Source organism: Chrysemys picta, chromosome 4 (genome assembly GCF_011386835.1).
Source record: "Chrysemys picta bellii isolate R12L10 chromosome 4, ASM1138683v2, whole genome shotgun sequence".
NCBI lineage: Eukaryota > Metazoa > Chordata > Testudines > Emydidae > Chrysemys > Chrysemys picta.
The window spans coordinates 41598789-41669651 of NC_088794.1; the positions used below are offsets into that span (position 1 = coordinate 41598789).

At 45.4% G+C, this 70863-nt stretch overlaps 3 protein-coding genes and 2 long non-coding RNA genes across 5 annotated transcripts; 1 reads left to right on the forward strand and 4 right to left on the reverse strand.

Moving 5' to 3' along the window:
• Positions 1-21442: 21442 nt before the first annotated feature.
• LOC135983000 (uncharacterized) lies at positions 21443-29522 on the reverse strand. The gene is made up of 3 exons (XR_010600495.1): positions 29427-29522; positions 22496-22554; positions 21443-21872 (listed from the first exon to the last, which is right to left on the reverse strand). It is a non-coding gene; the product is annotated as an uncharacterized LOC135983000 (long non-coding RNA).
• Positions 29523-37548: 8026 nt separating this feature from the next.
• LOC135983254 (uncharacterized) lies at positions 37549-42196 on the reverse strand. The gene is made up of 4 exons (XM_065594060.1): positions 42153-42196; positions 38952-39078; positions 38399-38560; positions 37549-37735 (listed from the first exon to the last, which is right to left on the reverse strand). Exons 1-4 carry the CDS (start codon positions 42194-42196, stop codon positions 37640-37642), a joined length of 429 nt encoding a protein of 142 aa, XP_065450132.1. The 3' UTR covers positions 37549-37639.
• Positions 42197-48631: 6435 nt separating this feature from the next.
• MYOD1 (myogenic differentiation 1) lies at positions 48632-52544 on the reverse strand. The gene is made up of 3 exons (XM_005308684.4): positions 51576-52544; positions 50116-50194; positions 48632-49482 (listed from the first exon to the last, which is right to left on the reverse strand). Exons 1-3 carry the CDS (start codon positions 52122-52124, stop codon positions 49232-49234), a joined length of 879 nt encoding a protein of 292 aa, XP_005308741.1. The 5' UTR covers positions 52125-52544; the 3' UTR covers positions 48632-49231.
• A 9388-nt stretch (positions 52545-61932) lies between these two features.
• On the reverse strand, positions 61933-70467 carry LOC101932561 (ferritin light chain-like). Its single transcript, XM_065592101.1, has 3 exons — positions 69203-70467; positions 64255-64401; positions 61933-63265 (listed from the first exon to the last, which is right to left on the reverse strand). The coding sequence occupies exons 1-3, from the start codon at positions 69368-69370 to the stop codon at positions 62768-62770; spliced, it is 813 nt and encodes a 270-aa protein (XP_065448173.1). The 5' UTR covers positions 69371-70467; the 3' UTR covers positions 61933-62767.
• On the forward strand, positions 68764-70836 carry LOC135983001 (uncharacterized). The gene is made up of 2 exons (XR_010600496.1): positions 68764-68830; positions 70233-70836. It is a non-coding gene; the product is annotated as an uncharacterized LOC135983001 (long non-coding RNA).
• The last annotated feature ends 27 nt before the right edge of the window (positions 70837-70863 follow it).

Consider the following 70863-nt stretch of genomic DNA (forward strand, 5'->3'; position numbering starts at 1 on the left):
CATGGATTCCAGGTAGTTGAATCCAAGATGGCATATAGGGGCAAATGCAAGGTAGATAAAAATCCCCCTACATTCCGGTCGAAAACTGGCCACCTGGTCACCAACTGGGTGGATGTGGAGGTTTAATGGAAATGGATTGAGGGATGCTTTTTTAATGAGACTATTGCTGTTTTTGGTTGCCAGCATGCCATCTCTTTCCAGCACCTCTACCTCTGACCCAGGGTGCTTTCTAAGTCAAGCACTGCTGACAGATGGCTTCTTGCCTTTTGCATGTGCTGCCGTAGTTCCCTCTTTTGCAGCCTGTTTCATGCCTGTCTGATGGCTGAGATCACTGTCCCCAGTCCTCTCCCTCTTTCTCCCTCTTTGCAGATACGTTAGTCCACATGCTGTGGAGAACTAGGGCTGGGCATGCTTTCTAAATCACTGATGGTGGAACCGTTTGTACTTGCTGCTGCGTTGGGGTGTTGGGACTCTATTTATTGCTCGGCGACACAAATAAAAATAGAAAAGCATGACCCAAGCACGAACAGATGGTAAAGCAGTTTCCTCCAGCCAATTCAGGCTGAGATGGCTCGGGGGGGAAACACAGAGGTAGGCAGCCATGCAGGAAACCATCAAACCAAGAAGGTAGTGTTGTTATATCACAGCCTGGGGGACTTTGGAGAGAGCCTTACACAGCTGCAGAGGAAGGGCATGTGTGCGCCAGTCCCCAGCCCTACCCTGCGAGTACTGGAGCCCACAATAACCTCTCTCTCTCTTGTTCACACATACACCCACACACCCCTCTCATACGCCCCACCACAGGAAGCCCAGCTGAAATAAATCAGCCACTAGCCCTTTCCTCCCCTCAGCTGAGGCTGTTCATATACAGGCTCCTACTCTGTCTACAGCTGCTGAAGGATCCCTGTCCGGCTCCTCCCAGAAAAGACACAGCCACAGAAGCCAGTGAACTACTGCAGCTCCCCCAGGGGACAGCAGGTACGACAATGAGGTGAGTCCATTTCTGGGCAGCATGGAAAAGCTCCTTTATGGGAATATCGGACTCTAGCAAAATAAAAATTACAAGAAGCCTTTAAAGATAGACCATCCCAACCTTTAAAAAGCCACAGAAAGAAAAGGCTTGTTTCTAAAGTTGTGTCTAAATGCCATGCCCCACATGCAAAACCCAAAAACATTTCTAAATGCAAATGACATTGAGTATCCAGTTTTGTATCCATTCTTTGTTGATTGTCATGCTTTAGTATTAATAAGTGCTTGTCCCATAGTCGCTCTCCCCAGTGTCATCAGGCACGATTTCCTCCCATTGTTTTGGCAAGCTTTCAAATCAATTTTTCATGGTGCATCAGAAATAGTAAGTAATATTAACAAAAGCACTGGAAGGGTTATGTAGTTAGTTGCAGTACCTGCAAAGCAACAATTACAGGGTTCTGTTTGTTTCGTTTATCAGCTCTAAACAGAGCTTGTCCCTGCCAGGGACCCTCCTATAGCCAACCACAGCAAGTCTGCCACAGTTTCCCCTTCATCTGCTCAGGAAGGATTGTGTTACCTTTCTTCTCCACCACAGATCGGATGAACAGCCATCTTATTTGCCTGGGAAAGGAAGAGTGTTCCTCTGAGTCCAAATCAAGCCCTGCTGCTGGGCATACTTTATTAAAGTAATTTCAACCTTCAGCAAATCCCTCAGACTCAGACTCAAAACCCTCAAAGTACAACAGGTTAAAATGCAGCTGCCTCCAGCTCTATGGACCATTCCCCAGACCACAAGAGTTCCAAGAGTCAATCACCACTCTGTTCTCAGTTCCTCTGCTCCTGTTCCAGGGCCTCCACCTCTGGCAATACTTCATGATGTTTACATCTCTTTTCTTGTAGCCCTTGACTCAGACCTCCTGTGAGAGGGCTCCCTGCAGCTTTCCATGCCCCAAGCTCCTTTGTGTGAACAGCCTACCCCTGTTCATGGGAGCCTCCCTCCAGAATCAACCCTCTTGTTTCTAGGCTCAGCTGGCATTGGCTGAGGTACTTCTGCACAGCCTTCTGTTCAGCTGGGTTCCCCAGCTCTGGCCAATTCTCTCCAATAGTTCCTATCCACAGCAGTCACCTAACAGCTCACCAATTCTTCCTCTTCACCAGCAGCTCTGCTACTGCTCTCTTTGGTGTCACACAGCTCTCTCCAGACAATGCTCACCAACTTCTTCCTTTTCCCCTTTTTCCAACTGCTGCCTAGATCTTTGTGGGGTAGGTCTACACTGCAGTTGGGAGAGAATCTCCCAGCTCAGGTAGACAAACTTGCACTAGTGGGGCTCAAACCAATGTGCTTAAAAAAAACAACAACCACCACTCTTCAATGTGGATGTTCCGGCTCCAGCTGGAGCTCAGGCTTGTAAGCCTAGGAGGTCAGGTGGGTGTGAGAGCCTAAACTTCTCCCTGAGCCAGAACATCCAAACAGCTGTTTTTAAACATGCTAGCTTGAACCCTGCTAGAGCAAGCCTGGCTAACCAGGCTGGAAGACACGCTCCAAAATCTAGTTTAGATATATCCATAGAGGTCAGGCACCCTCAATTAGGGCCCATTGGGAGGCAACTAACTCGTCACATGTGAACTGGGCCCATTCCCTTTTAAATGGGCCATGCAGCCTGTGACATCACATTGAAGAGGCCCTAAAAATTGATTTTTCCTGTTCGTATATAAGACTTTATACTTTATATTTTACACCTCCAGAAGCTGTAACCCTAGATCCTTTACAACCCTAAATGAAACAAGACGATACTGACAAATTACTGAAAACAGACGTTATGGTGACTGAAGGCCAAATGCAGAAGGGAAATTTAAAAGGCACAGTTGAGTGGACGAGGGTCTGATTTAAGAGATTTGAAAAAAGAGGAGAGCTTTGTAACTCCGAGGTACTTGTGCTGGTGTAGCTGCCCCACCATCCATATACCCACCACACACGAACAGGCCATATACTTTGTTTTTGCTAAACTTAGTTATGTGTAGAAGTATAAAAATGTGCACAAATGTCTTTACCCTACCTCCTTCCCTTTCAAAACCTGCTTCTATCCACCTGTGTCCCAAACCAGAAGGTCCTTCTTACCTCAGAAGAGAGAAAAATCAACTTCTGCAGCATTGCCCCGAATAGTTGGCGAAGAGAGTGTTGCGCAACCATTGTATAAAGGAGGATATGACGTTCAAAAAGGCCTGTTGATTAATGATGGAAGCACCTCAATGTTCCTTGAATCAGGCTTCGCCGCCACCCCCTATAATCAAGTAGCTCACAAAGAGACATTATACAGACAAAGCCATGGGAACTGAAGAAACAAATACGCCATTGGCACACCACCAGAACCATGGCAGGAGAGCAGGACAATGGGGATAGCTACTGATGAAGGTGATCAGAACCATAGTGCAAAAGGGGAGCATGACGCCAGACCACTCACCCAACTTTTGTTTAAGACTCTAGAACAGGGGTTGGCAACCTTTCAGAAGTGGTGTGCCGAGTCTTCATTTATTCATTCTAATTTAAGGTTTCGCGTGCCAGTAATACATTAACGCTTTTAGAAGGGCTCTTTCTATAAAAATCTATAATATATAACTAAACTATTGTTGTATGTAAAGTAAATAAGGATTTTAACATTTTTAAGCTTCATTTAAAATTAAATTAAAATGCAGAGCTCCCCGGACTGGTGGGCAGGACCCGGGCAGTGTGCCACTGAAAATTAGCTCGCATGCCGCCTTCAGCATACATGCCATAGATTGCCTACCCCTCCTTTAGAACCTTAACAGGACACTTCAAATGATTCAAAACACAGCGGGGTTGGGGAGCAGTAGAGAGAGAAGTTGTGTGGCTAAATGTTTAAGAGGCTGAAGTAGAACTGGTGGAGGGGAATGGTACTAAGAACTAGCCATGGTAGCTCAGCTGGTATGTGTGTTTAAGGTCAATGAATTAAGACCATCCCAAGGCAAACTTTTTCCTTTTAATACAATGAGCTGAAGGTGCCCCTTGATGCACAAAATAAAGGTATTAAGGCATGCCTTACGTGCACTTCCTATTTTACATTTCTTAGCAGCTGAGTGATGGTTCTTCAGAGGCTTTGGAGAATTTAGACACCAATAGCCCTGAAGGAACAAATGCATTGGGCCCAGTCCTCTTTTGCCCAGACCTGAAACCAGATGCTCAACAATGCACAGAGAAAGAGAGAGGTGCTAATTCTATAGATATTTACTATCTAACTTTGAGGACAGAATTTAGTACTGAGCCTATGCCAGTCCAAAACTGCAAAACAATTATGTGCACGATTGAGTGATCTGCCATGCATAGAATTATTAAGCACCATTTGAGCCAGAAGCTGACAGAGTACTCCTAAGGTTGTGTCACAGATTACCTACACCAGAGGAGCCATATCTGTGTCAACTGAACTGGAAAAAACAAGCAAAAGAAATGTATGTAAATCTGTACCTGGAGAGTGTTTTAAATATTGCCACATTGGGATATGCTCTGCAGTGCTTCTGATTAACCCAGGGAAAAGGCATGAAATGGATATTTATTCATTTATTTGTAATGCTTCCAATAAGGATTAAAACAAACAAACAAAAAAGCCCCACCACATTGTTTTTTTCCAAAGTGGCCAACGACACTAACATGCACATGTCCAAAAGGATACCTAGGGGCCCTGGAAAGTGTGGAAGCGGGAGGGAAAACTTGTCAAAAATATGACTCAAAATATAGACTTATTAATACTTAGCAGGGCCGCCCAGAGGGGGGGGCAAGTGGGGCAATTTGCCCCAAGCCCTGGGCCCCACAGGGGCCCCCATGAGAGTTTTTCAGGGCCCCTGGAGCGGGGTCCTTCACTCGCTCCAGGGCCCCCGGGCCCCCGGGCCCCCGGAGCTTCTTCCGCTCCGGGCCTTTGGCTGCAATTCGGCGGCGTGGTGGTGGTGTGGGGGGGGGAGGCCCTTCCGCTCCGGGACCCGCCGCCGAAGTGCCCTGAAGACCTGCGGTGGGGGGGTCCTTCCGCCCCGGGACCCACTGCCAAAGTGCTGGGTCTTCGGTGGCAATTCAGCGGCGGCGGCCCCCCACCACCAAAGACCCCAGGCCCCCTGAATCCTCTGGGCAGCTCTGATACTCAGGGAAGTTAAGGAGACAGTGTTCACCCAAGCCTGAATTCAGAGCCCCTGTTTCTCTTTGAAGAGGTGGCTGGGATCTTATCCTTGGAAAGAGACAAAAGCTGACAACACTTTTATTTTTTTGTAAGTTTATTGTTTTTAAATATCAATTTTGTAAAGAAATTGTTGGACTCCATTAACATTCAGGTAAACAAGTGAAAAGACAATGGATGGGCATGATGTCTTAGCACAGGCACAGCCAAAGAGAGCAGGGAATGGAGGCTGCTTGTGTTTTGGGGAAAGTCACACATCCCTCTCCCTCCCGTTCCTGTTTCAGCAGAAGCAATGGTGGGAGCCTGGAGCCAACCTGGGATGCCTGTACTGCCGGTCATGAAAAGTACAAGGGAGGGGTAGGGAAGGGCAGTTGTGGGATCACAGCACTGTACTTGCCCCTTTCACTCACTGCAGGAGCTTCGTCTGATGGGGCGGATGGCAGCAGTCAGTTATCCCATGGCTGGACCATCTGACAGGTCAGAAAGCCATTCCCTTAGGTTGGGGAACAATGAGCTCTTTGGGATATTCTCAGTTGCTTTTTAGTACCAGTTTAGTTTCCCCACTCGTTAGCCACCACAGGCCTTTCTGAATTTTAACCCTCTCATCATTTTGGAATTCATACTAGCTCCCCCACTACTGGGCACCTGCAGCAGCAACTGTTATTGGCAAGAGTCATTTGCCTTTACTTAGCTTGATTCTGGATGTCCCACTCCAGCCTGCAACAGCTGAGTTTTTTGTACAGAATTTTCCTTTATTTTTTTAAAGAAAAAAGGCATTGATGATTACCCTGAAACAGATGCTTCTCAGGAGTTTATTTCAAAGTGTGATGCGAGATTCCATTGTGTAGGCTGTGACTGTCAATAGATACATTTAAGATGTAAGAAAGTACTAAAAACTACAGGCAAAAAAAATCTAATGATCTGTATAGTTCCTTCCTACTAGAGACAGCTCCTGCACTTTATGCATGTTAACAAGAAGGATTCACAGAACACTCTGGAAAGAACACCAAGAACACAGACAAGGAGCAGTGGGATTTCAGCACACTCTGATGCCCCCAGTCTCTGGCCAGCTCCATGTACCTGAGTCTTGTCCAATTGGTCTCACCATCCCGGGGCAAACAAGTAACTCTGTGGAGGGCATATCCTGTGATTGTGCTTTCTGGGAGTCCTTTCTTTTATTAAAACAGTTGAAGATGTGTGAATCCACCAGGGCTGCAAGCGTCTGATTCATCTTCCTCTTGGTCCATTCGGGAAGGATGTGGAGCAGCAGCTCAATCGTGAAAGTCAGCCCGATGATAGCCGCACATTTCACTACCAGCTGCTCTGAAGAGCTCGTGTTGTCTAACTCAGCCAGTGCGATGCCTACCGAAAACAAGTCATTCAGTAAATCATCACTTCTCCATGCTGGGTGCTCCTGCGAGACCAAGACAGTAAGATTACAGTGGTTAGCTTTAGCGTTGGGAGTGAGAGGAGGATGGATGTCCTGTCTGGATCCTGTCCTTTTTACCCTACAAATGAACTGACCTGAGGAAGCTAACACGTCAATTATCTCTTCTGAAAGCTGCCTTCACCAGCAACTACTGATAATGGGCAGTCACAGGGAATTCACACACTGGATTTTTGTTCTGACCATGAGTTGATCCAGGAGCCACCATAACTGCTCAGTACCTTGATTTGACTGTAGAATTTATTAGGAGGGCTGTGTTTATAGTAATTCTTAATAGTTTGTCATTTAAATGAGACTTAAAGCGGCTTCCCAGAACAGCATCAGAACTCTGCTGCACCGAGCTAGAGTGCCAACTACTGGACTCGAGGCCTGGCATGACTCCAAGAGCAGACCAGCATATTCAGGGATTAGATTGGGGCAAAAAGAGGGGAGAACCTTTTACAGTACAAACGCCAGAAGAATGCCTGTTAAGCAGACTGTAGTGAGACTGAGTGGCCTTCCTCAAAGCTGGAAAGCAAGGGACCACTACACTCCCCCTGGTGGGCAGGGCTAAATCTGCCACTCCCCCCTCACCAGAAGTCCTGGGGCGGGACAGAAAGTATAAAAGGAGAACCCCAGAGCTCAGTTGGGACTGGAAAACTGGAGGGAGCAGCAGATGTATTTTAAAGAATCCTTATTGAGGTTGCAGGAAAAAAAATCCCGATGTGTAGAAAAAATAGTAAATACGGCAGGAGACCAGCTTGGCTTAACAGTGAAATCCTTGCTGATCTTAAACGCAAAAAAGAAACATACAAGTAGTGGAAGATTGGACAAATGACCAGGGAGAAGTATAAAAATATTGGCATTCAGGAGTGAAATCAGGAAGGCCAAATCACACTTGCAGTTGCAGCTAGCAAGAGATGTTAAGAGTAATAAGAAGGGTTTCTTCAGGTATGTTAGCAACAAGAAGAAAGTCAAGGAAAGTGTGGGCCCCTTACTGAAAGAGGATGTGGAAAAAGCTAATGTACTCAATGCTTTTTTTGCCTCTGTCTTCACGAACAAGGTCAGCTCCCAGACTGCTGCACTGGGCAGCACAGTATGGGGAGGAGGTGACCAGCCTCAGTGGAGAAAGAAGTGGTTTGGTTCAGGACTATTTTGAAAAACTGTACGAGCACAAGTCCACAGGGCCGGATGCACTGCATCCAAGGGTGCTAAAGGAGTTGGCGGATGTGATTGCAGAGCCATTGGCCATTATCTTTAAAAATCCATGGTGATCGGAGGAGGTCCCAGATGACTGGAAAAAGGCTAATGTAGTGCCCATCTTTAAAAAAGGGAAGGAGGAGGATCCGGGAAACTACAGGCCAGTCAGCCTCACCTCAGTCCCTGGAAAAATCATGGAGCAGGTCCTCAAGGAATCAATTCTGAAGCTCTTAGATTCTAGGACCTGAAGGGAGCTCGAGAGGTCATCGAGTCCAGTCCCCTGCCCTCATGGCAGGACCAAATACTGTCTAGACCATCCCTGATAGACATTTATCTAACCTACTCTTAAATATCTCCAGAGATGGAGATTCCACAACCTCCCTAGGCAATTTATTCCAGTGTTTAACCACCTTGACAGTTAGGAACTTTTTCCTAATGTCCAACCTAAATCTCCCTTGCTGCAGTTTAAGCCCATTGCTTCTCGTTCTATCCTTAGAGGCTAAGGTGAACAAGTTTTCTCCCTCCTCCTTATGACACCCTGTTAGATACCTGAAAACTGCTATCATGTCCCCTCTCAGTCTTCTCTTTTCCAAACTAAACAAACCCAATTCTTTCAGCCTTCCTTCATAGGTCATGTTCTCAAGACCTTTAAGTATTCTTGTTGCTCTTCTCTGGACCCTCTCCAATTTCTCCACATCTTTCTTTAAATGCGATGCCCAGAACTGGACACAATACTCCAGTTGAGGCCTAACCAGCGCAGAGTAGAGCGGAAGAATGACTTCTCGTGTCTTGCTCACAACACACCTGTTAATACATGCCAGAATCATGTTTGCTTTTTTTGCAACAGCATCACACTGTTGACTCATATTTAGCTTGTGGTCCACTATAACCCCTAGATCCCTTTCTGCCGTACTCCTTCCTAGACAGTCTCTTTCCATTCTGTATGTGTGAAACTGATTTTTCCTTCCTAAGTGGAGCACTTTGCATTTGTCTTTGTTAAACTTCATCCTGTTTACCTCAGACCATTTCTCCAATTTGTCCAGATCATTTTGAATTATGACCCTGTCCTACAAAGCAGTTGCAATCCCTCCCAGTTTGGTATCATCTGCAAACTTAATAAGCGTACTTTCTATGCCAATATCTAAGTCGTTAATGAAGATATTGAACAGAGCCAGTCCCAAAACAGACCCCTGCGGAACCCCACTTGTTATGCCTTTCCAGCAGGATTGGGAACCATTAATAACAACTCTCTGAGTACGGTTATCCAGCCAGTTATGCACCCACCTTATAGTAGCCCCATCTAAATTGTATTTGCCTAGTTTATCGATAAGAATATCATGCAAGACCATATCAAATGCCTTACTAAAGTCTAGGTATACCACATCCACCGCTTCACCCTTATCCACAAGACTCATTATCCTATCAAAGAAAGCTATCAGATTGGTTTGACACGATTTGTTCTTTACAAATCCATGCTGGCTATTCCCTATCACCTTACCACCTTCCAAGTGTTTGCAGATGATTTCCTTAAGATTATAAAATCACATCTCTAAAAAATCCTTGCATAGATTTTAAGATACAAAATCATCTTCAGCCTTAAATGCTTGGATCTTCAGACATAGTTTTTTAAATAAATTCTTCAAAAGACCACCCTTATCTAAAATACACATTTTAATTTTAATTACTATAGTAAAAAAACTTGCTTCCAAAATCTTCCTGTCCATCCCTTTCTCCCTTCATATGCCCCCCCCCCATTGAAGAGGGCCCTTAAAGGGACAACACCCCTTTCCTTCCAGATAGCTGGACAAAGAGTTTCCCTTTCTTTACTTCTGACTATATGATGAACTAGTTTTAAGAGAACCCTTCAGCAAAATCAGTAGTTAGTAAGATATAACATCCTTTGTTATGCCTAAAATCTTTGGAAACATATTTTAAAGTTGGTGAAATTTCATAAGCATGTCTATTGTTATGGAGATCACACCAAGTAAATTAGTGTTCCCTTTTTCTAAAAGCAATGAACATTGTTATGAACACACTAAACCTCTGTGACTGATTAATTTAAAATAATATTTTTGTTTCAGTGAGTTAAATATGTAGTAATCTGGAATGATTACTTTATGAAGGCTTAAGAGTACATTTAAAATATAAAATCAGCTTAGAAATACTGATTAAGAAAATGTAAAACAGAGAAGAATTGCATCATGTATTCCATACTTAATGTTGTATTCAGCAACTTGCCCTTACTACAAAGTTTTTGCAAATAAATCTCTGACAAACTTCAGGGCATATCAAAAAACCTGTGACTGACATTTTTTTATTTCCAAGTTTAGTGCTTTTAATTAGGTACCTTCTGCATGTCCAGTCTTCACCATCTGGCATGCAGTGGAAAACATGCCCCATTTTCTTTAGAAAGAAATTGCAGAAGAGTGTTTTTTTCAAATATCATTTGCTTCATTTGGGTTCAGGGATTTGGCTGGAAGGGGGTGAGCATGATGGGGGAGGGAAGAGAGAAGGGAGACAATGGGGAGAGGGTAGGGCCTGGGTGGAGTGGGGCGGGGCCTGGAGCAGAGCAGGAGTGGAGTATGGGTGAGGCCACAGGCAGAAGAGGTGGGCTGGGGAGCTAGCCTCCCCAAGGGGCAGCTTCACCCACTGCCCATGACAAGAAGTAAGAGCGGGTTGGCTCCTGCACACCCAGTGCGCACTGCAGTCTCCTTAGGCAGGGGCTGTATTCACAGAGCCGAATGTGCCAGCACCACGCATTCTGTGTGAGGGAGAGGGTAAGGGGGACTCTGCGGGGAACTGTGACTCTCCACCACCGTGAGGCAGGCCGGGGGGGGCGGTATCTTTTGCTGCCTCGTCCCTAACCTCCCCCCCATCCCCGGGCTGCCGTCGGGCATAGGGGCACCAGTTTAATAATACTGCATAGGCCCCCTTAAATCCTAAGGACGGCCCTGCAGACTAGGCCCTGAGTGGAGCTGCGCCCTGCGGTCGGAGGAGACAGATGAGAATCCCCAAGGATTCCCTGCCACCAGGGCCAGCTTTAGGCCAATTCCCCAGGATCGGGCCCCGCGGGTAAGAGGGCCCCGCACCCGCGCCTAAGAGGGCCCCGTGCTTTAGGCTCACACAGTGGTGGTCCGCTCCGGCGGCATTTCGGCGGCGGGGGGTCCTTCAGTGCCGCAGAAGATGCGGAGCGGACCCCTCCGCCACCGAAGACCCGGACCGCAGAATCGGGCCCCGCAGGTCCTAAAGCCGGCCCTTACTGCCACCGTTAGGGCCCTGGGCTGGGACCCAGTGGAGTAGGGTGGGCCCAGGTCTCCCTATCCACTGCTGCCAACCCCACCCCTGGTAGGGTGACCAGACAGCAAGTGTAAAAAACCGGGACAGGGGGTGGGGGGTAATAGGAGCCTATATAAGAAAAAGTCTCAAAAATCGGGACTGTCCCTATAAAATTGGGACATCTGGTCATCCTAACCCCTGGGGTGGCAGTCTACCCACCTTAGCAGTGGCGGCTCCAGACAGCAGTGCACCAAGCACGTGCCTGGGGTGGCAAACCACAGGGGGCGCCTTGCCGGTCCCTGCGAGGGCGGCAGTCAGGCTGCCTTCGGCGGCTTGCCTGCGGGAGGGCCGCCGGTCCCGTGGATTCGGCGACAATTTGGCGGCAGGTATGCCAAAGCCGCGGGACTGGCGGACCTCCCGCAGGCAAGCCGCCGAAGGCAGCCTGCCTGCCGTGCTTGGGGCGGCAAAAAAGCTAGAGCCGCCCCAGCACCTTAGGCCGGATGGTCTGCGCTTGCCTGCTTTTGCTCTGCCCCAGCCAGGAGGTTGTGGGCCATAGACTGCCTGTGCTCTACCCTCCCCCCTCCCTCTCCCGGGCCAGAACTTCCCCATAGACTATTGATTACTGCCTGCCTGTAGTGAGGCCGGGTGGCCTCCATCCCCACTTGAGAGTGAGGAACCACTACACATACTTCTTGCCTAATTGGGAGGTCTGGTCTATTCTGCAGAGCTCAGACTCGTGCTTCTCCGCTTTGCTCCAAAGTTCAGACCTGCGCTGTCTGCCGCATTCAAGCTCCCAGGCCCTCTTTAACTGCTGCCCTTAAGGAACAGAAACATTGTGTCCCCACTGGTGGGAGACATCAGGATCAGACCCTCACCTTTTAAACTAGGGGGCAGCATAATATTTTGCAACGTAACATTCTGGCGAATGGTGCAAATGTACAATTCATTGTCTGAGCTGGAAAGCGATTCCGTTTTGGAGGGAATGACCTTGATGGCATTGGCTGCACGGAGAGAAAGAGGAAAAAAAACAATTACAAGAACTCACATTTTAATTTGTTTGCTTTTTAAATCTATCCAAAGCAAAACAATACTTGACGAGATCTAATGGGAACAGCCATTATAACCATTTGGGTGTGAGAATAAACTCTATCACCCAGAATGCAAAACAGGTTCCATTGCATTTCTACTTAATCACAACATTCCGAGGCTGGCTCTTCTGGGGGCCAAATCTTTGGTGTCGCCTAGATTTCCCAGACTAAATCAGATCAATGGCCTATCTTAGGAGGAAACCGTAACTCTTCTTCCCTTATGGAAATTTGGCACTAATATATGGGGAAGTACTAGCCTAATCCCAGGAAGTAAATGGCTGGTTTATGGCCTGCAGGAGCTGGGCTGCTATTTTTCTCTTCCCCCTTATTTATTTAGGAAGTTTTAAAAGGCTTACAGAATCATTGCCATGGAATTATTATCATTTTGTTTTTGATATTTACAACAGCTTTTATTTAAAGAAACATTATACAATATAATCATCAAATCTCTCTGTTTAACAGGGTGTTACCTTTGCACTATGCAAGACGTTTTGTTTCTGGTGATTGTATTATTCTGATTACCCATTTATCAAGCCAGGCATGTCCATCAAATGTTAATAATCAAAAACATGGACAGATGTGCTGGGTTTGTTTTTGTTTTCAGGCAAATGTATTTTGTCTGAATATTGAACAATATATTTAAGAATCTATCCGCTACATTTCTCATATCTTAGCTAGTATAACTGCAAGTGATACCATTCCCATAAATATCAAAATCTTTTGGTTGGAAGATATTTGTCACCATAATATCTTGTATCAATTAGTCCACAGATTAACTGTGTGGTGAGTAGGAAAGTGTTTCCTTTAATGTTTTAAATATGTTGCTTTTTCATTTCACTGGGTGGCAGCATATTCTATTATGGAAAACTATAACTATTCACTCTTAGAGGGGTAGCACATAGAGGAAACCTATTAAGGTTGCTAACAAATTGCATTATAACCTTTTTTCAGTGACTTATAACTTTGTTAGGCATTAAGCTTTGGGACTGAATTTTCCATGCTTGGTCTCTGCCTCAGATTTGGTTTTTTGAAAAGTTAAGACTTAAAATGGTTCAGCAGTTTTGTCAATGTTAAAAAAATTCATATTTTCCACCTGCCCTCTTTTTGAGCAGCTTTGTGTCCCAAAGATTTGGAGCAGGAATAGAAATTTCTCAGGGACAAATAGCATCCAAGAGTTCTAACTCAGTCCCATGCTTTAATCACTCAACCTCACTCCCCTCCCAGAGACAGGAATGGAACCCTGCAACCCAGCATTCTACTGCTGAATGTACACCACTTACCCTCTCTGCTGCCTCCCCTGGCCCCAGTCTTGCCTCCTTTCCTAGCCTGTTCAGCTACTCTTTCCATTCCCCTCAGCACATCTCCTCTTTGCCCCTTGCACCCTCCTTCCTTCCCTGAATTCCAGCAGCCAGTGCCAGGCTGACAAACATTCCCAGAAAGATGAGAACTGCCTGGGAGGGTGAGTCACTATACACTATACAGTGGGCTGTGGCATTTAAGAACATAAGAACCTGTCTTGCAACAGTGGCCAATGCCAGGTGCTTCAGAGGGAATGAACAGACCAGGTTACCAAGTGATGATGAGTTAATGACAAGTAGCTTACTGAAAAGGCCTTCCCACTCATCATCTACTTCTTCCTCCTCCTCCCAAAGATGGAAGATGAGCATGTTCTTTAAATGGAGGTTCCGCAGCAACTCCTCGCAGTAAAATGGGATTCCATGGCTTCTCTGTATCAAGAACCTAAAGAGAGACAAAACTATCACTGACCATTAAAATAAAGGACTGTTATTCTCCTTGGGCGATGTTGGGGATGGTAGCTACGTAGATACCATGGTGACAGGTGCCTTAACAACATCTAAGGTTGCAGTTGAAATGGACGAGGCTGCATCAAGTGTCCTGTATGCCTCCTAAGTGGTAGATTGCAGGGCTGTACTGAAGATACAGAGTGTGTCGTGGGGTGAATGAGCAGCAGGGCAGGGGATCAGGCTCATATTCAAATGACAGTCAGGTGTAAATCAGCACTTAACGTAGCTATGGTCGTTTACAACAGCTGAGGATCTGGCCCCATGTTTGTTTTTAAATGTTACTAATAGCAACTAGGTTACTAAAACTGGACCCATGTCAAGCCTAAATATTCTCTGCTAACTCATCACATAGGTGTCACCACCTTCCTGCAGAGTTCCAACCTGTCACAGCCAGCCTCTTCCTTAAACACCTTCCTCCTTTCTCCCATAAAGCCCTATCAGTCGCAGAAAAGCTCTCTGGCAAAGTCCATCTAGTCCCCACCTTTTCCTTCTTCAAATCCCTCCTTAAAAGTCACCTCTGCCTTTATGCCTGCAAGACATTGTCAGTTGACATTGGCAAGGCAGATGGCAAGCCATAAGCACTGTTCATTGTGCTAAAATGTACTTGTTTGACTAAGGGTAGGTCTACACTTACCTCTGGACCCGGAGGTAAGCAATCGATCTTCTGGGATCGATTTATCGCGTCTTGTCTAGATGCGATAAATCGATCCCGGAAGTGCTCCCCGTCGACGCTTGTACTCCAGCTCGGCGAGAGGAGTACGCGGCATCGACGGGGAAGCCTGCCTGCCGCGTCTGGACCCGCGGTAAGTTCGAACTAAGGTACTTCGAATTCAGCTACGTTATTAACGTAGCTGAATTTGCGAACCTTAGTTCCAAGTGGGGGGTTAGTGTGGACCAGGCCTAACTCTCACCCTCCCATTCCCACCACCACCCTCTTTGGCTACCTGTTGTAACATACAGTCTCAGTGTTTTTAGGGCAGGGACACTGGAGCCCTCATCCTGACTGGCATCCTTAGGTGTTACTATAATATAAATAAATGCCAAGATTTTCAAAAATGGGAGCCTAAAGTAAGACTCTTAAATCCATATTTGGGCACTTAAATAAATTGCCTGATTATTTCAAAAGTGCTGAGCATCCAGCAGCTCCCATTGACATCACCCATACAACTTTAATTGTGCATACACACTATGATTCAATCTTTAATTAATTACTGTCCTCCTCTCCCCCACGGGACTTCTTGCTTCAGTCAATGCACACAATGGAATCTAGGATCCTATGGTTACACCAGTGTGGGGGTCACATAGGAGTCCTTGGAGTTATTTTAAGGGTCCCTTCTACAGTACTTATACAAAACCAGGAGGAGGGTAAGGAGATTCGCTTAGGCACATGCAGCAGTTAGGCATCTAACTTCCGGTTGCTCTTTTGAAAATCTCTCCATTTTATACCAGGCTTTTGATTTGCAATGTTTTAAACAGGCTCGGCCAATATCTGTTGACCAGTTGCTATGACATTTGCGGCCTCTCAGCCACTTGAATTGCAAAGACTCAAAATGTCAGTAAAGTTTCCTTTGGCAAAATATCCCCCAAGTCCGCTCATTACCTGATGTTTCATCGATTCACAGATTCTAAGGCCAGAAGAAACCACTGTGATCAGCTAGTCTCACCGCCAGTATAATACAGCCCATAGAATTTCCCTGAAATAATTCCTGTTGAAACTAGAGCATATCTTTTAGAAAACACATCCAGTGTTTTCGTACCATGCTTAGCTTTAGTATCTTAGCAAATATGGAAACAGTACTGGCATGGCCATCTGCATTACAGTAGTAAAATGGAAAAACCAAGAAGGATAACATTTTAAAATGCACTGTGCAGGTTTTTTTTTTTAGTTGATTGCTTTTAGCTGAAAGCAGGTATCAAATAAGGTTTAATGAATGTTTAGCCTTGCAATTTGAATGGGTGAAAGGGCAACCTGGAGATAGACGTTCGCTAAGTCTGTTTATAAAACTGGAGATGGAAGCCTAGTACAGACTGGGTTTTACCTAAGCAAAAAGGGAACTGCTGATACAATGCTGAGGACTCTCAGCAGGTCACAAATGGATATAGAAATAGGCATAAAGAGTCTAGAACTGGAAGGAATTGCCCAAATTTGAGGTACTGGCAGCTGTGTTCAGCTGGCTGGAATAATGAAGATAGATGGGTGGGTAAGGCACCACCTGCCCCCTGTGGGACATGTTGAGAAGAGGTGTAGGAGCCACTGGCACTTGATGGCTGGGGGGGTTACTCCAGAAAGCTTATGCTTTACTTTGATGATTTTACCTTTGTTTGTGGGCTCTGGGAATTACTCTGAGGACATCCAGGCTTCACCCAGACTTTGGGCCCCATCACTGGACCAGCTGGATCCCAGACTGCCTAGAGGATGGGAGACTGAAGATTTCTGTTGGTTTCTTCTCCCTCACCTGTCCCCGCTGCCTGATTCTATGCTCCTCCTCAACTTCCATCCAACCAACTCTGAGGCTGACTGAACCACATTGCACCATCATGACAGGCCGAGACATCCTCTCAAGCTCTGCAAGCCAGACATGCCACCACTGAACCTGTCTGGAGCTGCCCTGCCTGCATTGATTCCTGGGACAACCCCAGACAGAAAACCGCATTTCCCCAACCTTTGCTGCCTCACCTTCCCTCCCCCTCCTGTGCCAACCCCTTTGCCTAAAGAGCTGGAATAATCTCTGACCATGTTGACCTGAAACCCAGCAGCAAACCTAGCCTTTCTTTCCTTTCCCCAAAGGGGTAGTAGGCCCTTTAATATCAGCAAAGAATTCTGACCAGGACTCTGATAAACACTCCAGTCAGACTAGTTCCAACGCAGAGCCACTTCCCTGTCAGAGCTCAAACAGCTCAGACTGTATTTTCCCTCTTTGCGTTGAGTGAGTAGTGGAAGGAATTTGGACAGGGCAGTTGCTGTACTAAGGTGCACTCACACCTGACTGCTGAATGGTGGGGCAGGAAACAAAGGTCAAGTTAACATCTTAGCCTTCTGCGCTCACCACTCTTCACCACAACAGAGGGGATGGATGGTACCACCTTAGCTCTCTGCCTAGGAGCAAACTGATCGAGAGATCCCCCAAGCAACTGCCCTGGGATGTATTTGCAAACCAGAACATTAGAAGGCAGTGACAAGCCAAGAGCTATATGTTAATAACAATAATATCTGGACTTTCTATAGTGCTTTTCATCAGTGTTTTTTCAGAGGCAGTATAATCAGCTTCATTATACAGATGGGGAAACTGAGGGACAGAGAAACAACGTGATCTGCCCAAGGTCACCCAGTAAGACAGTGATAGAGCCAGGAATAAACCTCAGTCCCAATCCAGTGCTCTATCCACTAGGCTACAGTGAATCTTTGCCAAGCCCTAGATGGAACAGCATACAGTTAGGACCAACCATGTTTTACTAGGTGCTAGGCTATTGGGCTGTTTTGACCCTGCTTTCATGGACCCTACAGAGTCAGTCACTTGACCATGAGCCATTTGGTTCCTCCTTTATGGACCTGCTCCCCTCTGTTTTGCATAGAAAGGTTGGTTTGTAGCTAAGAGCACAGATCAGGTGCCTATCACTTACATTTCTAGCTCCCGGGAGATGCTGACCACCCCAAGGTCCTGGCAGGCTTTTTGCAGGATCACAGAGGGTTTTAGCTCCCGCAGCTGAACGTAGGTGGTCTTTGTGCTGTTAATGATGTTTGCAGCAGAGACACAAGGCGGCCGTGCTTGGCGGCCAGGAGGAGATAGAGACATGACCATAAACACTGAGATGCTGGAGAGCAAGTTGTCCAGAAATTCCCATGATGCAGGATCAATGAAGTGGGCTTCATCAATGACAAAAATGAGAATTTTTTTCTCCACTACCTAAAAAAGGGCAAAAAATTGCCTGAATAAGATGTTGCTTCAGTTACGTATATCTTGCCTTCAGGCCAGGGCCAGGGGTGTCATACCCCCACCCCCGTGACTTGAACTCCAACCTATGGGGTGGAAGAGCAGCTGCAGCTCCTTTGTGTTGGTTAGATAGGATATGGGGATCTGCACAGTAGCGTAGCTAGGGGGGTGCAGGGGAAGCAGCCGCTTCCCCTCAGCACATTTTTCAAAAGTGGCGCCTGCTGGGCCGGGCTCCTGCAGGCAAGGGGGGCCAGCATGGCCGGAGGAGCCATTGGGGGGGGCGGGCGCGGCCGGAGGAGCGAAGGGGCCGGCTCCTCGGCCATTGCGCCCCATGCTCAGCGCGGCCCCAACATCGCCGCAGCCACCCCCTGCGGCGGCTCAGGGCTCAGCGGCCGAGCGCTCCCCGCCCCTGGATGCGGCAGCAGCAGCATCTCCTAGCAGCGGCTCGCAGCCCATTATACAGTGCAAAGAGAGGCAGGGATGGGAGAGGGGACGAGAAGCCCCAACACGTCTAATGTCCCAAGCGCCTCCCGGAAGCAATCGGGGGACAAATATCAGGAAGCAGCAACAGGCTTCTTCTCTGGGTCCAGTGCTGGGCTGCCAAGCACACCCGCCCAGGCCAAGGGAAGCAGGAAGCTGCCGGAGAGAGGTGGGGATCTGCCCGCCTGCCAGCTGCTGCCCACCCCGCTGCTCCGCTCCCCCACAGCCCCCGGGAGAAGCGAGCAGCACCCAGCACCCCTTCCCCGCGCCCGCAGCTTCCAGCCTGGCCTCAGGGCAGGGGGGCAGCCCGCACCGCCTGGAGTTTCCCGCGAGCCTCTTCCCTCCCCTTCCTGCGGCGGCCGCCCAGCGTGGTGTCATGTTTTCCTCCAAGTCCGAGGTCGCTCGGCAGCTGGTGAGTCCCGCCCAAGGACACGTGAAACTTTCTCGCCTCTTCTCCCCCCCTTCTCCGACAACACCCTAAAAACTTCCTCGGCCGGGCCAGGCAGTGCCATGCCCAGCCCCCACCCCCCCGACTGAGCCCCTCCGAGGGGGGGGGCGCAGCATGGCCGCAGCGTGGCCGGAGGAGCCAAGGCGGGGGAGACGCGGTACAGATGGAGGAGCCAGCTAAGGGGGGGGGGGCATGGAGCGGCCGGAGGAGCCAAGGGGGGGCGCCTTTTTTTATGTTTGCTCCCCCTGCACTTAGAACCTGGCTACGCCACTGGGTCTGCATACACATGGATCCATGGCCCCGCCCATGGCCTGACCCCCCCGACCACCTCTAACGTGACCTTCTGTGCTGACTAGGGAGGAGACAAGGTCCAGAGCTTTCCTCCCAGACAGCTTATTCCACTTCATTCATGCACGTGTAAGAGGGCTGTGTCCCTGCACACCATGGGCAATGTCACCCAAGATGATTACACTCTTTTGGAAAGGGGGGTTATTTATGTTTTTCCACTCTGGGGGTATAGTCCCTGCATTTTGGAAGGAGATCCAATCTTTGGGACAAAGCGTGAGCCAGTTTCATGGAGAATCCATCCCATAATCTGAGAAGGGCCAGAAAGTGCACTCGGTGGTACAGAAAGACATAGTTCCTGCCCTCTAACTTTAGACATCACACAGTGAGTGCAGGTAACAGGAGTTAGGATTGAGGAGGGATATAAGGAAAATGACCGGAGTACACCGTATTCCCAGCCTGCTAACCAGCTGCTCATTAGCAGAATCTGCAAGTCCAGTGCAGTCTGGGGAATCATTTCTCTCCGTTTCACAATAAAGAGAGTGGTTCACCTTCTGTAGTATTTTCACAAGAAATAGTTCCATCTCCTCTGTCCTTGTTTCATGATCCATTTTGGAAACCTCGGCAGAGGTGGGAAACTAGTCAGAAAAAATGAGAACAGTGAGCAGAAGAGGCAGCGTTCCTGTTCATGATATACACATTCATGAGAAAAGCCCTGATTGAAATGTCCAGCCTAGTGAGACGCACATGTTCATCTCAGCGTCTATCCTTTCCATACAGGGTTTGCATCATCTAGGGCATGTGTACATGAATATACCAAGGCCTCTGCTTCTAGATCCTCCGTCTAAGTCCAGCTGAACAATTAAACTACCATCTGACAGCTCTTTGGTGACCTATGTGAAATAAACTGTTGGTCTTAGTCCTGCTCTTGGTAGGACGGTGCCTACAGCAGAGGAACTATGGGTGAAATCCTGGCCCCACTGAAGTCAATGGGAATCCCTTGTGATTCCGTTGACTCTGGTTGACTGACAGTGGACAGGCTAAAAACTGGAGGGGCTGTGATAGCTGAACTGCCCTCTCACCCAGAGAGGTGTTACTTTCAGAGCAGAGGTGGGAAGTTGTGTGTGTACAGCAGGCTCACTCTGCCATTATGGGAATGTGACAGGGTCGGTAGCTCACCGCTGCCTCCTCCTGGTCATCTCAGGGAATTAGTTTGAGCCAGTAGAGCGCCCTCTCTGGGTGGCGTCCCGCCTGTCGTCTCGCCTTTGTGGGGTGCACGGACTTGTGTTGCTCCCAACGTTCGGCGTCCTCTTCTGGAACACTGTCCTCCGACAGTGTCCCTTTGTCCATTCACACCCCCTTCCGGGGGGGGGGGTTAATCAACAGCCCCACACCTTCAAGCCTGATCCTCACAGTCCAGGACCTGGCGTGGTTCTGGCCGGCCGCTCCCTGCGGCCTCTGGCTGTGCGTAGGGCCTCACAGCAAACAAAGGGGAAAAAGGGGGGGGGAACTCAGGGGACTCTGAGTCCCGGTCCAGAGGCCCTCGGGCGACAGTCTCGCTGTCCTCCTTCTCCTTCCTCCTCTATCCCTCTGGACCGCTTCCCCAACAACCCTTCTCTACACTATGCCTCCTCCTCCCAGACCTGCCGCCTGCCAGGCTATGGAGTAGGGCCTTCTCCTACTCTCTCAGGCTGGCCTGCACTGCACTGTCCACGGTGCTGGACTCCCAGCTCTGGAGACAGACCTTCCCCTCTGAAGGTCTGGGACAGACTGACTGCTCTCACTCTGCGCAGCCTTTTATGTGGCTGAGCCGGGCCCTGATTGGCTGGCCCCAATCTGCCTTCTGATTGGCTCCCAGTAAGCCCTTCCCTGATTGGCCGTGCGCCTACGCAGGCGCCTAGGCCTGCCGCAGCCCACTCTCTCTGGGTGTGGGGCAGTCGTCCCACCACACACCCTCCCCCTTCCTCCCGGGGGGGGGTATCCTAACTGGCCTAATGGTCTAGAGCTCGGACTCAGATGCTCACCCTACTCCAGCCCCACACGCAGGGTGGCCAGGAGCCCAGCTGCAGCAGGAGAGCGGACTGTATTAACTTTTTAACTTTTAACCCACTTTTAACTTTTAGGAACCCCTAGAACACCGATGATCCCAGGCAAGTGCCTACTGTGCCTCCCTAGAAATCCGGCCCTGCTGCAACCTCCATCACACTACTCCTTGATGTAGTGGGGCCAGCAGAGCACAAATGGAGGTGTCAAGCCCTCCTGCCACCCCTCACTTTAATGGGGGCTTAATATCAATACTGAGCTTTTTAAATGTTTCAGTGGAAAATGAAAATAAACCAGCTGAAGTTTCTATTGTAAAACATTTTACTCTGATCACCTGGAAGTAGATCAACCTGCTGTAGAGTCCAAATGGCTCCGCTTATACCAGATGAGCCAGATTCTGATCTCACTTACATGGCGTAAAGCAATAATAACTCCACTGCCATCAGGGGAGTTACTCCAGACTTATACCAACGTGACTGACGCTTTAGCTACACAAGAAAATTGTATTGAATTAACTGTTTCAAAACTGACAATTAAATCGATAGTTTTCTCATGCAGGCAAGGCCTGAGATCTAGAATCTGGCTCTTTGAGATTAACTGTTTCTTAAGAGCGTCTCACCTTCCTGTAATGTTAGGGTGATAGGTTTTCGCTCAAAGTCAGGCGTGCCACGTCCTTTTGGAATAACTTCAACAAACTGCTTGATGGTCACCCCTGGGATGGCAGATTTCTTACGGGGTTTCACTGGAGAAAAAAAAATTAACATGAATTCAAGTTACATTGTGAACTCTTCAGGGCAGGGAGCATCTCTTAATATGTGTATATATGATGTCCCGTACAACGGGGCATAGCTCGCAGTTGGGATCTCTAAGCATAAGCACTACTGTACATAATTCATAATAAGAAACAGAGGTCTGAACAGCAACAGTCAGATGTGGATCGAGACATTCCTCAAGTTCTGGGTGTTCAGATCAGAGATTTTAATCTGACCTGTTGTAAGTTAGTGGCCAGGCGGCTGGTTTAGATACAAGGTTTTTGTCCAGGCACGCATCTCCTCATAGACAAAGCAATCATGCCTACTGCTCCTTTGGAGCTATTCAAGCTTTTGGACATTGCCAATTGTGGGGTGATTATTCAGAATTCCACATGCTGATCAGTTGGAGTTTTGAATCTAGGAAAGGATGGTGGCAGAGATGTACAAAATCTATTAGACCAGTGAGTCCATCCCATTGCAAAGGCAAGATATAGTTCCCTGACAGAAGACACATCACATATTAAACACAAACTACAAGAAGGCAAGACTGGCTCATTTCTGATGAAGATCACAGGTCAAGTTCACAGTTTCTTGGTTTATTGTTCTCTCTCACCTGCCCTCCGGCTTTCCATTGTCATTGTGGAGGTCAGCTCTACAGCTTAGTGGATTCTCCTGCAAAATAGAAGATAGTTTCATTGCTTGGGGCGGTTCATAACTCATGGGGTGTGTGGAAAGACCTAATACCCAGAAGCTATTTAAAATCTTTTCCTTATTTTGCTTGCATCAGTTTGCCCCATCCTCAGTTGCTAGACTCCAGCACTCCGGAGGAGAAAGCCTAGTTCATTAGCATACCTCCACCACTTATTCCTCAAAGAATCGCCTCCGGGCATCAGATTCCACCTCCACCACCTTGCTTTTTTCATTATTGCTTATAAACTATCAGTATGTTATGACTGAAGTAACCAAGCAGTTAGCAGGACTAAACCGGACTATTTATTCAAGCCAATTTACACACATAACAACATTCCACCATTGTATCTTCTGCCTCCATATTCCCTTGATTCCTTCCCCCAGATGCTGCCTAGTGTTCTCAGGTTGAAAGAACTGGGCACACTTAGTCTAAAGGAGAGAAGGTTGACAGGGAAACTTATAATAGTCTTCAAATATATAAAAGACTGTTATAAAGAGGACAGTGTTCAATTGCTTTCCATATCCACGGAGTGGAGGGCAAGAAATAATTGGCTTGGTTTGCAGCAAGGGAGATTCAAGTTAGATATTAGGAAAAACTTTCTAACTCTAGGATACTTGAGCATTGGAACAGATTATCAAGGGAGGCTGTGAAATCCTCATCATTGGAAGTTTTTAAGAACAGGTTAGACAAACACCTGTCGCCAGGGATGGTCTGGCTTTACTTGGTCCTACCTCAGTACAAGGGAATGGACTGTGACCCCTGAAAGTCCCTTCCAGCCCTATGTTTCTATGATCCCCAAGTGCGTCTCATAACTTCATTGGGAAGAATAGCTTAATATGGCTAGTAAAAATAATGGGGACGCTTGCATTTTATTGTGAAACAACAAAATTTGAGATCCAGGTTGGGCTTGGACCTTCACAAAAGCATCCATCACCACTCTGTGTTATTCTGAAGCTGTAATAATAAACTGAGGGCAAGAGGTAAAGGGAATTCAGGAAGAGTCACTGTCCTTTATGGGGCACCCTCACCTCTACAACCAAAAATACATTCTTCACTCTGGGCTTTTAGCTTCCAGCAAACTGAGTTAGGGTCTGATCTGGCTCCCGCTGGAGTCAATGCCAAAAAGCCCATTGATTTTAGTGGAACCAGGCATGAGCCCTAAAGCTTTATGGCTTAAGTTGTAAGCAAGGCTGAGATTTACTTTGAAGGGTGGAGGCCAATCCATTTTCTCTCCCAATTTTTTACTCCCCACTCCACTTTTGTGCCTGGTTAGCAACCCTTTCTCCAGCCAAAGAGCTTGCATTGAGTAGGCCAATTCTGCTCCAACTGCTGGCTAGGAAGGCATCACTCAGGAGCAACAGAACCTCTGCAAGGCTCCCAGCCCAAGTGGAGCTGGGCAGTACGGGACTCAAAGCCACCTCCTCATGGCAGCACTATGCACAGAGAACCAAAGAGTCAAGCCAGCCCAGACGGGGGTCCATCGTTCATTCAACTCTGGATGGTAGTAATGTTAATTTTCTTTTCCTTTTGTGCTGCTTCCTTTAAAATAAAGTCCCCACGGGGAGAAGCTCGCTCAGGGAGTTGGTAATAGGTAATGAGCCATTTACCTCTAGGTGTCTGGGTCCCCTTTGGTGGCCTATGTTAGAAGAGCTTGGTCAATCTCCGTTGAGTTTCAAGTGGGTGGGGAAGGGAGCACATGATAAAAATCCACCACTCCGGCTGACACTCGCACTGTAGAGACCAAAGACTGAAAGGGCCATGAACAGCAACCTTTCCTTCAGCTCCCAGATGGGTTTTCTCCAAGGCAGGGGTGAGGCACCCTGGCAGAGAAAGTTTGCCCTGCCGGGGCCTCAGCAGCACCTCTTCTGGGGTAAATGGAGGCATTCCCCATCCAGGGCCAGAGATCAGCACTTTCCCCAAATTATTTTGAAAAGACAAATTAAAGTGGAAAACATGACCGTGAAATCCTAGCATCATTCTTCCCTCGTGCCCTCTATTTGGCCATGAGCATTAGCTGTGTCTGCTGACAGTATTTGTGTTTCCCTGCTCATAATATAGGAAAACAATGGGGACAAAGAAGAAAATTAGGACATTATTTTCCAGTTGGTGAGGCAAAAGGCTGCCAGTTTTCAGACTCTATGGACTGGACTCTGCATGTACAATGGTATAAATCGTGAGTAACTCCAGCCAGGACAGTGGAGTTACACCAGGGTATGTGAGAAGAGGATCAGGCCCTGTATATGCTGCTGGAAAATATATCCTGTTTATTCCTTGGGAATTAAGGCTGTGTTCCAGCAGCCACTTCCATGGCCCCTTTTTATACCTTTTTATTGCCCAGTCATCGTCTCTTGGCTTTCAGTATCAGTGGACATTGGCAGCCTAGCTACTTTTCTATGTTCATCTGCTGCCTTTACCCTTAGCATGAATAATAACATCTGATGCCACACAAGCCCCTTCCACAGACCATGATTGCTCATGTAAGCTGTGGAAGTTAGCTAGCTTTCCTTCGCTCCGGCCCATACTTCCTCTCTAATGGGCTTTTACCCATTGCTTGAATTCAGCTGCCTTACCAGTGGGGGTAATCACTTTTATTTACAAAAAGAACAGGAGTACTTGTTTAGCTTGTTTAGTACTTGTTTAGTACTTTTATTTAGCACAGGCAGAGCCAGTGGAGCTAAGAGGTTCCTAGCACCCAGATCTAACAGGTTTTTAATTTGCCAGTAGATGCTCCCCCCATAAATGGTATGATTCTAGCTGAAAAGGGTCCTCCTGCTGCTATTTATTCCAAACCCCCATTATGAGTTATGGTAGGGATTCTGCTTGAACTACCAGGGGGCTCTTTCATTTAGTCAGACAGTTGGTCATAAGAGGTGTCAATTTCCAGCCTTGGTTTTACTAGAGTTCTTTTGGGGGAAGGAATGGAGACTCCTTCCAGAACATTGCGACAGCAGACCTAGACTGCCCAGAGAGGGTTGCGAGAAGTGATGCATAGAAACTTAGGAACTGACACTTCTGCAAGGCTCACAGCCATGTCCATCGAACATGAGGCTAGATGCATGACCTGCTCTCATGCCCCCTGCCTTGGCTGAGTGGGACCACACATTTCGGCCGTGGTTCTCTGGTGACAGACAGGGCCATATTCCTCTCTGGATTACTGTGCTAGAAGACAATGTTACACCAGGGAGGACTGAAAAAACATTCAGAGTGGGATCTGCAAAGCCACCTAAGACATTTGGACAATTAATGGGAACTGGGTGTCCAAATCCCCTAGATCACTTTCAATATCCCACCCTCAAAATCTACCCAGACACTATAGTGATTAGAACCCCATAAATACAGATGGAAAACGAAAGAAAGAAAGAAAGAAAGAAAGAAAGAAAGAAAGAAAGAAAGAAAGAAAGAAAGAAAGAAAGAAAGAAAGAAAGAAAGAAAGAAACGTATGTTTAAGGGCTATATGGATTGGATGTTTGCTAGATGCTCCTATTTACACTGAACCCTCCATCATAAGAATGGCCATACTGGGTCAGACCAATGGTCCATCTAACCCAGTATCCTGTCTTCTGACAGTGGCCATTGACAGGTGCATCAGAGGGAATGAACAGAACAGGGCAATTATCAAGTGATCCCTCCCCTGTCATCCAGTCCCAGCATCTGGCTATCAGAGACTTAGGGACATCCAGAGCGTGGGGTTGCATCCCTGCTCATCTTGGCTAATAGCTATTGATGGACCTTTCCTCCATGAAATTATCTCATTCCTTTTTAACACAGTTATAGTTTTGGCCTTCACAACATCCCCGGCAACAATTACTACAGGTTGAGAGTGGGTTCCACTACGGTGAGTAGGGGGGGTCACCAAATGAAATTAATAGGCAGCAGGTTTAAAACAAACAAAAGGAAGTATTTCTTCATACAACACACAGTTAATATGTGGAACTCCTTGCCAGAGGATGTTGTGAAGGCCAAGACTATAACAGGGTTCAAAAAAGAACTAGATAAGTTCATGGAGGGTAGGTCCATCAATGGCTATTAGCCAGGATGGGCAGGGTTGGTGTCCCTAGCCTCTGTTTGCCTGAAGCTGAGAATGGGTGACAGGGAATGGATCACTTGATGATTACCTGTTCTGTTCATTCCCTCTGGAGCACCAGGCACTGGCCACTGACAGAAGACAGGATACTGGGCTAGATGGACCTTTGGTCTGACCTAGTATGGCCATTCTTATGTGTGGTGTGAAGTACTTCCTTTTGTTTGTTTTAAACCAGATGCCTATTAATTTAATTGGGTGACCCCTGCTTCCTGTGTTATGCGAAGGGGTAAATAACACTTCCCTATTCACTTTCTCCATACCAGTCATAATTTTGTAGACCTCTATCTAACTAACCCCCTTAGTTGTCTCTTTTCCAAACTGAATAATCCCAGTGTTTTTACTCTCTCCTCATAGGAAAGCTGTTCCATACCATAAATCATTTTTGTCAACCTTAGAATCATAGAATATCAGGGTTGGAAGGGACCTCAGGAGGTCATCTAGTCCAACCCCCTGTTCAAAGCAGGTCCAATTCCCAACTAAATCATCCCAGCCAGGGCTTTGTCAAGCCTGACCTTAAAAACCTCTAAGGAAGGAGATTCCACCACTTCCCTAGGTAACCCATTCCTTCTCTGCACCTTTTCCATTTCTAATATATCTTTGAGACATAGAAATATATTAGAACTATATCACTCAAGGCTAAAGAGCACTGTGGGCACTGAGACTAGGATAGGTTTCTTCTGTTTCACCAGCTCAAATCCAGTGATGGTTGGGTAATGACAAAGTCATTTTCCCTTGTGGTCATTAACTAGTGTCTCAATCTTCGTCCCATTCCGGCTGGATAAATGTCCTTTGCGTAAGTTAGCGATCTTGTTGGTAGTCTCATTGCAGAGGCTAAGGACTGAACTGGCCATACAGACTGAACTTTACTTTCACCTACAAGAGATGCTTTTGAGAACGTCGTATAGGGTGCAGGGTTTGAGGGACGCTTACCCTGTAGGCTCTTTATACTATACTGTACTCAGATTGTGGACAGAAGACTTCAGGCCAACATTTTCAAAGCTGGGTGCCTAAAATTAGGCACCTTCATCCATAATATTTAGACACCTAAATAAGAGACTGATTTGCAGAAGTGCCAACTACCTGCAGCTCCTATTGATTTCAGTGGAGGATGCTCAGCCCCTCTGAATATTAGGTGTGGAATTCAGATGTCTGAATATGGATTTAGGGGCCTAATTGAAGACACCAAAGTTTGACAATTTGACTCTCAGTCTGGCACTTTCACCAGCAATGGGCCAGATTCTGATCTCATCATACTGCCATGATTAGTCCGACTGCCATCAACTGATTAAGGTGCTGCTCAGCATGAGAAGGTTAGAATCAGGCCTAGCGACTGCAAGGAGTAGCAGTACCCAGTTCTCATGCTGTAAATTAGCCTCTGCCCTTTTCACAATGTATAGAATCCTTGTTATTCCATCATTCAACACTAATTTGTTTTCATCCATGTCTGACTGGGACTGATTGTCAACTCCATCCATGATTTAGATGGGGCACTGGCTGCTTATCAATCCGGCACTCATGCCCCACCCCTCTGATTGCTAACGCCCAGCCCCTGACCACTCCTGGCTGGCCAGCATTGGATCACGCTTACCCTTTTCTTCCATAACTTGGTCTCATCAGCGACGTAATTAATGAAACCCTGACTCACTGTCAGAGCCACCCTCCCCTTTCTCCCAGGCCTGGTAAAGAAAATGACATTTTAACCCGCCTTGCACCTTAATGGACTTGGGAAATGCATCCAGCACCACTGGTCCTATATGACCCTATATGGTCCTTGCTCTTTGTTGGATGTCTTCTCATTCTAGCTAAAATTAGCACCAGGGCAATAGGCGTTCCCAACCACGCTGCATGCACTACTGCCAGGAACCCATGGGGTTAATAAAACACTGCTGTTTATATTAAAATAATGTGGCATAAAATCCAGGTGCAATAAGGAATTCCTGATGTCAAGGACTGAGCTTTTCCCCATATTTTTCAATGCATTAACGGAAACCTTTACAACTACCACCGCTCCTCCCTGACCCACCCCCCAGTTTAGCATATTAAAACAACTCCAGCTAAGGATCTTTCCCAACAACAAAATATGCAATAAAGTCCTTGCCTGAAAGGCTGCATTTTAACCTTCCTACCGCACCATGTTAAGAGTCCATGGCTGAAACAAATGCTGCAGAAAATCACCTGGAATCCAGTTAATCTACAGTGAAGTCCCATCTGTTTTCTCTTTCCCTGCATTTTGGATTGAATGTTATTTTCTACATCTTTCTAGGGCTGCCTTGTCTGAACTTGGCCTGGCCCAAACAGAGCCACTATCTGCTATGAGCAGAAAAGTGCCAGAAGAATCCAGTCCCTGAGATTTCAAGTCCCACTCCTGCAATTTGTATTTCCCCAGCAAAGTCCATCTTTAATCAGCATCCTAACAGAGGAATAAAGCAGCCCTCATCCAAAGCCAGAACGTTACCCCAGCACCCACCCCAGAAATAACTGAATAGGTTAGAAATAAATAAATCACCAGACAGTGAATTGCTCCCAGCCACATGCCCATTGCACCCAACTTGCACCCTAGAAACCCCTGTGAACTTGGTGGCTTTACAAAGGGTATTTAAGAGTCCATGAGTTTTCTCCCTTAGTGTGAAGAGGAGGTTAGCAGAAGCTACCACCAATTATCTTTTGTTCAATGTCAAGACAACTAGGAGTAACCCAGATCAATTGTTCCTACCATATGCAAGCAATCACAGTTCATTCTTCATTCTGCACCGGGTGCTTAGAACTCACCTGTATATTGTGTCTTCCTCCTACAGTTCTGTCTTCTCCTTGATTCCCTTCCTCCCCAGGATGCTGTGAAAGCTGCTGCTGCTTGCAAGAGTTGCCCAAAGCTCAGATACCAAAGAGCAGCGTAGATCACTAAGAGCCTTTGCTGCTGCTCTCTCTGTGCTCTCACTTTCTCCCTCTTGCTGACCTAATCTCTCTCTTGCCCTCACCTCTTAGGAGGTGTCAGCCTGTGATAAATCTAAACAATTTTTATGGGAACCCAATGCACCAGTCTCCTGTTCATTATTATTTCAGTACATACCACTGACGACACTGGACAAGTTTGAGATTAACTTAATTCTTTGACATTTCTTAAGTCAGTTCAGAGGGCTGGTTTTCTGCAGATCTTCTTTCTTCTTCAAAGCATCGCCTTGAAAGCTTTTGTTCCACTAAACCTTTGAACAATCTAAGCAAAGTGCAGCATAATTGTCTGCTTTGAAAACAGTAAGATTAATTTGGGCCAGGCTTTCAGAGGTGCTGAGCACCATACGATCCCAGGTGAAATCAGTGGCTGAGCTCTTCTGAAAATCAGGCCCATAGCACTTTGATTAATATTTCTACAGTCCTTTGAAGATAAAAAATGATATATAAATGCCAAATATTAGTATTAATATTTTTATGGGCTAAGTCACAGCCACTTCCTGAAACCCTTTTAATGTATTTTTAAGTGTTAAACTTCTTTTTCAGCTTACTGTAGTTTCTTTTCTTAAAATGCAAGTAGATCAGATAACGGTACAAGTATGACCTGGTGTTTCAGACACAAGTTACCACCTTTTTTTTGTGTGTGCTGCAAAACAATGCTGTTTTCCCCAATCATCTCACATAAAAAAGAATATTGTAAGAGACAAGGTGGGAGACTTTTCCCACTCAGAACATGTCATGAAAGTTCATGCATCAGTCTGTGTGTTTGGTTAGCCAGGCAGGGTACGGCATATATTTACACATTGCTGTATGAATGGAAAATTTGCCTCTTTGCTATGAAATAAAACATATTGCAAACTTATAGAGCACATATAATTTGCTGCCTTGCTGTGGTCTCCTGAGTAGCCATCATTATTTTTCCTAAAAGTGACAACTTATTTTACCCATAACATACAAAGACTTATACCCAGGATAAAAATCCACAAAATAACTAATTTCAGAACACATGTAGATATAGTCAGTCTCGCTCAAGGTGTAGACCTGATGCAGCAATCATTGGATGGGATTCTCTGGCCTATGCCATGCAGGAGATCAGACTAGAGGATTAGAATGGTCTCTTCTGGTCTTAAAATACAAGCATCTATTAACTCTGCCTGGGTTTAGTTCAACTGGTGCAAGTGCCTGTATGCCCACTCCTATTCCAGCTTAAGAGTGGTTTATTTCAGGAAAGCTAAACCACAGTAAGCCCACTTACACCAAAATAGGAGTGTCTACACAGCCGTTTGCACGGATTTGACTAAATTACACCTTAGGTTGTTTCCATTTCACAGGGTTTGAAACTGAACATTTTCCATTAATTTTTCTCCCCAAAAATATTTGAATTTTTGAAGTTTCCTTTCCCCTTCTTGCCTCTCCCTTTTTTCCTTTATGCCACTCACTGCAATAAAATGAATAATGGTGAGGATTGGGGTTCTCCACACCCCTCTTTTTTCTTTGCTCACTCTGTAGCTTTTCAAAATTTCTACTTTGGCCTAGTCAGACAAGCCGCAGAGTGACAGTTGCATTTTCCTTTTGCCACTTGGTGATTTTCCCAGAGCTGATGATGATCTGAAAAGTCAGAGAGTGAAGAACAGAAAAGTGCAAACAAGGACAATTTTAATTTTTTTCTGTTCTCAAAATTGTTTTGTTTCAAAATTTTCTATTGTTTGGGTCAAAAACTGCCATTTTCCTGTGGGGAGAAAAAATCATTTTCAACAAAACTCCATTTTTTCCAGAGGAAAATTTTCTGGTTCAGAAATTGCAACCAGCTGTTTCCACCACCCACAAGACTCCACCCACCGCTCACACCAAACACCCCCCTCACTCCCTCCAATCTCTCCCCACAAAATGCTCCATCTCACACCAACCTCCCTGCCTAGACCCACAACTCGCCTCAAGGCTCCCTGCCGAGATTTTGTCCCCAGCTGCCGTTCCAAAAGCTCTCCCAAGCCTGTGTCCCCCAAGCTTCCCTCAGTGGCCAGGTCCCCTAATTCCCCTGTCCAGGGCCTGGTCTTCCCAGCTCCTCTCCCTTGTACCTCAACATGGCAGGGGCCCAGTCTCCACTATAACCAGCTCAGCCTCCTCTGTGGCCAACTAGGATGCCCTCCTTTACAAAGTGAGCTGGGAGGGGAGGATGTGAAGGGGTGCCCCGCTCACTGCTCGGTTGGCACCTCCTCCTGGTCATTCTGAGGAATAGCTCTCCAGATCAAGGCCCCTTTCTGCAGTTGCACACCGTCGCTCTGCCTCTGCAGCCCCTCTCGCTCCATGAGTTGCTGCTGCCTCTTGGTGACTTAGCCCTCCAGCCAGGTCACTAGCCGTATCTTCCCCTTCTGGGGTTGGGAAGTCTTTCCTCGCCAGCAGTCTAGGCAGGCTTCCCATTCACTGCCTCCTAGTTCCACTCCCTCAGCAGCTGGCAGGGGAACCAGGGCCTGCCCTCTATTCTGGGGACCCTCTACGTGGGTAGCCAAGGCCTGTTCCATTCTAGACCTTACGGCCTGTCTCTGAGCCCTCTCCTACCATCTAGCACTCCCCCCAGCTGGGTTTGCCAACCGCATAACTCCCCCCTCCCAGGAAGTAACTTTGGGCTACTGTCCCTGTAGGCTCCAAACACTCCTCCCTTCTGCCAGGGATGGACTACAGATTTCCCCAGCAGCTCCTTTCTGCTGCCAATTTCCTGCCTTTATAGTCCTCAGCTGGGCCTCCTCATTCAACCAGGATTGCTTAGCCACCCGATTCCTCTCCACTGTGGCCTGTTGGGTTAATTAGCCCCCTTCTCAGTCTGCCTTAACCCTCTCAGGGCAAGTGTGGGGTGAACACCCTATCACAGAGGGAAGCAGGCATGTTGGAACGGAGCCACCTCCAGGTTCTAGATAGCAGCCGCCTGCCTGTCTAACTGAGGAGCTGGAGGCCAGGAGAAATCACTAAGTGTTTCTGCAATAAAGCAGCAGATTCCCCTCTGCTGCCATCCTTCCCTCCAAGGGGGGTGAAATAGAGGAGGGACTGAATAGAACTGACTACCATGGTTGCAAACCTCCATAACCCATGTAAGAAGCAGACCTAACTTTTTGGAGGAGGGTGAAATTTGGAGGGAAAAACGTTGTTGTCCATCCCAGGTTGAAAGTTGGGGAATAACCGTACTCCTGCCCCATTCCCCCACAAAATTACATCCATTACTGCAATTCTCCCCACCCCTCTGTGTCTTCAGCTATTGCATCCTGCAGTTGCAGTTCTTGCTGCCCCAGACCCAGGGCCGCAGCAGCTCTCGTGAAAGCAATCCCCTCCTGTACCCTAGTGCCTCTTGCGGAAAGGGCGCCAATGAAGAATGCACTGTATAAACATTATACTTACTTGATGCAAGAACCAGCCACATGTATTATTATTCCTCCAAGTGATCACTGGCATGGAATTTTATTTGTAACAATATTTTTGAGACATATTTTTCTTCTGCCTGTATTTCGCCCTTGCAAAATCTTGCCTGTCCAAATTTTTGGCACATCCTAATTTCAAATATATCCTATTGGTACGGGCCAGATTATACTCTCACAGACAGTCAAACAATCAATAATAAAGAAACTACAATCCTTAGAATTATGTTGTTATGGAAGAATTCTGAAAACATCATGGACAGACCGCATAACCAACAAAAAAGTATTGGAGATGACTGAACTCAGCAAACGCTAATCAGAGATCTCATGAAAAGAAAGATTTAATTTGTAGGGCACATTTTAAGGGGTTCAGAGGGTGATATATGTTTATAGAAAAAGGTGATCTTGGATGGACGATATGGTATTATGGGTGGATCAAAAGGACTATTTACCCACAAAGAAATTAGCAGAAGACTAAATAGAATGGACTACCATGGTTGCAAACCTCCATAACCCATGTAAGAAGAAGATCTAACTTTTTGGAGAATATTTAACTGCTAAATTTCATGGGAGTCTGAATTTGTCTAAAATTAAGCTCAGCTCTAGTTATTATGGAAATGACACTCGCAGTTCCATAGCTGCGGTGAGCTGAGTTTGGCATGTAAAGCATGGATTTGATCACTGTTACATGTGAAGAATACAGTGAAAAGTAGAAGATGGCAGTCATATTTTGAAAGAGGGCAGTTCTTTGTGAGTTTCTGATTTTTATGCACCAGCCTCTGTTGACCGAAAACGTTCCGTTATGAAAAAGTGTGGCCAAAAATGACCATTAATCCTAAATATTTCTCCTCAAAAGTCAGTCTTTGCAAAGATCTATTCAACAGAAGGGGTAGGAGGAAGAGGGAAAGTATATGTGTGTGTGTGCAGAGAAATATGGGGTACAAGAGGCTGGGGGAATTTTGAGGGCAGGAGGCAGAGGAAATCTGAGGTATATACTCCACCTTCTTTGCTCTGCTGTGGTAATGCAAAGCACCTATTTAGCGAGCCAATAAATTCTGGCTGCTCTGTGCTGCTCCAGAGTGGCATAATGCAGTCAGCGCGCACCAGTGAACATGACCTTAAAAGTTGCAAAATTGGAAAATAACTTACGGATGATACTTCTTCTCTTTAGTAAGGGCCAGGTTTTCAAAAGTGGTCAGCAGCCAACATGTTCAGCTCTTTTGAAAAACCGACCCCAATATTGGGTGCTGAGTTGTTTTGAAAAGTCTGACCTTAATCTCTCTGCATCTCAGTTTCCCATCTGTAAAGCTGGGTTAATACTGAACTGCTTCAGTTAGTATCTGTGCAGCACTCACACACTCGCGTATTGGGGGCCATACAAGCATCTAGACCGACAAACAGAACTGTGAGTAGCTAGATTACTTAATTAGGTGCCCAAATATGAACATAGGTGCTTAACTTTAAGCACCCAAGTCTGAAATTTTGGCATTGATGCTTCATATAGAAGTGTTTCTAGGGCAGCTTCCAGCAGCAGAATGGAATTTCAGACACCATGGTCTAGAATGAATCAGATAACCTGAGAATTCACATCAAAGTCCCCTCTATATCATACTAAAATATTTAGCACTTGCACAGCACTTTACAGCCCCAAATTGCTGCGCTAATATTAATTTATTAATCCTCAGCTGAAAAGCTGAGCCCATTTCCCAGCTGGCTGCCTGCTACATGGCTTTATGTGCCTTTTTAAGTGAAGACATACGTAAGAAACATTAGCAGAGGATTATCCACCATTCAGGTCAGACCTCGGCTGGAGAACAGATGCATTAAAATGCAGACTAGGATCTGTGTATTGCCAGTGAATGATGAAGGAGTCCTCTGCCACCGGATGGTTTATCTGGAGTCGCCGGTGACATGGATAAATCATGGAGTGGATACTGGGGCCCAACTGGAACAAGTTGATGACAAATCCCCCTGTCCAACAGGCTACTACAGAGACAGCTTCTTCAGGCTGTTGCAAGGGAGAGTCTCGTGCCCTCGCCCGCTCCCAGCTCCCCAGTTAAACATGCTCTTTCGGCGGCTTCACTGTCCAGTTTGCAGATCAGCACTGGGATGGCTCCGTGACTCTGGATGACTATGTTGACCGCAGCCAGTAACTTCAGGGAGACTTCCCCAGTGGTATCTTGTGGCAGGGCAGATGTGAGCACAGGGGGGTCCATGCTTCCATCAGGGCTGACGGAAATGGAATCCACCAGCCTGGCACCTGTTTGGGAAAAGAGGTAGGGCACGTAGGTCAAAACTGGCATAAAAATGCTGAAAGATGAGACAATTCTGTAGCACCAGCATTGTGGAAGCCCATCCCAGATAGCACATGGCACATTCCAGCTCTACTGATCAAGAAGGGGAAACAAGAACAAGATACTCTTCAACAACAGTTTGTTTCTGAACCTTATCACCCTGGGCCCATTTGCAAAAGGACCCGGGCTTGGTGCCCAATAGCACTACAAACACCAGCCTGCACTGTGCTCTTGGCACACGACTGGTTACAGAATAGGTTCAGCTGGAGCATATTCAGACAAATCAATAGATTACAGGCAGGGTTATAGTTTGACTTGTGCCCTGTGCAGAACTGACCTAACCCCACTGGGGAGTTCTGCCCTTCACCAAGATCCAGCCAATCCAATCCATCTCAATTCAAATTCACCAGATATGTAAGACTAGGTCTTCAACACTGCACTGGTCAACACTTCTAGGTCTTCAACACTGCACTGGTCAACTGAAATCTATCTGTGGGTTTATACCTTGCCTATCACTGTAGTATATGAGAATCCTCACAATATGGAAGAAGGTTGGGACTGCCTCACCATCTCATAAGGCTAAATTCCATACAGGAAAACAAAATTTTCCATTCAACACTTCCCCAAGTGTCTTGGATATGAACTGCAGACAAGGCCAGATCTTCCCTTGGCGTTAACTGGAGTGGCTCCATTGAAATCACTGGGATTATGTTAATTTAAACCATCAAAGGCGACAAATCACAAAGGGATCCAGTAGACACATTTACAATAGAGTATAGCCATAAATAGCCAGTAAGAAGACAATACAGAGGGGTCCCAGCAAAACACTAAGACTGTCTTAGAAAGAAGAAGCATTGGCAATCCAAGGTTGTAAATTAGAGGAATAGATTTGAAGGAACATCCCAGCTACTTAACCCCGAAAGCCCAAAGGGTGAGGTTATACAACTCCCTTTACTTGGCAATCCTTCCGACACCTCCCTTTCCTATAACCAACTGCAGTGTGTGTGCGTGCCCAGGTATCCCTTTCCTTTCTGTAGGCCCCAGTCAAGATTATTTTTCTATCAGATACACATGCAAGAATATGGGGAATCTACCAGATGCTAGGGATGGGCCTAGATGGGCCTAGCACTAGAGACTCCTACAGCGTTTGCCTTAGAGCTCATACCACTCGCATGTACACACACATTAAAGATGGGCCAGATTTGAAACCCTGGATCCAAAACACCACTGTGGAATCCGATCCTGGTTCAGCATCCAAGTTTTGCAATGGGCCAAACTAAATGCTCAGATTCTCAAATCCCCCATCCTCTAGGTGTCCACAAAAGCAACTGCAATTTTGCGACTTGACCTCATCTCTATCTAAAATGTTAATTAATGCATCATACACTGAATTATGTATGATAGTTATTAATAGATAAATATATGGAGATACCTATCTCATAGAACTGGAAGGGACCTTGAAAGGTCAACCAAGTACTGTTCCTGATCCCTAAATGGCCCCCCTCAAGGATTGAACTCACAACCCTGGATTTAGCAAGCCAGTGCTCAAACCACTGAGCTATCCCTCCCTCCATAAGGAACCACGCTTTGCACATCATTTTTATCAGGTGTCATCTGGCTACGTCCAATGTGGTCTATGGCTGGGGCTCCTAGGTGCTATGGTAATACAAATAAATAATAATAATAATATACCTGAGGCCTAATTCTTTTTTGCTTTGCACTTATGTGTCATTTACATTTATGCAAAGTGGGTGGTAGCATTTCACATCCTCTTTGCACAGGTGCAAATGGCTACACATGGGACCAGAAGTTGGTTCAATAAAAGATCTCACCTCACCCACCTTGTCTCTTTAATATCCTGGGACCAACATAGCTACAACCGCACTGCAATCAACACTGTTTAGAGGCAGTTACAGTTGAGGCTGTTTTTGTGAGACCCATGTGCTTCAGGTCTGCTGCTACTTCTGTCCTTGGCTCTCACACCACTTTGCTGCTGCCCCTCAATCTAGACCTGCAGCGCTCCGACATTCCAGTTCTGGGCCCCTAAACAGCTCTCCTGATATCCCTCAAATCCGATCTGCAGCCCCCGCACCATCCCAGTCATTGCATTCATTTGGGTAGACACTAGCAACCCTGCCATATTCGTTTGATAAGCTCTAAATTATCCTGTAGAGATTGCACTGAGACTACAAAACTCATGTGGTTTGTGAGCACACCAGGATAAAATACAGACGTGAATAGCTAGCATATTAACCTACTGAACCCAATAAAAAAGCACAGAACATGAACAGATATTGGGGGAAGGACAGGAATAGACTCCATTTTTTCTTCTCGAGCCTTACACCATATCTGGGGTATCAGGTGGACGGTCATAGATTCCACTGACATCGGTCAAGAAAACCACTCGCTGGGGGGAGAATTCCCTGGACAGAACCTGCAAAATGAAAACTGTGCAACAGAGGATCTAAAGCAACAGGTTCCCTGGAATCTCAGTAACAGTTCCAAAGCCAGTCTCTTCTGGGTGTTCTTCCCATTGCTTCTTCTTCCATGTACATAACTCAAAATCCTCTCCCCAGCTTCTGGCCTCCTTCCTATGACCCTATTGCACAGTAAGGGATCAAGGCTAAATCCTGCCCCTGAACATGTGGGTGGACAGAATGGACCCAACTGTGGTCACAACTGGGTTAGGTCACAAGTGCCTTCAGTCCTAGTCCCAACTGTAAATTTCCGAATAAGCCCATATTGGAGCTTTTGTGCTGGTTGGGCCTGTACCCAATACACAGGCAGGGAAGCCATTAAACATCAAGTTGGGGATCCAGTCACCTGTATGGAATCCACAGTCAGAGTGCATGAATTAGATGACATTCCCAGGAGATTCCTATATGGACTCTCAGGGGATCGGCTCTTTCAGAGATTCTCTGCACCCGTCAGAGGCCTGTCTATGAGCAGAGGAGGAAGGGGTGCTATCACCAGCATTCAGCCCTACTGGTAGAGAGGGCACCCTCCAAAGACAAAGCCCAACAGTAACTATCCGTGGATGACAGTGAGAGATTCCACCACTGCCACTCCCGCACCTGGGGAAGGCCGGACGTCTTACCTCGATGATAGCATCCCCTGATAAGATACAGCAGTGCTGTTCAGAGTCCAGAGCACAGTCCCCATGCATGACCGGGATGTAGCCAGCATCCAAGGCATCCCTTATGGCAGAAATGCCAGCCTGGCTGACTTTCTTGCCTGCTGTCCTCCAGACGCCAAAGGGCTGCAAGACAGACACCATGTTGGCCAATGGCTTATGTTGATCCCTGTCATGATCTAACAGCATCCTCCAGCTGGGTGCTTCTCCCCTCCCCCTCGCCCCAGTCAGAAACCTTGCAGGCATTCAAGCATGCAGAATCCACAGCTTCATTCTAAGGCCATGTTACACCTGTTAACCTCTGGATTCCCTGTGTTTTGTCTGACAACTAGGTGGCCAGACACTACAGAAGAATTAACCAGTTCTCAGAGTCTTCTCTCCAGTGGCCAGACTCACAGTGTAAGTATGTCCTTCATGCTGCCCCTCCTGGGATTCAAATCAGGATCCTTACAGTTCACAGCCAGCAGCTCTACCAGCCTCTAGAGAGCAGAGAAGACAAATACGGGATGCCCCTTACCGAAATGCCCACCGTTGGGACGCCGCACTTTACCAGCTGCTCCGTCACCAGGTGGTTCAGCTGCGGGACCAAACAAGCAACATTCCCATCAGAACAGCTTTTCTGTCTATGTGCCACCCCACACCATCTGCAGCATCAGTTCAATAACCCAGGGAAGGACATGAGCCAAAGCAGCTCCCTGTGTTTATTAGAGCCGTCTAACCAGGGCGGTAAGAATCCATACGGCAACATGTGGAGTCACCACCTCTCCGGCCATTTCACCTTCTGTTTAATTAGACTACTCAACAGACCAGAGGTGTGTGACATACACTATTGGTTCTAAGCTGCCCCTATTGTTATGCACCCAGATGACCGGGCTGCTGGTTGAGTGCATTGGCTCCCTTTCCATTAGTTCTTCTGTGGAGGATTTGTGGTTTGAAGCACAAATGGACTAGTCTGTAAAATGGTTGTGGCGCCTTGATTAGTTTTGCACTGGTTTCTAGGGAGACTTTCTGGGTTAAATTTTAGTTACTTATTTACACAGAGCCAGATTTTCAAAACTGGTCAGCAGCCAAGGTGCTGGGCTCTTTGGGCAAATGGACCTATACAGACCCCTGATCTTGTGTTTATCATAGGCAGTGTACAGTGTGTAGAGAAGGGAGTTGGGAGCAAAGACTCCTGAGTTCGGTTCCCAATTCTGACACTCTCTTGTTGTGAGACCTTCAGTAAGCCGCTTATTCTTGCTGTGCCTTGGTTTCCTCATATATAAAATGGGGATAATAATACTGAGCTACTTCACAATGCAGGAGAGCAGCTGGAAGGCTGAATTAGTGAACGTTTGTAAAGTGCTTTCAGGTCCTTACTAGAAATTGGACCAAGGTATAAAGTTCTGAAAAGTTCAGGTGTGTTTAGATCTTGGAATTTTGGCTCAGGCCTGATTATCCCTACTGAAATAGAGGCAGGTCCTGCTCCTGGCTACACACTGGAGGGACAAGGAGGTTTCGCTGCTGTCCCAAGTGATACAATGAATCTCAGCAGAGAGGAGGCAACAAGGATGCTTCTCTCCTCCGGAGCTGGAAACTGAATGCTGCAAAAAAGGGGAGTGGAGAGCACTGGGCCATCAAAATAACTTCCACCCTCAGCCCTGGGGCTTCTGCATGGAAAGTCTCACATGCTAAAATCTTAGTACCCCTAGAAGTAATCATCCTTTCTATTCTCCATGCCTATAGTCCAAGGAGTCAAGGCACTTTGCAGGCATCAGTATGTGGCTCCTCAACCCATGAGAGGTGGGTCTGGATGAGTATTCCCACTTTGCAAAACCAGGAGAAGGACTCAGCTTTGGTTTCCCAGTCCTGGGATTTCCCCAATAGACCCGGCTCCCTCTTTAATTAGCTCTACGCTCCCTTTAATAGTGAATTCTAAGAACATCGGAACGGACAAATTGGGTCAGAGCAGAGGCCCATCAACCCCAGTCTTGGGTCTCCAATCATGGCCAGCACTAGCTGCTTCAGATGACCTGTCTAAATTACTAAGCCTTTGCCAGTATAGCTATGCCAGCAGAGCCTCCTAGTAGAGACCCAGCATACACTGACAGAAGGAGCTCTGCCCATGTGGCTACACAACCTCCCTGAACCACATTAGCTAAACCAACAGAGAGACTCATCTATCAGCACAGTTGCTTCTACACAGAGGTTTTGATGGCATAGCTATATCGGCTAAGCAGTGTGTTCACAGACCCTAGAATTGGCTCAGTTCCTTCTTCCAATGTGAGTAAGATGTAAAAGAAAATATATGATAACAATAATATATTATTTGTATTACTGCAGTGCCTACGTGACCCATTGTGCTAGGTAATATAAATTCACATAGCAAGAGCGAGTCCTTGCCCTGCAGCATTTGCAGTCTAAATAGACAAGAGAGACAAGGGATGGGGAAAATGCAGTATTATTTTCTCTATTTTACAGATCGAGAACAGCCCAGAGAGATTAAGTGATTTACCCAAGGTCATATAGGGAAGTTTGTGGCAGAGCTGGGAATTGTACCCAGATCTCTTGAGTCCCCATTCAGTGCCTCATTGCTCTAGGACTAAACATATTATGCTAAATGCTCTCCAAGAGTGAAATGCCTTCACCAAACAAGCGAAAATCTATGTTCCACACTATCAGAAACATGTAACACTTCCAGACAGATGCTGGTATTATTCTTTATTAGTTTATGTTTATTGTAATGGCACCTAGAGGCACCAACCAGGTTCAGGGTACCATTGTGTTAGGTGCTGTACAGACACAAGCACACAGTCTCCACCCTAAAGAGCTCATCTCTCAGGCACTCGCTCACAGACTCTCATATGAACCCCCAAAAACCAAAGCAACATCACCACCAACAAAATCCAAACACTGCCCCCCCACACACACACACAACCATCAAAGAAATGCACAGAAATGTCAGCCAATAATTCTGACCAGGAGATGTGACAATTGAAAAACCCAATAACTGCACAAAGTGGCAGAATGGGTCTCCCTGACTCACAATGGTGAGCAGTTACTCAGATCTGTAATCCCACTCACTTCAGGTAGGACCACTCAGCTGAGTAAATGCTCACCAAGGTGAAGAAGGGGTTTGCAATCTGGCCAGACTATTTATGTCCCAAATAGCATCTCATTAACAGAATAACTTGTCACTCAGTACCCTAATCCCACCCACTAATCAAGAAAAACAAACCACGTACCAGAAGTCACACATGCCAGTCAAACGCAGAAGTCTGACTGCACCCACTTTTCTGACAGAGACATGACTGCATGTCAGTAAGGTGAGTTTGTCCCCAAGGTTTATTTATCCCAATCCACTAACAAAATCAACTAAACCCACAGTTGTGCTGCAGTCAACAAATTTCTGGCAACTGAATCCTTTTAGCTAATGATTAAGAAAACAAACCAGGTATTTAAAAAGAAAGGAATATTGTATTACAAAATATACATTCATGGGTGGTGTGGTAAGTGATACATCACTTATTAGGGATGACCAACCATAAACCTTCAGCATCTCTGCTTAACTCTGACACCCATGTCTTTAGGAAAGGTCATTCCTACTGTCTGAAAATATTTCTTATATCACGCTGCTCGCTATTGTGATCCACATATAATATAGCACATATCATACACCACATATGTGGAGGCAATCTCCCTGTGACACAGTACTAAACTTTGTATCGGATTGCAGTACCTTGAATTACAGTTGCAATGTGTGTTTGACTGCTTCACCTGCATGCTTGCTCAGGAATCCATCTCCCCCAGGACCACAGCTCATGTCCCACATCCCTCAGCATCTTCATGCACATGCCCTTTTCTCTTTATAAATCAACCAGCCAGAGAAATGTAGAATGTGCCCCCTTCACAATTTACACACTAATAAAATAATACTAAATCCTTTTTATTGCTCTATGGCTACTTAGATGTAAAAAAACTTCAGAGTAGTGCCTGGGTCTTCATAGGTGGGGGTTTTTACTGTGCTTAGCACAATAGGGTCCTGATCCCGATTGTGGCCCCTGAACTCTACTCTAGTATAATAATGATAATACTCTTTCCCCAACCTAGCTATTTTTTCACCAACAAAAACTGAGAGAGAAAAAAGAACATTTGATTAAAAACACAGTGTATTTGGGGAAACAAATGCAGTTTACATTTTCTCCTGCAGATGCTGCTCTTGGACAGTTGTTATCATCAGTCACAAAAAATATTTCAAGGTCAGTTGAAATGGTCAGTGCTGATATCGGTAACTTCATGCTCTAAGTCTTAGTTCAGTGTGCTAAACAACAGCATCTGTTCCTTCGGCGTGGGAGGGAGAAGGTGAGGGAGTATTGATTTTATAACTTAAAGTCTTATTACTAAAATAATGCTTATACCAAGGATACAAAAATACAGTAGGGGAAATCCTGACCCTTCTGACATCAGGAGGAGTTTTGATTTGATTTCAGTAGGGCCAGGATTTCTCCCAGTATCTGCAGGGTCAGACACCTAACTTTTGGTAATTTGAAGGCCCATTTTACCACTGTTTTTCACCACTCTGGTTACACTACACAGGCCGAGCGTACCAGTGATTCTGGCTCTGAGATTTTGAGAAAAGATCTAGTCTATTTACAAAGCGGCTGGCTGACTTTGATACATTTTGCTATTAATCTTGCAGAGCCTTAATACATGTCTAGCATTTGGTAGCCTATTAGTGCTACATTTCAGCAACACTGGTCTAATTTGTTGAGGCTTACATAAAATAACCCATTCGTTTGGGCTGCTAACATTGCTATACAGAAAATTACAGCATTATTGACCTTTTGTGAAAATGTGAGCTAAATCCTATACTAATTCTGTTACCAGGAGAGCTCTGAGTGATATTGTGTTTTTTTGAGGTAAATTAATCTCTACTATTACGTCTTAAACACATAGGTTATTATTCAGAAATGACTCCATATACAGTGGGCCAGATCCTAGCTTCCAGCTCCATCCCCTTTGTAGCACAAAGGAGCCACCCTAATAAGTAAATCTCCAGGTAGCATAAAACTGGCATAGAGGGGTCTACACCTCTCACTCAGCATAGGAGGCATTGCTGGGTAGACTGGGGGTGGGAAGGGACTGCCTTAGGTGGCATAATGTAGAGCTGCTTTGTTACACTGGGGTCCCATTCAGTTTCTGGTTAGCCCTAATATCAGAGGAGGTGAAAGGTTGCTTAGAAACACACTCCTGTCCCCTTCCACCCCATGCCAGGTCCTGCACCAAATATTTTAAAGAGGGAATACAATTCACACTTAGGGGGGAAGAAAGTAATGTTTTTACGACAGTTACCCTCTCTGTTGTAAATAAAATGGTGATTGTTGAAAAGCAACTAGTAGATTTGAAAGATTAGAAATAAATTAGCTCTGGCTGTGAAGCATTAGTGAGAAGAGTCCAGGTGAGGTAGGCAAATAGATGACATAAATGTGATTTATCACAAGACTGTCACTGTGATGTGAGGAGTAGTGTGTGTGTGTGTATAAAACACACACATTTATGGAATACAGGATGGTGCTGTATAAATGATCGTGTCATAAGTTTGGGAAGGCTGCTTTACTTACAACTAGCAAAGCCTTGAGTGGTTTATAGAGGTTATGCCAAAAGACCTTTCTATCACTCCCACACCAGCATGTATTCTGTAGATGCCACATATGTTTCAGAAAAAGTAGTTCAGAAATGTTTGAGAGCGTGATAAACATTTTGATTGGAGCTAGTTCTGTTTCCTGCAAGGCCATTTTTTTTTCAGGCATGTTGATCTTTAAAAAACAGCAGCTTGTTTGAAGTTGCAGAGGGATTTGGATTTAGAGGCAGTCATGGTAAAGATGGATTAGTGAAGAAAGTGCAGGTGAAATAGGGAAAGGGGCATGATAAAGGCAGTTTGTTACATGTCTCTGCAATTTATCTCTGGACATCACCATCACAAATGTGATCTATAGAAAATTAGTAATTGTGCTTCCACTGAAGTTAAGAGGTTTTCATTGCTGTCCAAGTGAGCAGGATCAAGTTAATAATGATGTATCGAGAAAAGCAGACACACATTATATTATTTCTCCTATTATTAATGTCCAAATTGTACCCAGTAACAAATATTTGATTAGTTTACATCTGAATATTTCTCCATGTACTCATATGTGTAGTCATATTGACGACTGTAGTACAACTTCACTGAGTAAAGTGAGCAGTATTTGACCCTTAGTTTTCTCTGCAAAATGTTCAGCGCTTTACATATCTCCCCAGGAGCAAGATATATTATTTCCAAAGGTATCATTTAAAACTAAAATGCTCTACAAGTTCTAATAGCCAGGGTCCAGCTTAATATACTTCTTATTTTCTATTTTTTGGAGTAACCACACACTATTCATATATTTTTATATCTATGGTGGTCTTAATCATTTATTTCAAATGACAAACCATTTTCCAAAAGGCACATCTGTTATAAAACAGATTCTAAGTTGATAGTTTTGCATTCTTTAATGTTTCTGATTAGAGCTGATTTAATTTTTTTCAAAAAAAATCTATACAAAATGTGGACATTAACATTTCACAGTATGAAACTGACCCGTTTTCTTTTTAATTTTTTGCATTTTGATTGAAATTTTAATTTAAATGGTTATTTACATTTTTTACTTACAATAATATTTTAGTAAATGAAAATTTTCTATAACCATTTTGATTTAAAAAAAAAAGTCATGACATTTTGTGTATGAAATCAAAAATTTTGAAAAAATCAACAGCTTTTTGTGATATGTTTTCATTTTCTAAACTGAATGAATTCAACCAATTCTATTTCAGGTATTTGTTTACATTGTAAATATCATCATATCATACATACGTCAATGTCCACAGCACTGGGTGGGATCTTAATAAATATAAATAAACAAAATATAAATTTGTTGTACTTTACCCCTAACAACAATCTGAATAAAATAAACTGTCATATCACATTTGGCTTCAATATAACACTCATGGGTTACGCAGTCAACCCTGATTCAAGAAAATGAAATGTTCCTGGTTCACATATTTACCTTTACATATCCTTAGACCACTGAACAGCCAAAGACCACAGGCTTCCTTTAATTTTTCATATGTGTGTGAATTTCCTTAGAGGAGTTAAATTCCATGAGAAATGTTGGTGCTTTCTAAAATCCATGCCTGAAGTTAGCCTCTTAAATCTATATGCAAGCATTTCAGATAATAGTTTGGCCTGTTTCCCACAAATTCCATGGAAATCAATGGGAGCTACAAGTGCTCAACACCTTTGAAAATCAGGTCATTTTTATGTAGGGGGCTCAATCCTGCAAGATGCAGAACACGCTAAACTGAGTGAAACAGTTGAGTTCATTTTTAACTTTAGGCATGTGAATAATCCCATTAACTTCAGTGGAACTAATCATGTGTTTAAGCATGTGCTTAAGTGGTTCACTGGTTCAAGAGTTCCATATCTTACAAGAGGCAGCCCTGAGATGTAGATTTAGGAGCCTAAACATAGGCATTCAAGTTTGAAAATGTCGGACTACATGTTTAATCTGCTTTTCACTTTTGCTTATGTCCCCTCTCTCCTGGGCTAACTAAACCCTGAGACTTAAACAGCCATAACTTTGAGGTGTTTGAAATCCAGATCTGAAACCTCTGATAAAGTCTATTTCATTCAATTACACTGGTGACCTGATGTAACACAGAGCACTATTGGACCCATGAGCATTTTATTTAAGTGTATTACTGTTCAAAATGGAGAGGGAGAAATTACACTGTTTTCAATAGGCCTTATTTAAATTAAAAATTGAACATAAAATTAACCTTAACATATATATTTACATGCATCGGTGCCCTACTGATCTCATCCCAGTTCCCATTAAGTCAACTGGCCTTTCCCTATTGACGTCAGTGGAGAAAAAGATGGGGCCTTGCATAGTAAAGGTGTGAATAATTTTTCTTTTTTATCTGTCTATCTATTTTGGGACGTGTTAAGTGCTTGTTCTCTGTTGTAACATTAACGTCAGTATGTGGAAACTTGGGTTACTAAAATAAATAAGTGAAATGTAATATACAAGACTAAACACAGAACTGTGTGCACACTGGCCAACACAAATGGCCTGATTCACCACTGTACTGCTCCAGCTTTACATCAGGGTAACTCTGTTGTGTTGAATGGACCCTGGTGTAAAGCTGGACCAATGCAGAGGTGAATCAGGCCCAAACTTTATAACAATAATTTATGCAGTCTTGTATTTCCTGAGCAGGCAAAACTTTAACTGGCTTTAATGTACATGAGCATAAAATTGCATCCATGATACTTTTACCAGCCTGGGAGTGTGGGAAGAGATGAGACTAAAACATCATGCAAGGCATCTTTTTCACTATGGGCCTGATCCATTGTCCAGTGAAGGCAATGTCTGATCATTGACTTCAGTGGGCATTGGATCAATCCTTAAATCAATGTATTTGCTCTTTATAAATTAGGGCTTGATTCTGATCAAACTTACACTGGTGCCATTCTGCTGCTTAAATGGTTTATATCAGTGTAAATGAGAGCAGTCTGAGGTCCATTTATTTTTAATTTTTCAAGGAAGAACTTATTAGATAGAGGGGCAGTATTGACTCCTGCGAGCTGGATCACCCTTTCCCACCATAAAGCCAATGGGAGGCACCCATGTAGAAGAAAACTTCCTGAGGATCTTCTCCCAAAGTTGCTTTCTGATTGTTGGAACCAGCCCATAAGGCCTGAGAATCACCAAAGATCAGTGGGAGGCTAGGGCAATCCATACAGAGGCTGTGTGCCTCCTCCCTGGCTTAATGTCACCACTGTCCCCGCCATGCTTCCAGGAATTTCCCCCAGCTGCTGCTGTCTCCAGGAGTCCTTAAAGAAGGATCCCTACTTTAGGTGGGAGGGGGTTCCGGACACACCTCTTCTGGGTAGGCTCCACAGGGCTGGAGGGGGGGGGGTGATGCAGCGCTTCATCCAACATGGGGCTACTCACTCCCCCATGTGAGATGTGATCCCTACATGCAGCCCCTCAGTGGAGGTTGGGGGGGGGAGGAAGTGAGAGGCAGTTCAGTGTCAATGGCTGTTCCCCACATTTCTGCAGAAGAGATGAGGTCTGCACACTTCACCTTTATGTGATTCTCAGAGAATGTAACGTCTGCACCATTACCCCAAGTATTTGGAACATCAGTCATTTGCTTATGGGATTTTCTTAAGGTTTATTTTGTAATGTTTAAATAAATGCATAAATCACAGTGATGTGAAAAGAATGGGTTGTTTCATTCTGTGTCAGAGCAGTCGGTTATTCTTGCACAAACATGCACGCGTGGACTAAGGGTAATTTATTGATGTAAATCTGTATTCAGGGCATATAAATTTCATGGCAAGATCCCAAGATTACAGATGTTGAAGGAGATTGGTTATTTTTAGAGAGGGCTCCAGACCAGACCAGATCCCTGGATTGTAGCACCTCCAAAGACAGGGAACGCTCAAATCCAAATTTCACTTCTTAGGCTTTTCTCTAATTGCGTGAAAGCTGGACCCTCAAATATGAACATCCCTGACCTTAGGGAAAGCTGAGGTGCAGGTCTGAACCTATGCATGGACCTGAACTCCACAGCTCCAACAGAGCTCCATTTATTTTCTGGTCTCCAGGAATATGCAAATACTGAATGTCCGTTTAGAGTTAGAACATAATTTCTTATCTAAACAGTCATTTGCTAATTTGGTTCCTGATCCTGCGTGATGCTGAGCACCTCCAGCAGGGTGACTCCCCATTAAGTGCAAGGGGAATTGAGGCTTTTCATAAGAATACTTAGCTCTTATACAGTGCCTTATGAGATTGAACCATTATATTGTAAACTCCTTGGGGCAGAGAACGAGTCTTTATGCTTGTAAAGTGCCAAGGACGTCTGGCTCTATATAGATTTCATCATAATCTCAGATTATTAAAACAGAAATAGGTAAGAAAGCACCTCAGTAGGATACCAAAAAAAAAAGGACCCCACTTCAGGAAAGCACTTTAGCACAATAACTGGACTCTGTGGGACATGGCTGGATTGCTTTGCTGTATCAGAGCCTGAATCTTCCTCCTGCCAAGGCAGCACGCGGAGCACCACTCCTAAATGCGGTAGTAATTCTAGAAGCCCTAAGGAAAGTCAGGATAACACCACCGATTTTATAAATAAGGATCTTTATTTAGAATATTGTTGAAAACATTCTTGGCAACCACATTGTATAAATATATAAAGTTAAAGTTTGGCACAACAAACCAAGCAACATTAAATATTTAATTCCTTTTTTTTTTTGTATTTTTGTTTGGGTTTTTTTTTTTTTTTGCAAAGCAACTCTTATTTACACTTATACAAAAAAGTATTATAAAAAATGGTCCACAACCTTATTTTGGGCAGGATTGGGGGTAACAGTAAGGAAGTCTCATGTCATTACTCCTGAGATTCATCTAGTTTTCTTCTTTTCAAAAGTGTTACCAGAACTCAAGAGCCAGGTTCCCATTCCCCAAAGCACAGATTATAAACATCGGCCATGTTGTGCTATGCAATTTTACCTCTAGACATATTAAATAGCTTTAGTTCAACAACCAATAAATAATTAAGTGTATTTTGAAGTAATATAGGCTTGAAAAATTATATATTTGAAGGAATTTTCAGAGAGATTTTAGAACTGGAAAAAGAAATATTTAGTCTTTTCAAGGCAGGTCTTTGAGCTTGCAGCATATAGCAGTTTGTGTTTGCACAACAGTGCAGCTGGACCTGGCTTTATAACACTTGGTAGATGGGATTGCTGCTGCTGGAGTCATGGGGAATCTGGGTGCAGTTGGTAGGTGACGGAATCTGGGCTCCACTCTCACTCAGGGTAGCACCTTCTTGGGGTGAGCAGGGGTTGCCTTCAGCTCCACCTTCCACTGTAGGCAGCACTGGGCAGGTGGAGTTATCTGTGGAAATCCTCTCCACAATGCTTGACAGACAGTCCAGGCTGGAGACAACTGAACTCTTCCCATGTTTTGGATCTAAGGATAGAGGGAAAAGGAGATCAATAAACCCACTGAGTAATTGGGGAAGTAGTTCTTCTAGAGGACCAAAAAACAACCAGCCTTGCATGGCTCTGAGCACATAAAGGTTCAGTGGAAATGTATATGAAATAAATATTATTGAAAGATGCCAATCAGTCAAAATCAGAGACAATATTAGAACTTGAAAAGTAGTGAAGGGCCCGAGCGTCAAAGTTTGGATGTGAACTACCACCAGTCTGAGGGAATTTGGAGCCAGGGTTTTGGTTCGATACAGAAAGGGGGTTAGTTGCTCTGGATTCAGCTGAGAACTTCTCCAAGGTTTGGATCCAAGGTTTTGGGTGGGTCAGTCTCTGTTGCAAAGCAGTTTAAAATCTGAAGCCTGTTTTCAGAGACGAATATGCATGCCAAAGCACAATGTAAGGAATATAATTGTTACATGAAATGCACGTACAAGATGTCCCCACATTTGCAAACAGAATCATGGAAACAATTGGGGGAGGGGGTGTCCTGAATCAGTGCCCACAGCTTGCTGGCTGAGCACAACTGGTGACAGAAGGGACAGGGGAAGTTTGCTCTGCTGACAGTCTCCACCTCCATACACTTGTCTTTGGCATTAAGGCAAATACTCACCATTTGGTGATTCTGTGTAGTAGTTGCTGTCATAGCTATTCCTCCTGCGAGAGCTGCAAGAGGGCCCACTGTACTCCATCTGGAAACCAAAAGAATGGACGCTTATCACCAGCTCAGAAGCAGAATTTTCACAAAAAGTCTCCAATAACCATCTAATTTCATATTCCAGTCTCTGATCTGCACCATAGCCCCAGTCCTTGCTGAAATATGGTAAATTTTTAGCTTCCCAGAATGAGGGAAAAAAACCTTTCCGGGAAGATATTAAATCCAGAATATTTTATATTACTGAATTATTCCAAGGATTTTTTGCCACACACAAAGAAAAATTCATAACATTGTAATCAGTGATTATGCTGACTCTTTGAATTACAGTACAGAACATTTGGTCCTTGATTTGTTAATGGAGTTGGTGGGGAAAGCACTTAATTGTCATAATATTTTAAAAGTGTTTTCCCCATCAATAGTCTTTTTTCTTCACGCTCTTTTTATTATCTTTTCATGCAGAAAAACAGCCTACGGGATATGGTTTATATTTTGATACTTTCACACACAATAGCAGGGATTCTACCACCAAAAGAAAAGAGAATGCTGCATTTTGAGGAGGGGTTAGTTACATAAAGCTTCCCTCAGCTCTAGCTAACTCTATTATCCTCCCAAACGTTCAGCTCCAGTAATGACCACACACTTCAGGGAATAGCCCTCTGTCCTGGTGGCTCTTAAACCTTTATTGTGATTCCCATCTCAGAGGTACTCTGTGCTTGAGGAGTGGGGGCCAGGATCAGGTGCTCCCCTCCCCTCGGGTTTCCCTTATAAGGATCAGAGACTGTGGAACCCAAGCAAGACTTCTCCAGAGCTGCACTACAGGTGAGCAGGAACGTCAGTTCCCCAATCTGCAGCTGCACTATGGTCGCAGAGGAAACCCCTTCCTAAGGGGTGCCCTCATAAGGGCCCCAGCTCTCCTCACTGAAATCAATGTGTGATAGCACCAACTGTGACTGAGTCCTATCTCTCACCAGCCCTCCTGTGACTCCCACGTTTATTTCAAGGGGATATAGCTAGGATCCCCTAGCTACTCTGCCCCAGGTCTGTCCTTGCAGGGTTCAGAGAGAAGGACAGCAGGCACATCGGAATGGGGATCCCTACCTTTCCTAGGGATCAACCACTCCCCTCCTTACACTCACAGGGGTTTCAAAGACGGGCCCCCCGACCAGAGTATGTAAGGGACCCCATCTTCCTTCACAGGCAGGGGCCAGGATACATAGGAGCCCTCTCCCCGATAAGGGTAGAACTGGGGACCACATCTCCCACCCCTGGGTCCGGGAACACGTTGGGACTTCCTGTTTCTTTCTCAGGGATCATGATGGGGGTGGCGGGGCTCCTCTCCTTCCTCCCGAGGATCAGGGTACAGGAGGGGGGCCTCATTTCCCATCTCATGGGCCTGGAAGCCGCCCCGCACTCACCATGCCATCGGAGCAGTTGGAGCGGGGGCTGGAGGCATCTGACTCGCCGCTGTAGTGCTCCAGCCCCGGATAGTAGCTGTCCTCCTGCTCCCGCAGCAGCGCCTGCAGGCTCTCGATGTAGCGGATGGCGTTGCGCAGGATCTCCACCTTGGGCAGGCGCTGGTTGGGGTTGGTGGAGGTGCAGCGCTTGAGCGTCTCGAACGCCTCGTTCACTTTGCTGAGCCGCCGCCGCTCCCGCATGGTGGCCGCCTTCCGCCGGTCGGCGTTGGTGGTCTTCCGCTTGCAGGCTTTGCAAGCCCACAGCAGGCAGCGGCCGGCCTGGTGGTGGCCGCTGGGCGCCCTGATGTGCTCGTCCTCGTGGTGGTGCGCGTGGTGGTGGGGGTGTTCCTCCGGCTTCAGCAAGCCACCCACGTGCACCAGCCGCGGGTCCAGGTCCTCGAAGAAGTGCATGTCCGAGGTGTTGAAGCAGGGGTCATCGTAAAAGTCATCGGCAGCCGAGAAGGAGCAGAGGGAGCCATCCGTTATCTCCATGGGGCCTAACAAGTCCATGGGGGCAGCAAAGGGTGGGGTGGGCAGGAATAAAAGCAGGGGCAGAAGCCACAGGAACCCAGCCGACCAGTGCAAAGCAAACTGCTTTAATCAGGGAGTTTATTTTCCAGCCGCCAGATTAATCTAGTTTAACTCCCCCCTAGACTTTTAATGGAGTCGCTCTTACACCACAGTCTCCAATTAATTGAGAGAGAGACACTTTCCTAGGCTTAGACAAAATAGTTCTTTAGCTTTGGCTGGTGATTGTCTCTCTTCCCCGGTTCAGAGCTGCCTTGGCATAACACTCAAATACCCTCCCCTGATGCCCATCCAGATAGCACAATTTGTGACTCTATTTATCCCAAAGCCTTGCTTGAGGGCGGGTGGGGATTCCTGCAGGACGAGCTCCCTTTCACCTGCCGGCCAATCCCTTAGCCCCAAGGAGGCAGCGGCTGGGGTCTTGGAGGGGGTGGGCAGGGAAGGGGTCGCGTCTGATTGGAGGGCAGCTGGAGCCCTTGTCAGGCAAAAGTTGTAGGAAACTTTTTGCAAATGTCAAACTGCAGCCAGAAAATAAGCGTCACAGTGGGATCATCTTTATTTTAACTCTTTTCTGCATGAGCGCTCCTGTTCCCACCCTTGTTCAAATGGTATTTTAGGCTTTTGTATTTATGTAAATGTTTTGGGATATTATTTTTATGTAAAGGCTTCTTGATTAATAATATTGCAAAGAAAATAAAAACAACTATATTCAGGTTGTGATCTGTGCTACTCCTACCGAGTCTTTTGCTACGTGCAAAAGATTTCTGCTGTTAAACTGAACTATTGGCTATTGCAGATGAGATAGAGCTAGCTAGCTAAAATAGATATTTCTCTTTTCTTTTATTGCACTTTGCAAAAGTTCTCTTCTGTTCAGCGATTAAGAAACAATAAAATAAAACGAGAGAACCAAACGATTGACAAAGTAACGAATATACATTCCTTTAATGGTAGCTTTAAAATGTATCTTCACGGTGCTTGAGATATTGACGGGTATCGCTTGTAAGGGAACATTGGCCCTTCTTGTAAATATAGGAATCGCAACTTTTTCGTTCAGACGAAAATATAGCTTCGCATTGCAGGTTGATTTTTTTTTCTTCCTATTGTGATTTGTCTTTTCAGGAAATGCGAGTGAGCTGGGCGCTGTTTTAGGAATCACACAGATGCATTTTATGGTTTTTTCCCCTCTTTTTCTCTCCAGCCTTTAGTTTCTCTCCTACGAACCTAATATTTTCTCATCCAATGATTTGCAAAAGTGAAAAAAATAATGCTGTGTAACTTTTGTAACTAGGAATAGGGTTCAGTTGATTTTCAAGGAGTCCGGGAAGCAGTCTGAAGGCGAAAAGGACTATTGTATTTTCGGTGTTTTCCCCTCTAAATCATTTTCTTTGATTGACTAAATCAGTTTGTGGTCTGATAGGAGAAAACATTGAATGGTTCGAAAACTTTCCACGTAGACTTCACATCACTTTGAATAGACGTGACTCCGTTGTAATAGTAATGCCATGTCTGGCCAGATAATAGTACTCTTGAGTTTGATTTGTAAAAGAACCCCCTAAAATAATTCGAAATCAAGCTGGAGAGCATCCCAGCCTTTTCCTGAACACCACGCGAGCCGCCTGGTGTATGCCCACTTGCCAGCTCCCTATTTAGAAAGGAGGGGACACTGACATTGATCGCCGGCTTCCCGCTGAAGATGCAATTGATTTGTTTGTTTGTTACTATCTCTGGTTTGCTTTTTACTGTATGCAAAGCTGTGAGAATAGGGACCCAGAAGAAAAGGGGGGGAAAGCGTGTTTAAGAGAAAACTGGAGATGTGGCACCTTTAAATAAAGGAAATGAGTTTTAAAGTGGGTGTGGGGAGTTTGTGTCAAGAGTGTATAGAGAATGGCTCCTGAAAGGCAAACATTGCCTTAGATTATCTAGAACATGGGTAGGCAACCTATGGCATGTGTGCCGAAGGCGGCATGCGGGCTGATTTTCAGTGGCACTCACGCTGCCCGGATCCTGGCCACCGGTCCGGGGGACTCTGCATTTTAATTTAATTGTAAATTGTAAATGAAGCTTCTTAAACATTTTAAAAACCTTATTTACTTTACATACAACAATTGTTTAGAGGCAACAGAGGGTCCTGTGGCACCTTTAAGACTAACAGAAGTATTGGGAGCATAAGCTTTCGTGGGTAAGAACCTCACTTCTTCACTTGCATCTGAAGAAGTGAGGTTCTTACTCAGGAAAGCTTATGCTCCCAATACTTCTGTTAGTTTTAAAGGTGCCACAGGACCCTCTGTTGCTTCTTACAGATTCAGACTAACACGGCTACCCCTCTGATACTTAACAATTGTTTAGTTATATATTATAGACGTATAGAAAAAGACCTTCTAAAAACGTTAAAATGTATTACGGGCACTCGAAAACTTAAATTAGAGTGAATAAATGAAGACTCGGCACAACACTTCTGAAAGGTTGCCAACCCCTGATCTAGAAATATATTCAACCTTCACGTCACGCGTCAGCCTTTCGGATGACTGAGAAAGGTATTACGTGGGGTTTGTGGTAATGCTGAGTCTAAAATGAAAGAAGCGGGTTGTAATCACGTACCGCTGCAAGTCTCTGGTGTGGACTTGCTTTGCAGAAAGAGGAGGAGGCCACCCAGCCATTTTTCCCCTTCCCGTCCTCCCAGTGGGTTTATTCCAGCCCTCGTTGAGTTTTGGGCTGTCTCAGGCACAGAAATAGAAGTTGATCAGCCTGCCCGGATTTGTGCTCCGCTCTCCCAAATCTTTTCCAGGCTGATAACGTGTGGTGGCTGGGCGGAGGGGTGGGGTAGGGATCTTTCTAACACGACGGAGAAATCAGATGTAAATCTAGACGAGGGAGGAAATGTTGCGGTGGGGGGAAAGGAGAGAGTGGCCTAGCAGTGTGTTCAAAGGGCATCACGCACGGGAGGGAGTTCCTGGCAGCCCCGTTAGAGCCCTTGGGGCTGGGGCATGGTGGGACGCAGCGCGAGAAATAGCAGCGGGCCCGTGCAACGAGCCCCTCAAGCTCATGAGTAAAAAACATGCCACCAAAGGCCCACGGAAGCCGTCTGGACGCCGGCTAGATGGGGGTTGGGGGAAGAGGGGAAGGCAGGAGAAATGCGGGGGAGGGGAAGGAATACAGGGGAGTCAGTCGCTAGCGAAGGTTACACAAGCACGGAGCCAGTAGGGGGCGATAAAGCCTTGCCCAGCAGCTCTTCGCTGCTCCATAGGTGGCTGCGTGGCCGTGCAGGCTTAGCCAGTCCAGCCCGCCCCCAGCGCGGCGCAGAGGAGCGGGGCGCCTGTGGAATCCCGCGGGTGACTTTGGTTAGACACTTACACCGAGTCCCACCCGTCTAATGGGGGGAGGGGGGTTAATCTTCTAAACGCGCAGAATTACGAAAGCTAGACGCCCCCACCCACCCCGTACACGTTGCACAACTCGCCCGCTAGGGGACGCCCCCTCACGCTCTAAAACTGCATAGTTCACGCCGCTGACAAAGCTTCACAGAAACCCCATTGGTCTCAGCCCGTCTCAGGCTCAAGCTGTCTCTTTAAATGCGGCTCCTGAAATATTACTCAGAAGGTTCTTACTGTCATGGTGCCACCTGCAGAGGAAACCCCTGTGCTGCAAGGAACACCTGGGGCAACTTTTTAGGTGAGCAAGTGCAGGGGCGGCTCTATGTTTTTTGCCACCCCAAGCACGGCAGTCAGGCGGGCTTCGGCAGCATGTTTGTGTGCGGTCCGCGGTCACGCGGATTCGGTGGCATTTCTGCGCGTGGTCTGCCGGTCCCACAGCTTCAGCGTACTTGCCGCCGAATTGCTGCCGAAACCGCGGGACCGGCGGACCTCCCGCAGGCATGCCGCCGAAGGCCGCCTGACTGTCGCCCTCACAGCAACCGACACGCCGCACCCCGCGGCTTGCCGCCCCAGGTACACGCTTACTGTGCTGGTGCCTGGAGCTGCCCCTGAGCAAGTGTAATGCCGACTGGATTGAACCTGGGATCTCTGGAGCTTAGTGCCTGAGCCTCTAGTGTCTGAGCGAAAAGCCAACTGCCTGCTAGCTAATAGAGCAGACTCATTTTATCTCTCTCTTTAAGTGGTCTCCGTGCCACTAGATGGGACAGAGCATCACACCCAGGAGGTGTGTGGGTTACATAAGCAGCCTTACCATTATATCCTGGCTATTGCACCAGTTTAACTGGGTTGGCAGGACTTGTGGTGCCCCAACCCCGCTGGAGCCAGGCAGCGGGAAAAGGCATGTGTTGAGGCTGGAAGAGGCGTGCCAAGCCCAAGCAGAGCTATTACAAGCCTGGACAGTTTGGGGCTATGTTTTGACCTTACAGAAAACAACTGTGTGTAACTGCTGGAGCAGCACTTGAGGCCCCATGTTGGTTTAGGAGACATGACCTAACACTGGTTAATTGCAGTCATGTATTTCAGGGACAAGTTGATTCCTCTATAAAACCAATGGATTAATGCATTAGTAACGAAGCCCCTTAGGAGAACTGAGTTCACAACTATTTGTAGCTATCACCTCAGTGCAGCAGAGCAATAGCGGGTTTGATGTGGCCTACTATGGCATTTTGATTTGCACTGCGAATTACCCCTTTACATAAGAAGATCTGTTTGTAAAACACTGCAAAACGCTGTAATGTGCCTTGTGTGGTCGCAGCACAGCGCTCTAAAAAAACCCACCTCAACAAGAGGCGTAGCTGCCAGCGCTGGTGCACTGTCTACACTGGCGCTTTGCAGCACTGAAACTTGCTGCGCTCAGGTGTTTTTCCAGAAACCAGAGCCAGAAAATTGCAGCGCTGTAAATTGCCAGTGTAGCTAAACCCTTAGAGACGGAATCTGACACCCGTCCTCACTCATCCTGAGTACTCTCTTGCTGTGCATGCACTCCCATACATTTCAGTGGGAGTTTGGCCCTTAGAAAAAAAATGTCAGCACCAAACAAATGCTGGGACCCTCCCTTTACAGAGTTCACATATAACGTTTAGAATGCTTTGCTCACAGTTTAGAATATCACTTATTTCCAGCGTTTTAGCTGATGTTAATTCTCTGCTGATTTAGAAGTGTTTGAACAATTTCACCTCACTTCTGTTTTAAAGAGGCCGATCCTGCAAAGACTTATGTATGCGATTAACTTCCCATGGATAAGATTACCCATAGGAGTAGGGATACTTGCATGTGTGTTTGCAGTTAGCATTAACTGGACTTTCATAACCTTTAATCCCACATCTATGATCGGTGCTTAGTTGTTTCAATAAATAAAACAAAACAATAATAATTAAATTATAAATGGGGTTTTAAAACTGCTTAGCAGCTTCTGCTTGGAAGGGTGCAACAGTATATGTGTGTGTTTTCCAGCACGCTAACATTGTTCATGAAATAAAGCAATAACAAATATTTGAAATTAACCCCTCCCCCCAGTTCAATTCAGAACTTACTTTGCTGGTTTCATGGAATGGTTAGTTCTTTTCCTTCTGGGTACATAAATCAAGTAAGAAATTGTTGAGTTTATGTTTGCACTAACAAACTCAGCAATGTTATGAGAGAATGTTATATTTAATGTATTTGTGTACATTTCAGAAGAATTGTAAGAGCGTAAAAAAAAATCACAAAACTGACAAAGTTGTATCTAAGTAAATTGTTAATTTAATTCATCTGGTGTAGTGCTCACACCATAGTGGACCTGGTCATCCATGTGGGGTACATCTGCAACTCCCATTGACTTCAGTGGAGGTTCTGGGTGGGCAAGGTGTTCAGGATTAGACCCGCAGTGAGCACTGGAACAAGAAGGATAACTACAGGCAAGAGATGAATCTTAAGCCACAATAGAGTAATAAATAATAAAATATATATATTTTTAAAATCTAATCTGGCCTAAAATTAGTTTCCCTTCTGCAGTTATAAACATAGTGTGAAATCCTGGCTCCATTGTAGTCAAGGACAAAGCTCCCATTGACTTCAATGGGGACCTCTATTTTATTCATAGTCCATAAAATCAAAATATTTACTGTAGTCCAATCCTGAATTCCTTTTCATACAACAGTTCAATTAGATTATTTATTAATGATTAATTCTTTTTAATGTAATTTCATTTTTCAAGAGTTCCCAATTTTCCATCTAAAAAGTCCTTATGCCTTCTCTGATAGAGCCAAAGCAGAGCCCTATTAGTCACATTGTACCATTGCCCCCCCCCCCCCCCAAATCAGTTTTGTTTTAAACAGAAAACTGACTAGGTTTAATATTGTTCTGACTCTCCACTACCTCCTTCTTTCACTTTGTCCCCAGCGCTGAAAAGCGATATGTCCCAATGAGATCAGCTATTGACCACCCTAACACATTCATAATTATATATCCCAGCTGTTCCTGAGAGGTAAAGTAGCAAACTTGTGGAACTTTTCTTGTTTCAACCCTTTGCTATTCTAACAGTGATTCTTGGGCACAAAAAAGAAATAGACTTTCCTTTTTCTTTGTGAAGTATTTCCCTAGCAACTAAACAAAGTAAAAATATGTATTTTAATAATATTAGATGTGTAATAAACCATATTTATTTCAAATGAGAAATTGGGAAGAAGGGTGGCATATTAGAATTGTTAAGAGCGTGAGACAGGGAGATAGGGCTGCTTGGTTCTACTTCTGGCTATGTCAAAGGCTTACTGTATGACCTTGTCAAGCCATTTAACTTTTCTTTAACTTAGTTGTCCCATTTGCGAAATGGGAATAATTTATAACTATATATAGCAGTGTTATCTGGCCCTTTAAGAGGAGTTCAAAGATCAGCTCTAAACCTGTTCCTGGTTCAGCCTTCAAATAAGGCATTCTGGAACTTGTGCAGCTAGACTATTGGAGTTGTAGGCTAGGCAGCAATGACTGCTGGGAAAGGGAGTAGAGCTATAAAGAGTTCCCTTTCCCCAGTAAGGCAGAAACTAGGGAGGTAGCAACCCTTTGTGGGGTATTCCTCCTGAACAGATTTTACGCTTGGTCTCTCCAATCAAAGGTCTTGGGAAGTATTTTGGAAGAATCTTGAGAAAAAGTCTAAATAGAGTGCCAAGGAGCTGGTTAAAGTAGTGAGCATTTGGTAGCGTTTTGGGTTATTGAGCCTGGGGGAAACCTGGAGAGAGCAGAAGCTACTTGTTGGTTGCTGCCAAAGTCCTGTGGCAGAAGTCCAGTGATAAAGAATGACATGAGAGTCCCTGCACTGTAAATATTGGATTCATTTTGGACTATTTGTTTTGTTGGACTTCCCTTTAGCCTGCAATGGGAGAAGTTTTGGGAGTTGGCTAGGGGACTAAATTAGCCTTCCAAGATGAAAACTGAGTGAGCCTGCACCAGATTCTGGAAAGGTATTGTGAGAATTGTTCACAGACTACTTGAATGTGTTTGTTTTTTGTGTTTTGTTTTTTTTAAACTGTAATGTGTTATTGGAGTAGTTTGGTTGCATTCACAACTAACTATTGTACCAGCATTTTGGTATTTACAATGGGCTGAAGTCTGTTACCCATGCTTACATTAAATGGAAATCAGAGGAACTAATTATGGAATAAGGTACTGTTCAACATGAGTATGGGTATTGGAATCTGATCCAGAGATGGAAGTATCCCTTTAACTATTGCAGCAGCCTAGGAAAATGATCCCAAACATTGCCATTGACAAGTACAGTGTTTAGACCATTCTGGTGGAATACTGTAGCATTTTTATGGTAGAAGGTAGAGGAAGTTATTTTTTCCATAAGAAGCTGAACAGTCCACTGGAGTAATAGAAGGGAGATTGGGAAAGTGACTTAGATGGAGTAAGGTGTTACCAAAATAAGTAAGTGGCTAGAATGTCTGATTTACAGAAATTGGCACTTGCTACAGCTGTGTGCAGCACAGCAAACTAAGAAATCAGTTTTCACTTGACTGCAGTTTTCTGGAGTTTTGTTTTCCTCCTTAGCAGATAAATAAAGGGACAATTCTGATATTAAAGATGCAGTATGTATGCTTAAAGAAATCTTGCCTGTAGATAAGTATTAGCATATATATAAATAAAAATATATATAAAGGAGAGAGTAAATCAAGAATAATAGCATTATATCTACAGAGTGCCTTTTTTAAATCTAGAAATTGTATCTTTTCCAAAGATATTAGGAATATTAGAGTATTAATAACAATTTGAAGAAAATTTCAAATACACTAGCTAATCTTTTGATGTAGGCAACTCCAAAGTGTTTAAATTTTGTCATACAGTGCTTTAGTTCTATATTGGGAATACAGTAGTAACATACTGAAAAGCAAAATTGAGTAGCAACTAAAAGGGCCACTCAAGGAGTGCCCAATGAGCCATAGCTATACTGGATACATTGAGAATACAACATTGGACATTACTATTTCCTGCCTACAGCTAATTTGGGAAATTCTGATGGTTGGTCCACTAAGTAATAGCAGAATGTGTATGGGAATTAATGCAGTTGCCTAGGTCTCAATCTGGCCAGGACACTATGGTTAATACCTCAGTTTGCCCTGGTATCTGTGATGGCAAATGGCAGAGAACTGTTTTAAATCTTATCTGAAAGATGGTTTGACAGCTTGTACATGTATTTTCACCCCCTTTGGAAAACTGTAAGTGTTATTAAACATATGCCTTGTGAGGTATTATTTGAAAACTTAATTTATTGATTACTATTGTCCTGGTAAGATGTATGGCAACACTGTATGTAAAGTTATAGGAGTCTACTGTGTATTACTACTAAAGACATGTTCTCAGTCTGAGAACGAGTCACAAACAAGTTCCCTAAAGACAAAGGTTAATCTATGCTTCAGTCAGGTGTCAACAAAAAATCAAACGGACTCTCACCTGGTTAAGTGGCCATTCTTTGACAGGAAAGAGGATGTGGGTGAAAAAAATTACATCTCGACAAAAACAGCTGGGGGTTCCTGTCCACACAGACTTTGTCTCCCAAACCTCAGCTAGAGATGATTCTCAAAGAAGAGAACGACACCCTAAATTATTCCTCCCTACTCATGGCATCAACGAAACTCAAACAGAGGAAGCAGTATGGGAGTGAGGGAGGGATCCTGACAAAGGAATTCAGCCACTAAGACTGCTGTAACATGTGGTGAGAGACCTTTGCTTCGAATTCACTTAGCTTGTTACATTAGCTATTTGTTGTGTTTTCTTGTAACCAATTTATGCTTCATTACTTGTAATCGTTTTATCTAAACAGTGTGTTTGTCATTTTATTAATAGAAATGATGTGCACAAATTCTGTTTTGCCAAACTTTATATGAGCTTGTGTTGTCCAGGGGAGCTGGTGGAAAGTCAGGGACTGGAAATTTGCTGATGTTGATCTGCAGTGTAATTCAAGGGTAGCTGGCTGTAGCACTCTTGCAGTATAACTGGGAGTAATTTGAATGCTGGAAGCTTGTGTGTGAGCAGACCAGGTGTTGTAACTCTCACAGCAAAGCAGTGTAAAAGGCATCCCATGTTGGAGAACTGAGGGGACACAGCTGTTCATTTGTCCAGAATGTACCCTGGGTAATGTCCCAGTGCCACAGCAATTCTTAAACAATATGCTGTCCAGCCAGTAGAAGGAATTTCTGGCACACTAGTTCATTACTGATTCAGAGGGAGTTGAGCCATCCATCAAATAGCCTTTGAGTGCAAGCAAAGCAGATAACTAGCCCAATAGTCAGAAACAGTGGAATGCCATGTTCCTACAAATAAGCACTCATAACTGTGTACAAAAAACAATATCCTTCATCTTTGAGCAGTGTAGAACTAGAAATAACTTGGATAGAAAGCAGTTTATTGAATTACTCTATAATAATTGCTACAAAAGTTATACAAATATCATGGAAATCCCCCTCATTTTAAGAACAAGTCTCTTAAATATCCATGTAATATTTACCAAGACAGTAAAAATGTTTAAGAATGATTACATAGTACAATCTGTATTGATATAATCTGGAACTAGGGGTGCTGCTGCAGCTCTTGACTTGTAGTAACAACAACCCAAATACATGGTTTCCATATTCAGCACCCCCACCATAAAAATAGTTCCAGCACTGCTGTATAATATAGTGATTATCTTATTTGTTTAATAATATAAACAGCTATAGTTTCTCCAGCATAGAAATTACTCTGTATTAAAAAGGTTTTTTCTTTAAAAAAGACCGTATATACTTAAACTCTCTTTTGCACTAAATAATCCAATCAACCATTTAAGACAGGAAAGAAACCTAGAGGTCTGGTAGTTTCCAAAAAAACAAAAAACAAAAAAAGACAAAACAACATTTATGGGTAAGAGACTCTGAAAGGTTAAATTAATGTTGACATTCTCTACATCTAGCAGCCTTAATATCTATGATACAAGGAGGCAGTATATTACAGATTAGATTGTGCTGCACTTTGGAGGAGGCACAGCCCAGAAAGCACAGCCCAGGAGGAAAAGTATAAAGGGGGAGGGGGGGGGCGGAGTCATGGGGCTTTAAACCATCATTTCATCTCCCGGATTTTAGCCTCCATTTGGAGCCAAACCATCCCTGGGGCTGACAACTTACATCAGCCTCCCCCTGTGGCTGCCGATAGGTTTCTACATGGTCCAGAATGGAGATAGTGCCTCAACTATTCCTTCTCTTGCCTCCGTTTTGCCCCTGGCATATCCTTGCACAGAGACTGTGAGGAAGGACAGCACTGGTTTGCATGCATTGGCCCTATGCTGCTGCTTTTCTGGGAGAATTCTTTTGGAGGCCGTTGCAACCCCTTTGCAGTCCCTCTACATTGCTGAAGAGATGTACAAGGGGTGCAGTGGTGCCTAGAATCTGTCTCTATGCCTGTTTTTAGCTCTTCCTGTAACCGTTCCATAAGGTAGTCTCCAAGGTTGCCTCTGCCATCTTGGGAACACACAAGCCTGTGAGCATTGGTCAGGAGGTCTCCCATCAACTTGATCTTCCGGATCTTGGGTTCAATAAATTGTTTCTTAATAGTACTTGCACTATGAGGGTCTGCATTTTCAATGCTCAGGGCATAAAGCTCTTCAAAATATCCTGTCACTGTTTTCCATTGAACCAATGCTACTTCAAGGGCCTTCACCACATTGGATACATGTTCACAGTTTGGTCTCTGGAAACATAAAAAGCAAGACAGAATTGTCAGTCATTGCTATTTCCCTGAAACACCTGGTTTTCCAAACAAGAAATGCATTGCAGAAGGATACTAGGATTTTGCAACAGCTCCTTCCATTTCTGTGCATTTACTAAATCTTTTCTGAGTCAGTGGTCAGATTCCGCCACTTCCAGTATACTTACTAACAATAACATGTTTCAATTCAGACAGTAAGGATTCAGATAGCTGCAGCTATAACTGAGGTTCATTCTCAAAAAACAAAAAACCCCAAACAAAATATCCCCCACCCCAAAAAAAACCCTCTCTACAATATGGAAACTGAATGTGTTACAGTTATTTAAGGGCAACTTTTTTTCACTCATGGCTGCTATAAGTGAATGCTGTGAAGGGCATACAGTAGAAATACACATTTAACTGTTTATAGGACACTAGTTTGATACAGAAGTCCGAGTCTCCTATAAGAGTTTACACACGATTTCACTGATTTCAAGTTACTCTTGATTTATACTTGTGTAGGGAGATTAAAATTTGGCTTAAAATCTTCTGGGCCAAATTCTATTATACCAGTGTAAAACTGAAGTCACTCTACTGAGGTCAATGGACTTGCACCACAGAGAACTGAGGCCAGAATCTGGCCCTCAGTTTCAGAGTCAGTAGGCAAAAGTTCTGCATAGCTACCTCTACCATAGCAACAAACACCAGACTGAGTAGGATAGCAAAATGTTAGAGAAAAATATGAATGAGTGCCCTCATTTTATCTTTGACTAGACAAATGCAAACCCTAGAGTCAGGGTTGCATGTCTAATAAAAAAAACAAACAAAAAACAGTCCCTAAAGAACAAGAGTATAAGTGAATATGATTGGGGAATTAAAATATTTGGAAAACTAATGGTGTATAGACCCAAAGGTTGGGAGTGATAGCTATGCACAACAAATGTTTAGATGAGTTTGCTGATTATGGAAGAGCAGATTTGTGTGCTGCACACCTGGATGATTCTGGTACAATAATGGCCTCCTCTCTCTTGTAGGTATTTCAGCATGGCCTCTGCAGCTTCCTTCTCTTCTTTAGCCTGGTGCCGGAAAAACTTTGAAAAGTTTGGTAGAGCCACGTCAGACTGATCAAAAACTTCACCCTACATATTTAAACAAAAATTGCGGTTAAAGTATGAAAGCCTAGAGTGGGGAAGAAAGAAGGGGGAAATTAATAACCAACAAAATACAGGTCAATCAGATCTAATATTTAAAGAACAAAGGAGAAATTTTTCAATAGTGCTTGTGCTTCTAACTGCCTTCGGCACCTCTAAAAACTTCTACCCCAATTATTACAAATGAAGTAAGTCAAATGTTCCTCCAGATCAGGTAGTCGGTCTCTTTTTAAGACTACATATACACACACCAGTCCTCTGAACATTAGACATGAGACTATTGTATTAGTGACACTGTTTGCTTTGAGTGATATGCTCCTATGACTTCTAGCTTCAAATGGGTTTTTGATTTGGGGAAAAAAATTAAACAGTTATCAGAAATTGATGACTGTCTTTATCTGTGGGGAAAAGTATCCAGATCCTTTCACCATCACCACTAGCAGATGCAGAGGGACCCACTTAGGGCACCAAAATCATCAGCTTCCTCTCCCTCTCCACCAGAGGCAGTGTGTAGGGGGCCAAGTGCCCACCTTAGACTGGCCTGCCAGGGGTGGGGAGGGAAAGGAGCTCTGAGGGGTCGCCCCTGCCTCCCAACCAGGCTCTCTCAGGTAGAAGCGGCTCTGTCCTAAGTCCCCACCTAGCTGCCAGGGAGAGCAGCGAAACATGGGGGAAGAGGCGCAGGTAGAGAAGGACAGACCTCGCCCTTCCCCTCCCTGCAGGTAACGTGGGGCTGGGCGCAGCAGGGGAGACGTGGGAAGTCATGTGTCCTCCCCTTTGGATTGTACCCCCAGTATGGGGAGGCACCAGTCGTCTATGCTCTCCACAGATACCAGCAGCCAGGAGGAACCATCTTAGCCTCCTGACATCATTGTTCACTCCATTCTGAAACTACAGCTCTGGATTTTTTTCTCTCCTTTACTGCATTGCCGTTAGTTGCTGATACACCTTCATCCCACCCCTTTCCTATCTACTCTTTAGCTGCCCAGTCTCACTCTTCTTAGCCTTATGTTTCACCCTTCTTCTGTCCTCTCTTCTCTCCTTTCCCTTCTTCTGCCTAATCCTTCATTAGGAAGGCCCTCACACCCCCATCCCAAATTGACTTCTTCAGAATGGAAATGTGGGCAACAACTCCACAAGACAAAGGGTTATTTAAAAAAAATAAAAATAAAAGAATATTGAAACTGCTAAGGGCCCAATCCTGCATTCCTAGCCTACCCAAAATTCCCATTGACTTAACTGGAAATGCTAGGTGCATTAGGAATATAGGATTCGCCCCTTTAAGAGACAGGACTCAGCTAAAACTAACTTTAAGATATGTAAATTTGGAAATATGAAAGAGAAAAGAAAAAAGTTACAACAGATTTGGGTCACAAGAAAAAACAGACTGCATCAGTTTAATCAACTTCCTTATAGACACTGCTGACTAGTTATTTTCCAAGGGCAATATTACTGGCAACACAACTATATTATGTATACATCTAATTTATACATACACCACCCCCTTCTTAAGGGTACCACTTAGATCTATTATAAATATATTACAGGCAAAATTCTGCTCCTCTGAATTAATGGCTTTCTAGAGAAGTACAGTACCTTCCAACACTCCAAGATTTAAACTATGCTCAACTATCAGTTTTAGTCATATTGGGTGGAATGCACCCAGAGTGTGGAAAGCCAGTACCAAGATCTCTTCACCATTTAAGTTCCATAACAAGAAGGTGCAAGGTAGACCACAGCACATGAGGGCCTCTGCACTATGGAAGAGGATTCTGCATTGGCCCTGCACAGGCTCATTGATGCTTTACACCAAAGCTGATCAAAGGATCTCACAGATACACTGAGGGTCAGATCCTGAAGTCAATCAATGGACATTTTGTCTAAGGAGTGCAGCATGGGGCATGAGATGTAGGGTGCTGATCATCCTTGTTCCCCAACAACTGATTAATAGCTTTTTTGTAAAGTGCACATTTCTTTAATATTTCAGCCTGTGTTATTGTTTGATCTGTCTGTTGTGGGCTTTTGTTACTCAGAGTAAAACTAAAGACTTGTCTGCTGAAATCCAGGCATTAGTGTAAACAGTTTATTTATTTATTATTAAAGTCCATGTAAGATTAACCTCTTGCGGGTCTTCACTTCAAATATCAGTGATGTTCATAGGAAAACAAACTGTTCTTTCACTGATTCACCAACACAACCAGTTTTCACCACACACAACCTCCACTGCTTCCAAGCAATTTACCCCAAAGCTGCTAGGATTCCTTATTCTTGTCCCCTCTTGTAAACTGATTTTATACACCCAGTTTTCCATACGAGCTTCGCAAAATATACATGACATTGTTTTTTTACTGTGTTGTTATAGTTTTGTCAGTGTATCTCTAGTGATTTTAGTGGAGTTGCACTAGTGTAAAATTGGAGTAACACAGTGGTGGAGCAGTCCCATGTATTTTTAAATTTAAAAGCATTCTCTCTTAAATCCCTTAGTACAGAAAAGATCTATTCAAACTACTGCTCTGAAGCCTACAATCAGCCCTCTAACAGTTGTCAATATTAGGACAAATAACTAGTAAGATTAAATTAACAGAAGCTTAGAATTTATCCTTTTTTGCTTCTACTGATGGACTCATTCTTCTGGGAATAATGCTAATTTCAGCTGAAGCCACAGGGAGAGAGCAGATTCTGGCCTACTGTGAACATTCAAAGTATATATTTAACACTCACTCTAGTAACGAAAAATACCAAGCCAGATCCTCAGCTGCTGCAAATTAGGCCTGGTCCACACTAACCCCCCACTTCGAACTAAGATACACAACTTCAGCTACGTTATTCACGTAGCTGAAGTCGAAGTACCTTAGTTCGAACTTACCGCGGGTCCAGACGCGGCAGGCAGGCTCCCCCGTCGACTCCGCGTACTCCTCTCGCGGAGCAGGAGTACCGGCGTCAACGGCGAGCACTTCCGGGATCGATTTATCGCGTCTAGATAAGTCGAACCCAGAAGATCGATTGCTTACCACCGGACCCGGAGGCAAGTATAGACGTACCCTTAGTATATGCTGAACTGCAAAGTTAAACTGCTGTGAGAACCTACAAATTGCACGTCTCTGGCCCATAGTGGTCTTTCCTTTCCCCACCCTCAACCAATCTTCATTCAAACTGGAAAAAACAACCTAAACACTGACGTGCTGAAAAACAATTGGGGATTTTGATACACACGCCAAAACTTGAACCCCATACTTCCATTTATACCTCAGCAGTGAGATTGGTGCCTGAGTAAAATTGGGAGTGAGGAATTCAGGATCTGGTCCTATCAATGGAGTTTCATTATAACTTGTCTCCCATTTGTGTCTTTAAGACATGGAAGAGCAAACTATGATCTGCGGGCTGAATCCGTCCCGTCAGGGCTTTCAATCTGGCCCGCAGGATTGCCAGCCTTGTGGCACAGCAGGGCTAAGGCAAGCTTCCTGCCTGCCCTGGCCCCGCGCCGCTCCCAGAAGCAGCCAGCACCATGTCTCTATGGACCCTGGGGGAGGGGAGAGCACCCTGTGCTGCCCTTGCCTGCAGGCACCGCCCCCACAGCTCCCATTGTCCAGGAACAGGGAACCACCGCCAATGGGAGCTTCGGGAAGGTACCCACAGGCAAGGGCAGCGCATGGTGGAGCCGCCTGCCCCACCCCACCCCCAGGAGCCACTGCTGGACATGCTGGCCACTTCCAGGAGTGGCACAGGGCCAGGGCAAGAAGGGAGCCTGCCTTAGCCCCACTGCCACCCTCGAGCCGCTTGAGGTAAGCGGTGCTGGGCTGGAGCCCACACCCCAAACCCCTCCTGCACCCCACACTCCAACCCCCTGCCCTGAGCCCCCTGCCTCACCCCTCCTGCACCCCAACCCTTTGCCCTGAGCCCCTTCCTGCACACCACACACCCTCCCCCTCCATTCAGGGCCCTGCATACAATTTCCCCACTCAGATGTGGCCCTTGGGCCAAAAAGTTTGCCCACCTCTATTTTAAGAGGAGGCTACACGCACCGGCTCTCAAATTTAGCACAACACGGGGACTGCCAACGATAGCTCCAACGCACCCATCACCTTGGTGCCTGGGTACGCTGTATAGCTGTTGGAACACAGACAATATCAGGGTTTGAAGGGACCTCAGGAGGTCATCTAGTCCAACCCCCTGCTCAAAGCAGGGCCAACACCAACTAAATCACCCCAGCAGGATGTCAAGCAGGGCCTTAAAAACCTTTAAGGAAGGAGATTCCACCACCTCCCTAAGTAACCCATTCCAGTGAAGAAGTTTTTTCCTAATACCCATCCTAACCCCCCCCCCCCCCCCCCAACTGCAACTTGAAACCATTGCTCCGTCTTCTGTCATCTGCCACCACTGAGAACAGTCTAGATCCATCCTCTTTGGAACCTCCCTTCAGGTAGTTGAAAGCAGCTATCAAATCCCCCCCTCACTCTTCTTCCCCCGCACCTGCCCCCCCCCCCCCCGACTGGAGGGAGGGAGGTGAATGAAAGCAGCAACAATATCTAAATTCGACAGGACGCTTCTGGGGGAGGGGGGATTTCTGACCCTGGGCCTGGCCCACTTTTGGCTGGGGAAGGGGGGCGCCTGAGGGAGGCTGGCGCAGCGGGGAGGGAAGCAGAGACGGGGGAGTGGTGCCGTCAGGGCGGCTGGGGCCCGTCGGGGGACGGGCCGAGCGGGAGGGGGGCAGAAGGCAGCACGAAAGCGGAGCCCGGCGGGAGGGGGGCAGGAAGCAGCAGCGGCGGCGGGGCGGGCGGTCCCGCTGCCTTACCAGCGCCTGGAGGCGGTAGGAGAGCTCCAGCAGGGCGCTGGTGACCCCGCACAGGCCTTCCTCCACCGCCGCCGGGAAGTTCTGCCTCGCCCGGCTGCTAACCGCGAGCTGGTGGCCGGGGCACACGGGCAGGCTGCCCCGGCGCTTCTTCAGCCGGGGCTCGGCCATGGCGGCGGGACGAGCCCCCCCGCCACGCGGCGCGGCGAGGAGAGGCCGGGCGCTCCGCGCAGGACTTCTGGCGCGGCGAAGTTCCCCCTGTTACGACACAAAGAGCTGCGCGCCGCGCGCTCTCCGGGCTGCGCTCGCTCTATATAGCCGGCGCGCAGGGCCCTGCAGCAGCCGCTGGCCTCTGGGTGGGGCGCACCTTGCTGCACACCCACAGGGGTACCTGACACGCCTCATCGGCGGTTATCTGCCCCCAGTGCAACCCCTCCCTCCTTCGCCTGCAGCGCGGGACCCGTCCAGACCTGCCTTAGCCCGGGGAGACGGTCACCGCTGCAACACGATACAGGCACGAAGAATAAGGCTTTGCTGCAAGGCACCCAGAAGAGAGTCTGTTGGGCCTTACAGAGCAAAGAGACTGGCATGAGCCCCAGCTGCTCTGCTTGCTTTGGGGGGTAACTGACCCCAGCACAAAGCCGGTGTGACATTAGGGTGACCAGATGTCATATTTTATAGGGACAGTCCTGATTTTTGTGTCTTTTTCTTGTATAGATTCCTATTACCCTCCCCCTGTCCCAATTTTTCACATTTGCTGTCTGGTCACCCTATGTGAAGTGCTACCCTTCCTGTTTGAGAGTGCTGTATTGCACTCCTGAGGATGGCTACACAAGGTGCAGGGCAATGGATCATCAGGCCTTGCCAACCCTGACCCAAGAGTTTGCAGTTTGAAAAGAATTCACCCTTTCCTGAATGCATGGTGCAAGTATTAATAACTTTTACAACATTTGAACTCAAGATGGGGCCCTGAACCAAATTCCCCAGATACGGGCTCAGTTTTGATTGTTTTTTTTTGGTTTTTTTTTTGCAGCTCAATCCTGTTTCTGTAATGGACCAGATGAAAACAGAGCTTACGTTAGGAAAGTTTTGATTCTGATTCATCCTTTGAATCCCCAAGTTTGACTACTTTTACACTAACAAGAATGTGAAGATTTTGACTGCAATATATTGACTCATTTGAATTTGTTATCAAATGTACATTTTCTAACAGGCTGAATATATATGTTTAAAATAAACTCCACAAATTTACAGTGATAAAATAAACAAGAAAACTGAACATCAAACAAACCAAGAAACAAAACAAACAAATAAAGGTTTTAATCAAGTATGTGATAGATTTGGGCCGGATTTTCAAGTTGTGTAAACTGGCATGGTCTCACGGATACCAACAGAGCTATGCTGATTTACCCCAGTTGAATAGCTGCCTCATTACATCTGAGGTTCTGGTTCAAGCCCATCTCCAACTCTCATACAATTAAAATAGCGTGCATGCTTATACCTACAGCTGTGAGTTTACAATAGCAAATGATGCAAGGGTCAGCAGAATCAACAGTCAAAGTTCTCAGCTTCAAGTCTTGCCAAGATCATGCACTCGCACATTTGTATTGGATATATGTCTATTAAACCAGCTACAGGATCCAATCTATTTATGTTTTATTTAC

Excerpts from the sequence above, each read along its gene's own strand:
- LOC135983254 (XM_065594060.1), bottom strand. The coding sequence starts at position 42,196 with ATGCAGGTGAAGCAGTCAAACACACATTGCAACTGTAATTCAAG. Across the intron at positions 38,561-38,951 it reads TCCCAACGGTGGGCATTTCG|CCCTTTGGCGTCTGGAGGAC; the intron begins GTAAGGGGCATC and ends TCTGTCTTGCAG. Across the intron at positions 37,736-38,398 it reads CAGGGGATGCTATCATCGAG|GTTCTGTCCAGGGAATTCTC; the intron begins GTAAGACGTCCG and ends TTCATTTTGCAG.
- MYOD1 (XM_005308684.4), bottom strand. The coding sequence starts at position 52,124 with ATGGACTTGTTAGGCCCCATGGAGATAACGGATGGCTCCCTCTGCTCC. Across the intron at positions 50,195-51,575 it reads CCAACTGCTCCGATGGCATG|ATGGAGTACAGTGGGCCCTC; the intron begins GTGAGTGCGGGG and ends TTTGGTTTCCAG. Across the intron at positions 49,483-50,115 it reads CTACACAGAATCACCAAATG|ATCCAAAACATGGGAAGAGT; the intron begins GTGAGTATTTGC and ends CTCTATCCTTAG.
- LOC101932561 (XM_065592101.1), bottom strand. The coding sequence starts at position 69,370 with ATGGCCGAGCCCCGGCTGAAGAAGCGCCGGGGCAGCCTGCCCGTGTGC. Across the intron at positions 64,402-69,202 it reads CCTACCGCCTCCAGGCGCTG|GGTGAAGTTTTTGATCAGTC; the intron begins GTAAGGCAGCGG and ends TTAAATATGTAG. Across the intron at positions 63,266-64,254 it reads ATTGTACCAGAATCATCCAG|AGACCAAACTGTGAACATGT; the intron begins GTGTGCAGCACA and ends TTATGTTTCCAG.